The sequence below is a fragment of the Capsicum annuum genome, unplaced genomic scaffold (genome assembly GCF_002878395.1).
Source record: "Capsicum annuum cultivar UCD-10X-F1 unplaced genomic scaffold, UCD10Xv1.1 ctg82686, whole genome shotgun sequence".
NCBI lineage: Eukaryota > Viridiplantae > Streptophyta > Magnoliopsida > Solanales > Solanaceae > Capsicum > Capsicum annuum.
The window spans coordinates 524,075-596,163 of NW_025893499.1; the positions used below are offsets into that span (position 1 = coordinate 524,075).

At 36.0% G+C, this 72,089-nt stretch overlaps 1 pseudogene; it reads left to right on the top strand.

Moving 5' to 3' along the window:
• The first annotated feature begins 50,556 nt into the window (after nucleotides 1–50,556).
• LOC107857818 lies at nucleotides 50,557–58,637 on the top strand (annotated as a pseudogene).
• The last annotated feature ends 13,452 nt before the right edge of the window (nucleotides 58,638–72,089 follow it).

Sequence of the window (72,089 nt, forward strand, 5' to 3'; positions counted from 1 at the left end):
GTGTCGATGTATTTATTTCAGTTTTGTTCGTAAAAGCAAAGTTATAATCTTGTAAACTCAAATTTTGTATTGATCAAGTTCAGAGAAGTTTTATTGTTTCCGCTGATTTTGTTCAGATTTATGTATTTTATTCAGTTGCTTGTAAGTATATCAGTAGCCAGCTTGGGATCACTTGTGACCCTAAGCACCGTGTGACGTCTCGAGACCTATTTTCGGAGCGTTACACATACGTCGATTTCAAAATATTTATTTCACCATAAAATTACCAAAATATGTTTGGTAGTTATTTAATAAGGAATAAAAAGATATTTATCAAAAAATTACTATCATGTATAATTCAATTACAAAGGTCTAGGTAAAAATATTATTAAAATAATACATGAGGAAAAACTAATAAATATAAGAAAAAAATAAAATGCATGTGTAGTCATATTATTGCACCATAAAAATGAGGACAAAATTAATAAATATAAGAAAAAATAAGATGCATAAGTAACCATTTTATTGCACCATAAAATTACCAAAATACCCTTGGGTATAAAAAATAAGTAATTTAATAAGGAACCGAAAATATTTATAAAAAATTACTGTTATGTATAATTCAATTACAAAGGTCTAAATAAAAATATTATTAAAATAATATATGAGGACAAAACTAATAAATATAAGAAAAAATAATATGCATGTGTAATTATGTTATTGCACCATAAAAATGATGACCAAACTAATAAATATAAAGAAAAAGCAATATGTATGTGTAGTCATTTTATTGCACTATAAAATTATCGAAATATCCTTGGTAGTCATTTAATAAGGAACAAAAAGATATTTATACAAAAATAGTACCATGTATAAATGAATTACAAAGGTCTAAGTATAAATATTACTAAAATAATACATGAGGAACAAACCAATAAATATAACAAAAAAATAATATGCATGTATAACCATTTTATTGCACCATAAAAATGAGGACAAAACTAAAAAATATAAGGAAAAAGCAACATGCATATGTAACCATTTTATTGCACCATAAAGTTATTGAAATATCCTTAGTCATAAAGCAAACAACAGCGGCAGCGGCAGTAGCAGCGGCGGCAGCGGCAGTAGCAGCGGCGGCAGCAGCAGCAGTAGTAGTAGTACAAAATAATATAATTGTAATAATAATAATAATAATAGTAGTAGTAAAAAAAAGTAATAATAATAATATAATAAAAGTAGTAATAGTAATAACAAAGTAATAATAATAATATAATAAAAGTAGCAATAGTAATAACAAAAAAAAAATAATATAATAATAGTAATAATAATAATAATATATATAATTACTTATAAATGAAGGATTGGTGTACTACACAAAAACAAAATAAATAAATATAAGAAAAAAGCAATATGCATATGTAACCATTTTATTGCACAATAAAAATGAGGACAAAATTAATAAATATAAGGAAAAAATCATATGCATGAGTAACTATTTTATTTACTACTATATACAAGTAAAGGTTGGAGTGACTAAAATTACCGAACTACCTTTGGTAGTCACTCTAACCAACCTTCACTTATATATAGTAGTAAAGTAAAGTAATAATAGTAGTAGTAGTAGTGTAATACCACATATTTTTGTAGCATAATTTAATTCTCAATACATGTTTATTCATACATAAAATTTTTTGAAATACCCATTATTTTTTAGTTTAGAGCCTGTCATTGCGTAGGAAATTCAATTAGCTTTCCAACGATATAAAATTCGACCAAATCCGATAACCGGGTAAGAAGTTACGGCGATTTTAAGTTTCAGTCATTAAACACTGTCATTTTGCTCACTAGTGCGTCGCGGAGTGAGTCTAAATGACAATTGTCACTTTCTAGTGAAGCTCCGCGATTATGGCGCATTGCGGAGGAGGCCAATTTTACGTTTGGCAATTTCCAGTGAGTCTCTGCGATCATTGCACGTCGCGGAGGTGGCCAAAATGGCATTCCAAAGGCTTACCGTGATAGCTCCACACGGCGGTAATTTTCAGGTCCCAATTTTCCATTTACAGTTGCTTGGTGCGATAGTGGTGCATCACGCCAAGGCCAAAAATCAGAAATTTTAGTTTTCCAGTTCCGCGTTTTTAAATTCCAAGGGGATGTTTAGTCTTTTTCCTAAGCCCTAAACTCGTCCTAAACACGAAATTAAAAGCCTAGTAGGGCATTATATGCCCATTATTCTCAAATTACTCAAAAGGGGATCCATTCTCTTTAAAAACACAAAAACCCTAGCTCTCAAATTCAAGACTAAATCTCAAGAACTCTCCATCAATCTTCTCAAATTCATTAACCCAGGTATGTTAAATGTTCATCCATGGATTTCTTTTGTTAGGTTGTGGACCCTGATTAATATGTGACGTACTGTTATATATTAATATTCACGTGGTTTAACTGTACCTTTTATTCTCATTTCTCTGTGTAACTGTACTCTGAGTCATTAATATAAATAGTCTGTCCGCCGTGGAGTTTACTCACGAGGTGTTACCACATAATTCATTCTCAGTTATCTGTCTCTCTCCTCAAGAACTTTCTCTCAAATTTTCTTCATTCTCTCCATATATCTAGTGTATGTGTGCACGCAAATCGATCCTAACACCTTTCACCCATGGAGTCCAAGTATCCGATTTAAATTACAAAATTATGATCTTTTCAAGTTATTTTGATTTTAAATTATGATTTCACCCATGAATCTCCATGAACTATGGTTTTACACCATGTATAGATGAAATTATTGTTGTTATTCAATTCCCCATGTTTTAATGTTAGCATTCATTGAATTAATCATGATTTTAGTAATTCATGTTGAATTCATGCTATTACTACAAGTTCCCTAACATTCCTATGATTTGACTAAACTATGAACTACAAGTGTTTGATAAAATGCCTACAAGAATACATGTTTGATGAAAACCTTCATGCTATGTCCTCCAAGCTTAAATATCATGTTACGATTATTGCTTTTGAGTCCTGGGGGTATTGAATACCCGAAAACCATAGCTGCTTATATAGTCCTGTCTCAGTATCTTCAGACTAAATATTATGAGCATTACTAGATCAGTCAGTTAAACTCAGAATAGTCAGTAACTCAGTGTCATTCAGTTGGGAGTAGGATTTAGAACCAGTCAAGTGTAGGGATGGTGGCTTTCCTGTTAGATAGGCAGAGTCATTAGTAGCAGTCCCTATACTCCAGAACTACATAGCCAGTGTAGGATATGAGAAGTCACCCGTCAGTTTAGGCTTGACTATCTCACAGGGGTCACCCGTCAGATTAGGCTTGACACCCTTCGTCCTTCGGGATAATATTGTATACCAAACTAGTGGATCCATATAGCCAATGTTAGTACCCGTGGTATGGTATTTACATCCTTCCAACTGGAGTTACAGTTTATACCCCGATTAGCTCAGATTGGGGCATGTCGATTAGATGATAGCTCCCACCATCTCAGTCCAGTAATCAAACCAGTAGTTCAATCTCAGCGTTATTTGACCAAGTCATACATATATCAGTTATTTCAGTATTTCAGTTTACAGACTTTTATACAGTTCATGTTATATGCTTGGTCATGCATCCCTAGTATCTACAGATTTCACGTACCTTCAGTATTTACAGATTTTCATGCATACACAGTATTTACAGATTTTACATATTTTCAGAATCTACAGATTTTATGCTTTCTATTTAGTACTCTGTGTTTACATGTGTTTTCAAACGATTATTATTCCTATTTACGAAACCATACATACTAGTCTACCTCATTTAGCATACCAGTACATTAAAGTACTAATTGCATACCTTTCATTTGTGCTATGATGTATTATATCATAGGTTCTGACGCCCAGTTATCGAACCACGCTTAGACTTTCCAAACTCTCAGCAGTAGCATTGGTGAGTCCTCATATTTTGAGGACGGACTATTTTATTTCATGCTTTCAATCTAGTAGTTAGTTGGAGTTAGTTGGGGCCTGTCCCATCAACTCACAGTTATTTAGTTTAGAGGCTTTCAGACATTATAGTCAATTATTCAGTATTCAGACTTTCGTCGTCTTGTCAGTTATTTACTCAGTTTTATCAATATTTTGTCAGATTCAGACAACTGTGTATTTTCCTCAGATTGATAACTTAGTATATGTTTCCATTATTAAAACATTGTGGCATATCAGTGATTCTTCCGCATTTATGATCATGTTATTCAGTGCTCACAGCAGGTACTAGCTCATGGATTAGTTTGTGGTCCCTCGGGATTGTAAACATAATGTGACGCCCAGGGTGTATTTTCGAGGCGTTACAAGTAGTAATAGTAATAACAAAATAATAATAATAATAATAATAATAATAATATAATTACTTATAAATGAAGGATTGGTGTACTACACAAAAAGACAAAATAATAATAATAATAATAATAATAATAATATAATAGTAGTAATAGTAATAGCAAAAATAATAATATAATAATCATATATAATTACTTATAAATGAAGGATTGGTGTATTATACAAAAAGAAAACAAATAAATATAAGGAAAAAATAATATGCATATTTAACCATTTTATTGCACAATAAACATGAGGAAAAAATTAATAAATATAAGAAAAAAAACATATGCATGTGTAACCATTTTATTTACAGTATACAAGTAAAGGTTGGAGTGACTAAAATTATTGAACTACCTTTGGTAGTCACCCCAACCTTCACTTATATATAGTAGCAAAGTAGTAGTAGTAGTAGTAGTATGACTTTCATTTTTCTTTTTCTTTTTTCTCCTTTTTTTAAAACAATTTCCTCATCTTTTACTAATTAATTTGTAGTAATTAAAAAAAACTCTATCATATTTACTATATTTATTAAATCTCATGAGTTATAAAAAAAACTTTTATCTATTTGTATTGTTTACTTAAATGACATGTCTTCTTAACTTTATTCTACTTAATTCTTATGGATTGTCAATCTATAAATACCAATCATCTATGGAGTTGTTGAATACTCCTTTGCTTTTTTTTCCTTCTTATTCTTTTTATTTTACATCTTTTTCATATGACAATATGATAATCATCATTTTAATGGAGACCATAAAAATATTCTTTAGAATTTATTCTTGTGTAAAAATGGTGAAACACAACTTCACAAGATGAAGAAACAAGTTTTATGGCGGTGTAAAATTTATCAAAAAGAAAATTAATTTAATTTGATACAATTTTATCAAGATAAAGAATGAAGTTTAATTGTCATACACATATGTGTGTATATGTATTTATTAGTTCAGTTGTTTACATAGAATACATGTGGACTAATATAAAATTATTATTTTTAGTCTTGTGTGTTATACTTCTGGTATATACACGTTAGAGTTGCATATATTAATTTTTTGGTCTATTTATGCAGGTTGTAAGAGAAAATAACAGAACAGAATGCACCAAAAGGACAATGTAATGTCTGGAAAATTTTAATTTTTCCACATCTTAAGTTAGATTAGAAATTACATAATTTGATGCTCATACGTTTGTGACACAGGGCATACCAAATGGTAGCTATTACAACTACTATTCTTAAAAAGTTTTAGTTATGTTTGTATTCCGATAAAATTCACGATAGAATATTATATTTGCTATGGATACCATCAATATATCATATTATACTATATTAATAAGTGGAAGCTTCAAAGAAAAATTAGATTACCAAATTGCCCATCAAAAAATGAAAGACCCTTTCTACCCTTCAAGCAAGTACTACTCCAAATACATTGTGAGTATTGAAATTTTATTAAATTTCAATTCACATATTTATTTGGACTATATTAAATTTAAGAAAATAGTTCAAATAATATGACTAAAATAATTGGGTTAATCATTTAATCTCAAATACATGAGGTTAATTTAATATGAGGTGGCAATCCATGCTAAATGAAATGAGCCACTAAAAGCATGACATATGTCAATATTATGTGGCAATCCAAGTTAAATGAAATGAGCCACTAAAAGCATGACATGTGTCAATATTATGTGGCAATCCAAGTTAAATAAAATGAGTCACTAAAATCATGCCACGTGTACAGGTGACATGATCTAGCCAATTAAATTAGAGCTTTTCATCAAAAGAATATGATTGATCAATTTCAAACTAACCAATCAAATCACGCAGTTGTCTTGCCCCTCAAACTATAAATAGGGGTCCTCATAACTCACAAGAGGGAGAATTTTGGAGAAACAAGAAGTAAGAAGAGAGCTCGTGGATCAAAATTCATAATTTCTCTCCAAGTTATAAGTTTCAAGCTATCAAGCTCAAGATCAAGTTCAAAATCAAGAAGGAGGAAATTTTGTTCAAGATCAAGTTACTTATTCATCGTTCGTGGCAACCATCCAAGTGTTTGTGACGATTTAACATCCAAATTCAAGTCCGAAGACAAAGATTCAAGATCAAGCTACTCAAGCCCTTGAATTCAAATCAAGTTCAAGTCCAAGTTCATATTACTTTGAAGAATAAGAGGATTATATATATTATAACACTTACTATAATTGAAATAAAATATTACATTTTGTTGCTACAATTTTTCTGTCTTGATTATTGTTTTCTTGACTTAGAAAAATTTATCGCCTACAAATTTTTGCGCGCCCAGTGGGACCTTCTCTACCTCTCATATCTTAACATTAATTATCCTATTTATGAATACTGAAATGGCATCCAAGAATTTTTACTCTAAATCTGTTGTTGCTAGGTTACCAACTCCAAGTTTTTCACGGAAGTAGAAAATATACTTGATGCTACCATGGAAAGTGTGGGGCCCATTACTAGAAACAAAACAAAGAACTAGTACAACAAACACTTGAAGTGTCGTCCATATCAGCTCCTGCATTTGATCTTCAGTCTTCAAAGGGGCAAGATTTATTCCCAATGAGTTGGAAGAAGGGGAAAATATCATTGAGATTGTTGAGAAGACTTTAGCTCGACTCAGCCCATTTAAGACTAAGGACCCCACCATGTATGAAGATGATCGTGCTTTGATTACTAAGTCTGCTCCAATTACTCTGTATGAATGGTTTTACTCAAATTTTAGTTTGAGGGAAAATCCATGCTTTAATCCTTCAGCTTTGGTGGCTATCCAAGCAATGATGACTTGTTCCTCAACTGTGGAAGAACAGCTTGCAAGTTTGACTAGGCGATTGAGGGCCTAACAAAATATGTACAAGATCAGGATAATCGAATTGTCAAGTTGACAGACAAAGTTGAAAGTGTTATGGATGGAGGCTTAAGCCAAGCATCTGGGAAGCGTCTGATGGAACAAGAAAAAGAAGACTCATCTGCGAAGCAAAAACATGTTGCTGATGAACTATAAGTATCTACTGAGGGGTTAATCCTAATTCACTAACTGAAGGACTTTATTATTGGAATCATTAAAGACAAGTACGATGTTGCTTCCAAACCATCTCTCACATATGCTAAGCCATATACTTCAAGAATTGATGGATTAAAGATGCTTGCAGGTTATCAACCCTCAAAATTTCAATAGTTTGGTGGTAAGGGGAACCCAAAGCAACATGTTGCACACTTTGTTAAAACATGCAACAATGCTGGAACTTATGGAGATTATCTTGTTAAATAGTTCATGCATTTTTTACAAGGAAATATATTTGATTGGTATACTGACCTAGAGTCTGGTTCTATTGATAGTTGGGAACAACTCGAACATGAATTTCTCAATTGTTTTTATTGAACGAGATGTATTATAAGTATGGTTAAACTTACTAATATGCACCAACGAGAAGATAAACGCGTCATTGAGTTCATCAATCAATGGAGAAACGCAATTCTTAATTATAAAGAAAGACTTAGTGAGGCTTCTGAGATAGAAATGTGTATTCAAGGAATGCATTGGGGACTTCGTTACATCCTACAGGGCATCAAACCCAAGTCATTTGAAGAACTTGCTACATGCGCTCATGATATGGAGTTAAGTATGTCCTCAAGTGTAAATCAAGGACCACCCATTTACGAGCCCCAAAAAGGAAAACACAAACTAGAAGTGAAGAAAGGGGGCAAGTTTGTACCAAAATCTGAAAGTAAAGAGGCGATAAATGTTAATGCCGCACCATTGAGGGTCACCACAAAGCTAATTAAAAATCAAAGTGTGAAAACCACATCTTTCCAGAATAATGCCAGCAAAAAGTTGACAGGAGATGCAGGCAAAAGAGTATTCATTTTTGGACTCAGATGTCCCAGCAATTTTTGAAGAACTCCTTTCATATAAACTCTGTGATTTACCTGAAATGAAGCATCCAGATGAAGCTAGAAGGACTAGTCATCCAAACTACTGCAAATATTATCGGATGTTGGGTCATCCTATATAAAAGTGTTTTATCTTCAAAGAAAAGGTCATAGACTTGGCTCGCGAAGGACAGATACTACTCGAAGATGAGAAGGAAAGTTCAAATCAAGTATCAGTCACTTTTGGTTCACTTGATCCCATATTTCTTTACAACTTGGTTGAAGTACATGAATATGATGATTTCCTAATTCCAACCCCGCAAAAGATGATTAAATTTGGTGACTTTAAACCCATCGATGTTAGTAGGTCATTGCCTCTTCCTATGATAATAGAGTAATATTAAAGGAGAAATCATTAGAACAAAATCAACCCCTTATTGAGCACACTGATAATGAAGGATAGATCCTGGTGACTCTAAGGAGACATTGTAAGATGAGCTTACGAAAACAGGTATCACAACCCGAACTAGGGCCTGACCGTGACGGACATCCCAAACCATGAAGGCTCGGAATGCCTTTCTCTGGTAATCATGCAAAACATTCATATAATAAAAGAAAATGTGGAAACATAATCTACTACGGCAACATGGTCAATTCTGAATTCATCATAAGTATGGAAACTATAAATCAACTACATCTAAATAACATCTGACTTAATCTGTAAAATCTCTACTACATGAAAATCTGACAACTGTCTGAAACTGGGACAAGACCCCCAGTAGACCAAAACCATATCTAATAATATTTTTCTGAAAGTAAACAGGCCTTTTGGAATTAAGAAGGCTCACAGACTGGGCACTGAAACTCTGTCTGATAAAAGCTATTACTTTTCTGGATCCCTAGACTGAGCCTCAAAACCTGGAGGGAGGAGGGGGGGTCAATACAGATGTACTAGTATGCAAAGTAATCCAAGATAAAACTTTATTATATAAGTGAAATAAAGAGAGCAATTTGCTAAAACATCATGCATAAACAGTTCTCAAAACACATGGGCACTTTCTAAAAATCATAAGTCATTCTTGTCAATGCACTGTATTTTCTTTGTATTACTTTTGAGTTAGGTGGCACTCCCCTACAATTTTGATATTCCACAGGCGGTATGGAATCTGCCATTGACTCGGCGGGGAAGTCCCCAACTCGAGTGTACCGCAAGGGTTGGAGTTTATGATTCTGATAGACCACATGGCACTAGGCCAGCGTAATATAATATACCCGGATCGACAAATCACGATTTCAAGCAACGAGTTGTCTTCTTCGGGGAACCAACTAACATCTCTTTATGCTCAATTTTATCCTGTTTTGAATCATGCATTATTCTAGTTTCAACATATGAAAATTTTGACTTCAAACATGCATTCTATTCTGTTCTGAATTACCATGGCATAATCTGAATTGGTGTCGTCACACCAATACATGCAAGTCCTATTTTTGAGCCATAGTACAATAAGCATGATCTTTCATTAAAACATAGTTCAGACCACCCAAACATGTAAATAGTATAAGAGATTTCATGTTCTGAAGCATAAATCAAAACTATGCAAGAATCCTTTAAACATATGGTGGTCATCTGCTTTTAGAAAAATCATGCACTCTTTCATTATATGAATATTTCAACATTTATCAACACAACTACCCTCTCTTTTGAAATCCAAATTTTAATCCAATCATAACGAAATTCAAGACATTTTAAACCATGCTTTTCAAGGATGCATTCAAAACATCTATAGCATATGATAAGTAAAGGAAGATCAAAACAAGAGAGGAATTTTACATAAGTCATGCTCTTAATTAAATCATCAACCTTAAAACACAAGCATATATATATATATATATATATATGTACAATCTCGAATCAATGTAGGGTAAGGTCAAAAGATCAAAACAATACTGTCAAGATTTCTAAAACATGAATGTATTCATAAATCTGAAAACCCCTTTCTTAAAATCATGATTTCTATACCCATGAGATTTTATGAAAACCCCACGTACCTCTATTTAAGAAATAAAAGGATTCTCCTTGATGCCTACGACTTAGGGATTCCAAATCTCCAATTTGTTTTGAAAGTCCACGGTTAAATCTTGAGTTATTTGGGATTCTTGTTTGAAACCCTAGGGAGAGTTCTTGATAGATTTTGGTGAGAGTAGGTGTATTTTGGTGTAATAGGGATTAAATCCCGTATCCAAGATGTTAAGGGGTTGGAAAATACCCCAAATACCCTTAATGAGATGGGTATTAAATATAACTGGGAGCCCTATTTCATGGGCTACCGTGATGCGCCATGATCGTCGTGGCTCACTGGAAATTGACGAATGGGAATTTGGCCCATTCCGCGATGCGTCACCATCGTGGAGTCTCACTGAAAATTGACCATCATCATTTACACCCTCTCCGTGATGCGCCAAGGATAGGAATGACGGTGCTTTACGACTAGGACTTAAATTAACTATAACTCCTTCACCGAGTGTCCGTTTTGGACGAATCTTATGTCGACGGAAATTTATTCGATCATCTACATAATGAAAAGTTGAAATCTAAGAAATTCCACAGGGAAATAAGTAATAATCATTCTAAAAGCCAATGCTTGATACTTTAGGGACAATAATTTAGCTAGGAAAAACTTCAGGGCGTTACAATATCCCTTCTTGGGAAGATTAATCCCCGAATGTTGACGCGGGACACAGACAATCATACTTTCAACCATATTAAGTCATAGAAAGAATAAGGCAAGGATTGTACCTTCCATTTCGTCCTCCATTGGATCAAACAAATTTGGGTATCTAGCTCTTACATCAACTTCTGATTCCCAAGTTGCTTCTTCAATTTTCTAGTTTCTCCATAACACTTTAACTAAGGCTACCTCTTTGTTTCTCAATCTTCTAACTTGGCAATCCAAAATTTCTATAGGCTCTTCTTCATAGGACAAGGAGTCAGTCACTTTGATTTCTTCGACAGGCAATACTAAAGAATGGTCTCCAATACACTTCTTCAACATAGATATATGAAATATCGGATGAACAGAACCCAAACTAGCTGGAAATTCTAACTCATATGTAACTCCACCTATCCTTCTCACAGTCTGATATGGTCTTATATAGCGAGGACTCAGCTTACCTTTCTTCCCGAATCGCATGACTACCTTCATGGGAGAAACCTTGAGAAATACCTAATCTTTAACCTCAAACTCTAGATCTCTTCTCCTAACATCGGCGTAGGATTTCGGATGACTCTGAGCTATCTTAAGTCATTCTCTAATGACTTTAACATCCTTCATTGCCTAATGAACAAGATCAGGCCCAAATATCTGCATCTCACCTAGTTCATACCATCATATTGGAGACCTACATCTTCTTCCATATAATGCCTCAAATGGTGCCATATTAATACTGGAATAGAACTATTATTATATGTAAACTCTGCTTACGCGTCTATCTGAGGGTGGAAAGCCGTCCTCAAATTCGCTTGGGTACCTATAAACCCTTATGAAACCATCTCCAAAACTATGAAGAAAATTGTGTACCTCAATCAGATATGATGGACACGGGTTCTCCATGCAAATAGACTATTTCTACAATGAAAATCTTGGCATAATCCTCTCCGGAATAATTAGTCCTGACAGGTAGAAAGTGAGCTGACTTGGTCAGCCTATCTCCAATCACCCAAATGGAATCATACTAGTTTCGGGACCTCAGAAATCTTGTAATAAAGTCCATATTAATCATCTCCCACTTCCACAAGGGCAAGGCTATCTCTTGGGAAGAACCACCTAGCCTCATATGTTCCACTTTAACTTGCTAACAATTCAAACACATGGCAACATAGTTAGCCACATCACGCTTCATATTATTCCACCAATACATAAACTTTCGATCATGCTACATCTTGGTAGATCCTCGGTGAACAACATACCTCAAAGTGTGAGCTTCGTCAAGGATTCTCTTCCGCAAACCATCAATATCTGGGACACACAACCTACCCTAGTATCTCAAAATACCATCACCACCAATTTCAAAGGACATCACCTTCTGTTGACCCACATCTTTCTTGATCTGCATCAAGATGGGATCTTCAACCTGCTTCTCCTTAACTTCTATACAAAGGGAAGATTTAGCTATCTCATGATAACCATTCCCCCATCTTTGGAATCCAAAAGTCGTACTCCTAGATTTGCAAGTCGGTGAATATCCTTCACCATCTCCCACTTTTCTTTCCCCACATAAGAAAGGTTGCCCATTAACAACCTGCTACGGGCGTCGGCTACCACATTTGCCTTGCTCGGATGATAGTGTAGGCTCATGTCATAGTCTTTTAGCAATTCCATCCAGCGCCTCTACCAGAGATTTAATTTTTTCTATGAGAAAACATACTGTAAACCCTTGTGGTTGGTGAAAATATCAATGTGTACCCCATACAAATAGTGCTGCCAGATCTTAAGTGCAAAAACCACAGTCGCTAACTCTAAGTCATGAGTAGGGTAGTTCCACTCATGCACCTTCAACTGCCTAGATGCATAAGTCACTACCTTACCGTGCTGCATAAGAACACATCCAAGTCCCACTCAGGATGTATCACAGTATACAAAAAAACCTTTTGTACCCTCCGAAAGAGTCAAAACAGGAGCAGTAGTCAACTTGCCTTTTAACTTCTCAAAACTATTCTCACAAGAGTCAAACCACAAAAACTTCACCTTTTTTTGAGTCAACTTAGTAAGTGGTGCCGCTATGGAAGAAAAACTCTCTACAAACCTTCTGTAATAACCCGTCAAACCCAAGAAGCTTTGAATGTAGGTTGGAGTCGTGGGTCTGGGCTATTTCCTCACTGCCTCAACCTTTTGGGGATCAACCTTTATCCCCTCACTAGACATAATATGTCCCCAAGAAAGCAATATCATTTAACCAAAATTCACACTTGGAGAACTTTGCATACAACCTATGATTTTTTAGAGTTTGGAGGATAGTTCGGAGATGATTGGTATGGTCCTCCTCACTTTTGGAATAAATCAAGATATCATCAATAAACACTATGACAAACAAGTCAAGAAACTGATGAAAGACCCTATTCATTAGGTTTATGAAAGCTGTAGGAGCATTAGTCAACCCAAAGGACATGACTAAGAATTCATAATGACCATATCTGGTTCGAAAAGCTATTTTAGGAATATCTGACTCCCTAACTTTCAACTGATGATATCCCGAACGAAGGTCTATTTTAGAAAAACACTTAGCACCCTGAAGTTGATCAAAGAGGTCATCAATCCTAGGAAGAGGATATTTATTCTTAACAGTGACCTTATTCAGCTGACGGTAATCTATGCACATACACAGGGAACCATCTTTCTTTCGCATGAAGAGTACAGGTGCACCCCAGGGCGAAACACTAGGTTTGATAAAACCTTTATCTAGGAGATCTGCTAGCTATTCTTTTAACTCTTTATCCTCTACAAGAGCCATTCTATATGGTAGAATAGAAATAGGACGAGTATTTGGCAACACATCAATGACAAAATCTAACTCCCTATCAGGCGGTATTCCTGGGAGATCATCTGGAAAGACTTTTAAGAATCCATTTACTACAGGACAGAATGAAAAGGAAGACTTTCGGCATTAGAATCTTTAACCCAGATAAGATGATACAAGCAACCCTGGAAATAAGTTTACGGGCTCTGAGATAAGATATGAAGTTCCCTCTAGGTGCTAAAGAGTGCCCTTCCCACTCTATTGCTGGCTCATTCAGAGAATAAAAGGCAACCTTTAGGGTTCTATAATCTAGTGTGGTATAACACCGATGGAGCCAGTCCATCCCTAGGATAGCATCAAAAGAAAACATATCAAGTTCTATGAGGTCTGCCACAGTATTCCTACTAAGAATAGACACAACACAATTTTTCTACACCCTTCTATCCTCAACAGAATCACCCACTGGAGTGGAAATAGAGAAAGGTTTAGCAATCACATCGGGCTCAAACCCAAAACCAACAGCCACATACGGGGTCACATAAGATAAGGTAGATCCGAGATCAAGTAACACATAAACATCACAGGAAAAGATTTGTAACGTACCAGTGATAACATCTAGTGAGGCCTCTACCTCCTGGCGGTTAGTCAAAGTGTATAACCAGTTGCGACCACTTCCGGCAGCTGAAGTGGTGCCTTTTTAAGGCGGTGGTGGTGTGGAAGAATTTGCCTGTGACTTAGCTCCACCAACATTCCTCCTAGTAGAGGGGCAATTTCTCTGAAAGTAACCCGACTGACCACATGAATAACATACCAACGAGCCCAGCTGACACCTTTCTAGATGATGCTTACCGCAAGTCTCGCACCATGGAAAAGTATGATGCTGCTGAGCCACACTACCCTGGGACTGAGTATCCTGAGCTCTGAGTCCATGACTAGTTTGAAAACTTTGAGATCGTCTATCAACTGGGGGTCTAGGCGCTGGGGATCTTGCTGCAGACTGTGCGTTACTCCAAAACTTTTGCCATTTACTGCCTCAGTTACCGCTCTGTGGATGACTGTGGTTCTGATCCGTTGTTCTGGATCTCTTTGCCTACCTGTCTTTCTCTCTAGATTTGGCAATTTTCTTTTTCTTCTCTTATACCTGCTACATGTGGACTGACAGCCTAGCAAAGTCCATATCCCTATTTAGCATCGCTCGTTGGAATTCAAGAGCTAGATCATCGGAAAGGCCGGATGCAAACTTCCTCATTCGGGATATCATATTACTTGTCATTTCTGGTGCATAACGAGTCAGTTGGTTAAACTTCATAGTGTACTCCTAAACACTCATCTTTCCCTGTTTAAGATTTATGAATTCATCTACCTTGGCTTTCCTCAACTCTAGAGGAAAGAACCGATCAAGAAAAGCTTCCATAAATTCGCCCCAAACTTTGGGCTCAACATTCTCACCCTTCGTCTCTTCCCACTCATTATACCATTGGTTCACTACATCTTTAAGTTGGTACGCTGCTAACTCAACCCCTTCCACCTGATCCACATGCATTACTCTAAACATCTTCTCCATTTTTTCCATGAACTCCTGTGGGTCCTCTTCTACCTTAGTGCCCAAATATTTGGGCAGGTTCATTCCCATAAACTGGCCCACCCTTGTAGCCTCCAAAGTAGCAGATGCAGACCCAATATCCTTCGACCTCTGAGTCTGTGCAGATACCAGCTGTGTAAGCATGTGAATGAATTGTCTAAATTCTGCATTCGATATGTCCCTCTGAGAAGACTGAGGACGGTTAACATTTATTCTTGGAGCTCGAAGAGGACTGGTTGGGACTGGAGGTACTCCCAAATTAGAAATAGGTTCTGGGGTGTGCGCTCTATTTTGAGTCTGCATCCTATAGGTGGGGCGGACTTCATCATCCTGAGTATCCTGGTTGTTGGAACAACGAGGAGGCATGACTGTTTTCTAAAATATGATAGATCACTGATTAGGGGAAAATTCTAATTTAGACTCTAAGGCACGAACTAAATCACAAAGAGGGGAAACACTTTCCTAAACGCCTAGTAGCCTTTGCTTACAAGTGTGGAGCGCTACACACCCATAAACAAGACTCTACCCGACGTAATTTCACAGACACCCTGGGACCATGAACCATGCTCTGATACCTAGTTTGTCACGACCCGAACTAGGGCCTGGCCGTGATGGACATTCCGAACCATGAAGGCCCGAAATGCCCTTCGCTCTCTGGTAATCATACACAACATTCATTTAATAAAAGAAAATGCAGAAACATAATCTGGTATGGAAACATGGTCAATTCTGAATTCATCATAAGTATGGAAACTGTAAATCAATTACATATAAATAACATCTGACTCAATCTGCGAAATCTCTACTACATAAAAATCTGACAACTGTCTGAACTGGGACAAGGTCCCCAGTAGACCAAAACCATATATAATAATAGTTGTGTGAAAGTAAATATGCCTTCTGGAATAAAGAAGGCTCACCAACTGGCAAGGCTTGCCAACTGGGCACTATAACTCTATCTAATAAAATCTATTACTTTTTTAGACCCCTAGACTGAGCCTCAGAACCTAGAGGAAGGAGGGAGGGTCAATACAGATGTACTGGTACTCAAAGTAATCCAAAATAAAAGCTTATTGTCTAAGTAAAATAGTGGAGAGAAATTTATTAAAACATCATGCATAAACAATTCTCAAAATACATGGGCACTTTCTGAAAATCATGTCATTTTTATTAATGCACTGTCTGTTCTTTGTATTACTTTTGAGTTAGGTGGCACTCCCCTATAATTTTGATATTCCACGGGCGGTATGGAATTCGCCATTGACTCGGTGGGGAAGCCCCAACCCGAGTGTACTGCAAGGGTTGGAGTTTCTGATTCTGATACGCCACACGGTACTAAGCCAACGTAATATAATATACTCGGATCGACAAATCACGGTTTCAAACAACGAGTTATCTAAACTCGTGCCTGCTTCGAGGAACCAACTAACATCTCTATATGCCTAATTTATCCTGTTTTGAATCATGCATTATTCTAGTTTCAACATATGAAAATTTTGACTTCAAACATGCATTTTATTCTGTTCTGAATTACCATGGCATAATTTGAATTGGTGTCGTCATACCAAGACTTGCAAGTCCTATTTTTAAGCCATAGTACAATAAGTATGATCTTTCATTAAAACATAGTTCAGACCTCCCAACCATGTAAATAGCATAAGAGATTTCATGTTCTGAAGCATAAATCAAAACTATGCAAGAATCCTTTAAACATATGGTGGTCATGTGCTTTTGGCAAAATCATGCACTCTTTTATTATATGAATATTTTCAACATTTATCAACACAACTACCCTCTCTTTTGAAATCCAAATCTTAATCCAGTCATAACATAATTCAAGACATTTTAAACCATGTTTTTCAAGGATGCATTCAAAACATCTATAGCATATGATAAGTAAAAGAAAATTAAAATAAGAGAGGAATTTTACATAAGTCATGCTCTCAATTAAATCATCAACCTTAAAACACAAGCATACATATATATACAATCTCGAATCAATGTGAGAAAAGGTCAAAAGACCAAAACAATACCGTCAAGATTTCTAAAACATGAATGTATTCATAAATCTGAAAACTTCTTTATCAAGTGCATGATTTCTATGCCCATGAGATTTTAGGAAAACCCCGCGTACCTCTATTTAAGAAATAAAAGGATGCTCCTTGATGCCTACAACTTAGGAATTTCAAATCTCCAATTTGTTTTGAAATTCACGGTTAAATCTTGAGTTATTTGGGATTCTTGTTTGAAACCCTAGGGAGAGTTCTTGATGGATTTGGTGAGAGTAGGTGTATTTTGGTGTAATAGAGATTAAATCCCGTGTTCAAGATATTAAGGGGTTGAAAAATACCCCAAATATCCTTAATGAGATGGGTATTAAATATAACTAGGAGCCCGATTTCATGGGCTACCGTACGCCACGATCGCGGTGGCTTACTGGAAATTGATGAATGGGAATTTGGCTCATTCCGCGATGCGTCACCATCGCAGATCTCATTGGAAATTGACCCTCTCCGTGACGCACCAAGGACAGGAATGACAGTGTTTTATGACTAGGACTTAAATTAACCATAACTCCTTTACCGAGTGTCCGTTTTGGATGAATCTTATGTCGATGGAAAATTTATTCGATCATCTACATAATGAAAAGTTGAAATCTAAGAAATTCCATAGGGAAATAAGTAATAATCATTCTAAAAGCCAACGTTTAATACTTTAAGGATAATAATTTAGCTAGAAAAAACTTTGGGAAGTTACAGCAGCCGAGCAAACAAGCAAAAAAGGAAAGATGGTCAAAAGACCCTAAAGAAAAATAGCAGAGAGAAATGTTAGAAAGATGAAAATTAAGAAGAATTGTTATCCAAAGCCCCGTTCCCAGTCACATTGGAGGAATTCTTGCTGAATTGGTTTCATGAAGAAATATCTTATCTGGGGTTTGTTGAACAAAGTTAAGGCTTATGAAGAGAACCAAAATCGAGCAAGAAGCTACTACATTGTTGTCGTTGTTGATACTGGTTGGTGTTGTTGGTCACATGGATATTAAAGCCTAATTGATGAAATTTTCATGGTGGTTTGCGTATTTGCTACTGGTTTGATATTGTGAAGCGCATGGATATTCAAGCGTAATTGTTGGAAAATATCAAAAAGATTTAGGCATATATTGTAAAATTTAGGTCATCTATTGGAAATTATCAAACAGGTTTTCCCACTGTTGCAACAGATTAGACTTAGATTACATAGAAATAACATCGGCATAACGCAACAGATGACTAACCTATTACAACAGATAGACTATCTACCAGAGCGTGCAATTTGCTCGTGTAACTGGTATTATTTTTGGAAGGATCATTCCCTTGTTTCAACATTCAAATCCTATGATTTCTTCATCAACACTTCCTTTGGCAAATGATTCATCAGTTTACTCTCCCGCAATATGGGCAACAACTCCATTAGTGGCTCTATGAGGAGAAAAAGATCAAAATCATCGACGAGAGGTTTGTTGCAGTCATAAACATTGATTTTTCCCTCCTTGAGTAGTATATCAACAACTTGATAATGCATGTCTTTCACACTAATGACTTCAAGAATCTTTTTTGCCTCGGTTCAGCTTTTGCAGTATGGATTTGGCCTCTCCACTCTAACATATTTTATCATTTCTTCTTCATCCAAGTCAAACATAGAAACTATGAAATCAAGTCCCATGCCATAGGCTGACGCCTTCCCATTGAGTTGATTGTACCTATTCTTGAGCTTCTTGCAGAAGTCGAGGTCCATTATCCTAGCGGAAGCGTCATAAGCTTCCCGGTACGTTAATTGCCATTTTTTTATATGGCAGAGAATTTTGTCAACATGCTATGATATAAGAAGTCAATTTTTAAATAGATTAGTAATTGTAAAGATGCAATGGATGGTCCATCTGTTGTATAGGGTTCTCTGAATCAATAATCCAATGAACTTATGTAACAGATGGATAATAAGTTGTGATAGAACCACTACCAATTGCACCAGTATACCCAGCTTTTGTAACATATTTCACATCTATTGCGTAGCTTCTTCTTCATGGGGTAGATTAGAAGGGTAGGTTAGGAAAAGTAAACTTGTTTTGTCCTCGTACGGCATATGTATATCAGTCATAGTCTGGAAGTCTTGGGGGTAAAAGGGAGGCCTGGGGTAATCTGGTGCGCCTGGCTTAGCATTCTTGGCCTTTCGCAGATCCCTCTTCTTTTTGGTGCCAAGTTGTGCGGATATGTCCACCTTCTTGACTGACCTCTGAACTTCAACAGCTTTTGGAGAGGGAGGAATTGCAATTTTTTTTATTTCTGACCGGAGATTACGTCTCTGATTACTTTTTTTCTTTCTCTTAACCAACACTGTAGGATGTCTGGCTCCCTCACCTTCTTGGATGGTATGACACACTTTTTGGATTTGAATTTCTCAACAGCTTTAGAGATAGCCCCTATTTTATTAAAGAGTTTATCATGGCTGTCCTTGCACTCTTTGTATTCACAATGAGAACACGAGGGTGAAGAGGGGTGAGAGAAACCAATGTAAGGGTGAGAGGGACCTGTGTAAGGTTAAGGAGGACCTGTGAAAGGGGTATTTTCAAATATATTTATTTTTTCTTGAGCATCAACATTCTTATCATCACGAGTGGTAGCAGCATCAGCATGCCTGCCACCAACACCAACAACTCCACCAGAAGAAGCACCCAGATCTACCTTAGTAGGTTGGTCATAAAGAGCCACAACATTAGGCTAACCTTGCCTAACTGCTCTTCTTATGGCTGTTTGTCCAGCCAATTCGTTCTTTATTAACTCCACCATTGGGTCTGCTATAGTATCAACAGGACCTAGAGTAATATAAGAAGTCATCACCGACTTTTCCTCAGTAGGTACGATCCATGGATGCACAACTTATAAAAAAAAGATAGATATATTTAAATCATATAATATAATAATTTTCATAGTTGGATTACATTTTAAGTCAACTTCTGCAGAAGATTAACAATATATTGCATCAGATTACCTATCTGTTGCATAGTTTGTAGTATATGGTTAAAATCCGTTTGAGTCGGGTTTAGAGAACCAAAGCAACACATGGATAATCTGATACAAAACATCAATCATCTATCACAATAGATTACTAATCTGTTGCACCAGTTGCACAAGATGGGTAAGCTGTTAGGTTATATGTTATACAACAGATGATTTGTATGTCGCAATAGATTAACAATATGTTACATCAGATTGCACATCTACTTCATAATTTGTAGTAGATGGTTAATCTGTTAGAAGTCGGGTTCAGAGAACCAAAGCAATAGATGGGTAATCTGATACAAGATATGTCACAACAGATTATCCATCTGTTGCACTGGTTGGCAGAGGACGGGTAATCTATTGCAATAGATGTCCAGATTATTAGATATAACATCTGTTGCACCAGGTATAACATCTGTTCAATATCTTTCATTAAGTAAAATTATTTTACTTGAAGAAGACGTACTGCATCATTCAGAGGGTTAAAGAAATCAGGCTCATTAATTTTGGTGTTGCTCTTTGCAGCTAACCACCTAAACATCCTTGGATGAGAAACCTCATCCGAGTAATCCATTACCTGCTTTTGGAGGGGAGATTCGGCTTTAAATGCCCAAGCCTAAAAAATATAAATAGGAAGCAAGAAAAAAAAAGTCATAACAACTATATTCAATATAAATTAATGGATGAGTAAAAATAATGATTAATTTTACCATGAAAGCCTAAGGAAAGTTGTATAATATGGTCGTCCCTGAGGATGGCTTTGTCGGTAATGACAGTCAAGTAGAAGTTGTTATATCCCCAGGGATGATTGTTGAATTTATCAAAATCCTCAGCACGCGCCTAAAAATCATCTTCTATAACCTTGTTGACGTCTTTCGCCAATATAACCAAATAGGCAAACCAAACTAAGCACAATTGCTCCATGTACTGCTCTGGAATGATTTTATTCTTGAAATCTGTCAATAAATCCGATGCTTTGTAGCCATGTAGAGCAATGTCAAACAACTCATTTATTTTTTCCTTGTATTTTCTTGCCTTGGATCTTTTGCGGGGTGGTGGTTTTTCTGGATGATGGCATCTCAAGTCCGTCACTATGGCAAACTCTTGCAAGCCAAAACAAACTGGCATGCCATAGTAGTTGATCCAGCTTTCATCCATCTTTCTTTTGCCTCTCCTCCGGATCTTTATCATCCCCCACGTACTTGATCATGTACTTGAGAAGACCATATACTATCGTCATAGGGAAACAAAAATGGGCAAGGGGATCTTCAGGCTGCTTAAGAAAGTGTCCAAAATAGCTCTTATTAAAAAGTCTGTCTATGTTTTCATTCTTCATAATTTTCCTAAATTTATTAAAAATTTTCCCCATCTGACATTTAAGTACAATTTTACCAGTTAGTTCTGCTTCTGGGTCATTTATCGACATCGCAACTTAAAACCTGTCAATACTAAAAGTTTTGACAGGATTATGCTGGGATGTCGATATTAATTCATGCCCCATTGGTGATCCATTATCATCATGCTAATGACCATCCTCTTTCTCTTCTTACTCTCTAATTTCTCCTCTTTCTCACTTTTATTTTCTTTGTCACCATCTACAGACCGTTGCCCACCTCCCTCAACATTGTTTTCATATCTCTCCTAGCTTCACTTTGTTCAAGAAGCTTCTCTGAATCCCTCTATACTGTAGCCTTTTTTGGGCAGTCAGGTGTTGATCCACTTTCACTTTCTTTTCTTTTGAGAGACATGTTTTACCTACAAACAATAGAAGAAAAAAATTACATTACAATTGATGTATGCATAAATTTTAAAAAAGACATTACAAACACTATCAATATCGATACACCAACAGCCACTACCACAAACACCACCAACCAATGCCATAACAGTACGAATACCGACACCACCGACAGCCATCACCAACTAACGCCACCACCAGTGCCACCACGATGACCATAAATATCACCATCACCACGAATACCACAAACACCATCCAAAAATACCACGACAGTCAACGGAATACTACGATAGAAACTAGGATTTTCTTGAGTTCTTCCTACGATTTTACCATCAAAACTCAAAAGTGTAAACCCATTCTCGAAGATAATACATCTAAAAGTTTTATTTTTCATCATTAACTTAAAAGACCTTATTTTTAAGACAAAAATAACAAATATAGGACTCTTCTCGAACTCTGTTACCTATGAAGACAAAGAAAATGACTGAACAAGCAAGAATAAAGTCAAAAATAATACCTATATGGTCTATACTGTATTGTTAAGTGAGAATGAGAGAGAAAAGAGTGAGAAATTGATATTTGAAATGATGAAACATTTTGTATGGTTTGATTTTTTTATTTTGAAAAAGAATGACAAGTTTTGAAAATGTTAATTTGGTCCAAATTGATCTGAGTTATTTTAAAAATTATAAAAGATATGCATACTTTTTAACCCTCTCATCATGCAATTGCCAAAAGGGTAATCAGTCTAAATATGAACTCAATTAAAATTGGATAAAAATAAATGTTCAATAAGTTGCATCAAATTTAGCATATGTTATAAATTATCAATCAGATTAGGTAATTTGTTGCAATATACTATGAATCTGTTGTAAATTATCAAACAGATTAAGTCATCTGCTGCGACAGATTACCTATCTGTTGTAAATTATCAAATTGATTGTCATATGTTGCAACAGATTACCCATATATTATAAATTATCAAATAGGCACTGCCATCTATTGTAGTTAACCATATGAGAACTCACCCCTAGTACTAGATTAATCAATAAAGGTATTAGTTGAACATATGAGGTAGTAAGAATCAGTTCGACTCAGAGTGATCGATTGACGACTCTGGTCGGGAGTAAAGCAATACCTTCTCATCAAGCAATTGCCAAATGACTATTAAATTAAAGTTGTAGTTGACCCTATGAGAACTCACCCCTAATCCTAGATTATTCAATTAAGGTATTAGTACCCTAGTCCTAGATTAATCAATTAAGGTTAAAGTTAAACATACGAGGTAGTAAGAATCGATTTGACTTAGAGTGATCGATCGACGACACTGGTCGGGAGAAATGTAATACCTTCTCATCAAGCAATTGCCAAATGACTATTAAATTGAAATTGTAGTTGACCCTATGAGAACTCACCCCTAGTCCTAGATTTTCAGTTAAGGTATTAGTTTAACATATGGACTCATTTGAAATTATATATAAACAAATGTTCAACTTGTTATAACACATGTCTTTTTTGTTGGATTAAATCAAATAGATTAGGTAATCTATTGCAATATATTACAAATTTGTTGTAAATTATCAAACAAATTAAGTCATCTATTGTGATAGATTACCTATCTATTATAAATTATCAAATTGATTATCATATGTCGTAACAGATTACCCATATATTGTAAATTATCAAATAGGCACTGTCATCTGTTGTAGTTGACCCTATGAGAACTCACCCCTAGTCCTAGATTTTCAGTTAAGGTATTAGTTTAACATATGGACTCATTTGAAATTATATATAAACAAATGTTCATGCTGTTGTAACACATGTCTTTTTTGTTGGATTAAATCAAACAGATTAGGTAATCTGTTGCAATATATTACAAATTTATTGTAAATTATCAAATAAATTAAGTCATCTATTGCGACAGATTACCCATCTATTATAAATTATTAAATTGATTATCATATGTTGTAACAGATTACCCATATATTGTAAATTATCAAATAGGCACTCTCATCTATTGTAGTTGACCCTATGAGAACTCACCCCTAGTCCTAGATTAATCAATGAAGGTATTAGTTGAACATATAAGGTAGTAAGAATCGATTTGGCTCAGAGTGATCGATAAACGACTCTGGTCGGGAGAAACACAATACCTTCTCATTACGACTTTTATCGATTTTCATTTTATCGACTTTTAATCCTTAATGGTACAATTTTTGCTTTAACCGATAAGAATATATTCATAAAATAGAACTGGTAGTAACTAACAAGAAAAGAAACCAAATCTTAGTTGTAATCAAAAATCCTACATGATGTGTTTTAATTTACAAGAATCTTCAAGTTAAAATAAATGTTTTTAGGAGAAATTAACAGTTTGTATAACTGAAATAATAGGTTTGTCAGAGAAATTAAAATAAATATATAATAAGTCATATATAAAAGTAGGTGAAAATAGTAATTTAGTGTATTCTTAATGGGTTATCGATTTACCCAATAACCCAATAAGGAAAAACCGAAATCGAACCAGTAACCCAATAATTTTTCTTATAAAATCATTAAAAAATGGGTGAATCTCAAAAATAAATCCAAATTGGGGTGGCTTTAAATTTTAGCTCCAAATAAAAAAACTTTCTTAAAATAGCCTTTACCTATTAACTAATATTTTTTTGGATAAAATTGCCCCTGATCAATGGAGTAAATTAAATAAATGATCCTCACAATGGATAACAACTCCATATTTATATCTTTCAACTTTTATTTTTTTCTCTTTTTAATTTAATTTTGATTTTTATTTTTTATTTTCTCTTTTTCTTTTTAATTTTTTCAACCTTTACTTTTTCCTTTTTTTCCTCTCAACTTTATTTTTATATATTTTTTTTATTTTTTATTTTCTTTTTTTTGTTCTTTTTAGTTTTTCTCAACCCTTACTTTTTTTCTTTACTCCTTTCAACGTCTACTTTTATAAAAAAAATTAATTTTTCTTTGATTTTTTCTCAACCTTTATTTTTATTTAATCTTTCTTTTTTCTTATCAACCTTTATTTTTTTTATTCTCTCCCAACATCTACATTGTTTTAGTTTTTTAATATTTTTCTTCATTTTCTTTTTTTTCTGCAATTTTTTTCTTCGATTTCGTCCATTCAAGTTACATCTCATGAGCAAGAGTTGACACTATCACATTATAAAGGCAAGACTTACGACTTTCGAACAATAAGCTACGTTTCATGGGCAAAAGTTTTCACTACTACATGTAGAGGCAAGACTTATGACTTTCGAACAACAAGTTATGTTTCATGGGCACATTGTATTTTGATTTATGAGATGTTTTATAACTCTTACTTTAGAGGAAAGACTTAGCTCAGGGTGAATCTACCACGTTATGTTTTCATTTATGAGATGTTCTATAACTATTGCCTTAGAGGCAAGACTTAGCTCAAGGACTTTCAAACAACAAATTATGCCCCATAGGCAAGAGTTTACTCTACCACATTATGTTTTCATTTATGAGATGTTCTATAACTCTTGCCTTAGAGGCAAGACTTGACTCAAGGACTTTCAAACTGCAAATTATGCTCCACGAGAAAGAGTTGACTCTACCACGTTATGTTTTTATTTATGAGATATTCTACAACTATTGCCTTAGAGGCAAGACTTAGCTCAAGGAATTTCAAATAACAAATTATGCTTCACGGGCAAGAGTTGAATCTACCACGTTATATTTTTATTTATGAAATGTTCTACAATTATTGCCTTAGAGGCAAGACTTAGCTCAAGGACTTTCAAACAACAAATGATACCCCATAGGCAAGAGTTGACTCTACCATATTATGTTTTCGTTTATGAGATGTTCTACAACTTTTGCCTTAGAGGCAAGACTTGACTCAAGGACTCTCAAACTACAAATTATGCCCACGGGCAAGAGTTAACTCTATCACGTTATGTTTTCATTTATGAGATGTTCTACAACTATTGCCTTACAGGCAAGACTTAGCTCAAGGATTTTCAAACTACAAATTATGCCCACGGGCAAGAGTTGACTCTACCATGTTATGTTTTTATTTATGAGATGTTCTACAACTATTGTCTTAGAGGAAAGACTTATCACAAGGACTTTAAAACTATAAATTATGCCCCACGGGCAAGAGTTGACACCACCACGTTATGTCTTTATTTATGAGATGTTCTACAATTCTTGCCTTAGAGGCAAGAGCAAGACTTAGCTCAAAGACTTTCAAACTACAAATTATGCCCCACAGGCAAGAGTTGACACTACCACGTTATGTCTTCATTTATGAGATGTTCTATAACTATTGCCTTAGAGGTAAGACTTAGCTCAAGGACTTTTAAATAGTAAATTATGCCCCAAGGGCAAGAGTTGACACTACCACATTATGCTTTTATTTATGAGATATTCTACAACTCTTGCTTTAGAGACACGACTTATCTCAAGAATTTTCAAAGAACTTCTTAACAACAATTCATGTCCTTAAATTTGCTTTGATGTTAAAAAAAAAAGATACCTTTGCAGATTATCTAATTTTTTATTTATTAGCAATAGAAGTTGAGGAAAAAGAAAAAACGATCAAACAAAATAGATAAATAAAAAAAATAGAGAAAAAAGGAAAGAAAAAGGATAAAGATCAAGAAAAAAGCAAAGAATTTTTAAAAAATTGAGAAAAATATAAATGAGAGGAAAAATAAAAATAAAGTTTGAGAAAAATGAGGGAAAAAAGAGAATTAAAAAAAGAAAAAATGATCAAACAAAATAGAGAAATAAAAAAAAGTGAGAAAAAAGGCAAGAAAAAATAAAGATTAAGAAAAAAAACGAAGAATTAAAAAAATTGAGAAAATAAAAAATGAAAGGAAAAAATAGAAATAAAGTTTGAGAAAAATGAGGGGAAAAAAAGAGAACTGATAAAAACAAAAAATAAAAGAAAATAAAGGTTAAAAATAAATGAATTAAATAAGGAAAAAAAGAAATAGTTAATGCTTGAGAAAAAAGAAAAAAGAGAAAAAAATAAAGGTTGAGACAAATGAATTAAAACATGAAAATAAAATTAAAGAAAAAATAAAAAGTGAAAATAATAAAAATAGAATAATAAAAGTAAAGAAAAAAATAAAGAACGTGAAAATAATTAGAAAAATAGAATAATAAAATTAAAGGAAAAAAAAAGTGAAAATAATAAAAAATAAAATTTGAGAGACAAATAAGTATTGGAAAGTTTAAAAAATATATTTGAGGTGTAGATGGGCAAAATGGTACTTGTATTATACTTAAAAAGTAAAGAAGGTTATTCTTTAAAGACATTTCTTTTTGGGGGTCAAATATCTAAAGGCACCCATATTTGGATTTATAAAATGCAATTTCCTGTTAAAAAATCATTAACCCAATAATAATAAACCAATAACATTTTTATTGATTTGATTTATTGATCGGTTCGGATTTTGCACACCAATCATATTTAGAAGTATAAGAAAGTACTTTATTGGTAAAATGATCTTCTGGACCCCTGTACTAGGTCGGTTTTGTAAATTGGACACTTCTACTTACATGTTTGTCATCTGGACCCTTGAACCCATTAAAAATCAATATTTTAAACACATTTTGGGAGAGTGTAACACACTTTTCCACGTCAGTTGCCATATAAGTTGTCACGTGTGCCACGCCACCTGCCACGTCATTTTCAAGTATTTGATGAAATTCCAAGTCATTTTTAAAATGCTACATGACAAATTAAATATTAAAATTAATTTAATCAAATAAAAAAATTTATAAATTGTAGAAAATTTTAAATAATCATGTTTTTATTTTTTCTCACAAATTAAATATCAAATTCATTCCAAATAATTAAAATTCTTCTCCAACTAATTTAGATTTTTAACTATAAATTCATATATACAAACATAAATGAATTTTTTATTTTTAAATTTGAATATCTTTAAAAAAAATTAAATAAATTATTTTATAAATTGTAGAAATTCTAATACATAAACATAATAAATTTTTTATTTAAATTAATTTAAACTTTTAACTATAAATTCTAATACACAAACACAATAAATTTAATTAAACATCAAATTTATTTCAAATAATTGAAATTTCTCTCCAATTAATTTAAAGTTTTAACTATAAATTCACATACACAAATATAATGAATTTTTATTTTTTATTTAAATATCTTTAACAATTTGTAAAAGTTACAAAATTAATCCTAAATAAAATAAAAAATTTAAATTGAGAACAACAACAACAATATCTGCCACAACAATGAGCAACGAACAACAATATCAATGGTGATGGTGATGAACAACAACAATAATATCAACACAGCAAAGTGACTTGACCAAAAAAAAGCAAAACAACAACAACAACAACAATATCTGCCACAACAATGAACAACCGACAACAATATCAATGGTGATGGTAATGAACAACAACAACAATATCAACACACAAAGAGACTTGACCAAAAAAAGGCAAAAAAAAAGAGCAAAGACCTTTTTCGGGGATTACCCAGAATTTTCCATATATGATGATGAAGAAAAAAAAGACAAAGAGATAGATATTGACATGGTGATGGTGATGGCTATGACAGTCATGGGTGTGGGGGTGGAGGGATGAAGAGTAATGAAAAGAGTTGTAGGGGTGGGGGACGTTAATGGTGATGTCATGACAACCATGGATACACGGGGAACAGGGGTAAAGGGGGTGGGGTAGGGGAGGCTGGACTAGGGAGGGGGGCTGGACGGAGGTAAGGGAGTGGTTGGATGGGGGAGGGGGTTAGGAGAGGGTGGCTGAGGGGTGGTATAACAACTCGAAATCGCCTCTCGGGATGTCACACGGTGCTTAAGGCTACAAGTAGCCCCAAGCTAACCCTTTGAGCCTGTTCTACTATCAATACTCATTTAAAGATGAAATAATTCAAACAGTGGCATAGTCATATCATATGAAAAGAAATACGGAGAAAATGCTAAGTCCAAATGACCAAGCAATACCGGAAACCTCAATACAGCCACAATCTGATAACTAGTCTGATAAAACCTGTTTTAACCCATGAACTAGAGAGCCATTGGGATAGGTCCCCAACTGATTCGAAATAAACTGAAAGTAATAACATAGTCTCTCAAATACTGAAATGTCTGACGATATATCCTCAAACCATGAGGACTCACCACTGTAGAGATGTAGATAGAGGTACTCGAAAGTTACTGACGAGGCTGGGACTGAACACTTGAACCTACATTATAATAGATATAGCACATAGACTATATGTGGATCAGCACTTGGGAATGTACTGAGTATATGGGGGTGCATGCATTTATATAAAAACAACATCAATACTCTTTAATCAAATCATGCATGGAATAAGTAATGACTCACATGGCTTGAATAAGTATAAAATATAAAGCTCATGAATTATGTAGAATTGAGCATGTAACACAAATCTCGTAAGTCATTATACTTTTAGCTTTGAAATTTGTACTTTTCTCTAATTCTCATTACTCAAGGCTAAAGGAAACTTTAAGCAATACTTTCAACTCATACATATGTCTCATGGAGAGTAAAACTTCTTTAATGCTCAAGAACTCATAACTCTTTTGAACTCAAATACTTGGAATTCGAAATCATATAACTTTGGAACATACTTGAAGGCATTTCATTCACGTTAGAAAAATATCTCATTTCAAGCTTTAGGGAAAAATACTCATATCAAGGGAAAGTATTTTAGTTTTAAAGAAAAATATCTTATCTCAATGAAAAATACTTTAGTTTAGGGAGTAATTGATCTCGAAGTTTAAATGTCAAGGGAGGTTCTCTTAACCGACATAAACCATGCGAGCTACATGGAGTCCAACGTCTTATCCTCCTAAGGAAGAGACCTCACGTTGGGGAGAGGCAACATACTCTTGCCAAGGAGTATAACCTAGGTCCAGTGATCAGTAAACAAACTTGGCCTCGGGCCCAATAATAATCATAAACTCGGCCTCAGGCTTAACCTACGGTGGCACATAGTTTTGGGGTAAGAAACCATAGTAACTTACCCTCAACTATTAACTTCTCAAGAATTAAAATCATGGGGTATAGACCCAGCTACAATTTCTCAAGAAAACATGTGAAAATCATACCATTAGACTCTCAATTCATGGGAAACATTAAAATATTGCAATTAATAATAATGGGTGAAAACCCTAATTCAAATTCATGTAAAATCTCATAGATTGCAAAAAATCACAGTTTAAATAAGCCTTTGGGCACAAGGATGAAAGGATTACCCTTGTTCAAAACCCCACATACCTTAGATTATGAAATTGGATGAACAATGCTCTAAACTATTCTTCTTACTCTTGAGAGAGGGTTCTTGCAACCCTTGAACTTGAGGAACTCAAATCTCAACTCAATTTGTTGAATCTATGGTGAGTTCTAAGATTTCTTGGAGAAGGGTTTTAGATTTGCTCTTAAGGGAGAAACCCTAGCCTTTGGATGTTTTGGGAGATAATGGGGATATCAAGTTTGTTTGGAATATATCTGAGGGTTAAAAGGGAAAAGACCCAAAAGCCCTTTTTAAAAATAAACTAAAAATACTGAACGGGGGTTTACCACGGTCGGAGCGACGGTCCGTCGCAAGTCCAATGGTTCATCGGGTCGTCCGTTGTACGTTAGCCAGGAATGGAACACACTGCCTCGATGCGATGGTCAGAGCAACGATCTGTCATAAGTCCGACGGTCTGTCGGATCATCCTTCATATGATGGTAGGGTGAGGCCACACTGCCTCAGTGCGACGGTCACAGTGACTGTCTGTCGTAAACCCAACAGTTCGTCATCTTGGCCGTCGTACTTGGGCCAGAAAAGGGAGTTTCTGCCTTGGTCACGACGGTTCGTCGCAGACTCGACGGTCCGTTGGATCGTCCGTCGCACCTGGGCGGTTCCGATAACTCCCAGTAAAATGGCCATAACTTCTCACCCCGATGCCGAATTTGGACAAAATTGGTATCGTATGAAATCTAATTTAATTCTCTATGGTTTAAACACCAATCACTTAGGAAGTCATTTCTCAATCTTTTAGGGCCGAAATTACACTTCGCTTGATAGACTCTAGGGCTCATACTACGAGGAAACTTTATGGGGTCTTACAATATCTCTCCCTTGGAAATATTCGTCCTTGAATGTCACTAGTTAGACTAGGAACACAGGAAAAATAGAGTACATAAAGCTGAAGTAATTTGCTAAACGACTCAAAATCTCCCTAAACTCTCGAATGCCTCAAAAATTGCAAGAACTCATGCAAGAACATATACATATAGCTGAACTTTAGATTAGAAGGGCTGAATTAAGGAAGAATAATACCTTCAGATTGATATGAACTCACAGAAAAGAGGTGTGGGTACTTGGTTCGCATGTCTGCTTTTGCCTCTCAAGTAGCGCCTGGTTCCGCCACAGAACTTTGACCAAGGGAACAACTTTGTTCCTCAGGCTATGGATCTGAAAGCCTAGAATCTCAACAGGAATCTCATCAAATGAAAGACTATTTTGAATATCAGGACTCTTTGAAGGATCTACCACAATGGAATCACCACTATACTTTTTAAGCATGGAAACATGAAAAATAGGATGAATAGCTGACAACTCTGCAGGCAACTCAACCTCATAGGCTCTTTTACCAACACTACTAAGACTCTATACGGGCCAACATAACGGGGACTGAGCTTTCCCTTTTTACCAAACCTCTTCACCCCTTTCATGGGTGAAATCTTCAAGTACACCAGATCACCCACCTCAAACTCAAGATCTCTTCTCCTCACATTAGCATATGACTTTTGATGACTCTGAGCTATCTTTAACCTCTCTCTAATCAACTTAACTTTCTCCATAGCTTCAAACACTGCATTAGGCCCAATCATGGTAGCTTCACCCACTTTAAACCAACCTATGGGTGACCTACATCTCCTACTATACAAGGCCTCAAATTGTGCCATCCCGATGCTAGCATAGTAACTATTGTTATAGGCGAACTCTATCAATGGCAAATGCTCATCCCAACTGCCTTTGAAATCAAGAGCACACACCCGCAATATATCCTCTAGTGTCTGAATGGTCCCTCAGCCTGACCATCTGTCTACGGGTGAAAAATGAAACTCAAAAGAACTTAGGTACCAAGACCCTGCTGAAACGCCCTCCAAAACTGAGAAGTAAATTGAGTGCCTCTATCCGAAATGATGGACGAAGGAACTCTATGCAGCCTGACTAACTCTCGGATATACAATCTAGCATAATCCTCAGCTGTATAAGATGTATGCACGGGCAAGAAATGTGCAGACTTAGTCAGCCTATCCACAATAACCCAAATCTAATCATGATGACGACGTAAAAGAGGCAACCCGGTTACGAAGTCCATATTTACTACCTCCCACTTCCAAGTGGGTATACCAAACTCTTACATCACACCACCAGGTCTTTGGTACTCTACCTTAACCTGTTGGCACATTGCACACTTTGCTACAAACTCGGCTATATCCTTCTTCATACCATTCCACCAATAGATTTCCCGCAAGTCACGGTATATCTTGGCGGTGCCGGGATAAATAGAATACCACACGCCATGTTCTTAAGCCATAATCCTTGCCTCGGATCATTAACACACGGAACACACAATCTACCTTGCACTCTCAACACACCATCTCCCCCTTGGGAGAAAACCTCTACCTTTTGGTCCTTAACTGTCTCCTTTAGTATGACCAATCTAGGATTCTTATCTTGCTTCTCCTTCATTTCTGAAACTAAAGAGGATTCAAAACTACTCTGTACCAAAGTACTTCCCTCAGCTGAATCAAGCGACCTAACACCCAATCTAGCCAAATAATGAACATCACGAGCTAACTCTTTCTTACCTCCCTCGACATGGGCAACACTACCCATGGACAACCTGCTAAGGGCATCTGCCACTATATTGGCCTTGCCCGGGTGATACAACACATTATATCATAGTCTTTCAACAACTCCAACCACCTCATCTGCCTAAGATTCAACTCTCTCTGAGTAAACACATACTGCAGGCTCTTATGATCAGTAAACACATCAACATGGACACCATAAAGATAATGTCTCCAGAGTTTCAAAGCAAAAAAGCTAACTCAAGATCATGGGTTTGGTAATTCTCCTCATGCGACTTTAACTGTCTAAAGGCATAGGCTATAACCTTACCCCTTTACATCAACACACAACCCAAACCAATTCTTGAGGCATCACAATACACCACAAATTCATCTGTGCCATCAGGCAAAGTCAACACAGGGGCTAAAGTAAGTCAAGTCTTCAACTCCTGAAAACTCTTCTCATAGGAATCTGACCACTAGAACTTAACTTTTTTTTGGGTCAACCGAGTCATGGAAGATGCAATAGAAGAGAAAACCTTAACAAAATGATTGTAGTAGACCATTAGACCCAAGAAACTCCTAATGTCAGACGGAGAGATAGGTCTAGGCTAATTTCTTACAGCTTCTATCTTTTAGGGATCAACTCTAATACTTTTGGATGAAACGATATGACCCAAAAAGGCTACAGACCTTAGCCAAAATTCACACTTACTAAATTTGGTGAACAACTGGTGATCTCTGAGGGTTTGCAAGACAATTCTAAGATGATTCGCATGGTCATTCTCATTACGGGAGTACACAAGGATGTCATCTATGAAGAAAATGACAAACATATAGAGATATTGCTTGAATACTCGGCTTATGAGGTCTATGAAGGCTGCTAGGGCATTATTTATCCCGAAAGACATGACTAAAAACTCAAAGTGGCCATAACGTGTTTAGAAAGCTATCTTTGGAATATCACATTCCCTGACTTTAAGCTGGTGATAGTCGTATCTAAGGTCTATCTTGGAGAAATAACTTGCACCTTGCAACTATCAAACAGGTCATCAATTCTCGAAAGAGGATACTTGTTTTTACTGTGACCTTATTAAGCTGACGATAGTCAATCCACATACGCAAAGAACCATCTTTCTTCTGCACGAATAGAATAGGTGCGTCCCAAGGAGAAATACTGGGCCTTATGAAACCTTTGTCTAAAAGATGTTTGAGTTGCTCTTTTAACTCCTTAAGCTCAGCAGGTGCCATACGGTATGGCGGAATAGAAATGGGATGAGTGATGGGAAGAAGGTCAATCCCGAATTCTATCTCTCTATCGAGAGATACCCCTGGGTGATCTTCCAAAAAAATATCTGAAACTCATTAACAATATTGACTGACTGAATAGTTGGAGCCTCGAACTTAGTATCTTTGAATCTAACTAGGTGATAGATGCAACCCTTGGATATTAGCTTTCTGGCTTTGAGATAGGAGATAAAATAACTCTTGGGAGATACCGAACTCCCGAACCACTCAAAAACTGGTTCATCAGGAAACTAAAACTTGACCACACGGGTACGATAATCTATAGATGCATAATAAGAATGAAGCCAATCCATACCCAGAATAAGGTCAAAATCCATCATGTCTAACTCTATCAAATCCACAAGTATGACTCTATGAAGAACAGTAACAGGACAATCTCTATACACTTATTTAGAAATAACTGACTCCCCTATTAGTGTAGAAACTAGGAGCAACTTAGAAATCTTTTCAGGATTCATTTTAAAATTCACAGCTATAAATAGGGTCACATAAGAGAGACTTGACCTGGGGTCCGACAACACATAAACATCAAAATAAAAGACACGGAGCATATCGGTAACAACATCGGGAGAGGCCTCTTGCTTCTGATGGGATGGTAAGGCATAGAATCTGTTTTGGCGCTGACCTCCAGTAGTGCTAGATGAAGCGCCCTGAGCAGGGGCGGGATGGGGTACAGGAGCTGGTACACTAGTAGCCTGTGCCTGAGGTCGGGCATATCTGTTCCCCTATCTAGCATAAGGACAATCTTTAAGTCTGTGACCCTACTTTCCACAACCAAAATAACACCTCAAATCTACGAAATACTCATTGGGATGATCCCTACCACACTTAGCACAAAGAGGATAACGGGGCCTGTTACCAACACTATTCTACGACCTAGACATAGAAGATCTTCCCCCTTACTCTTGCCTGCTTCTAGGTGCGGGAGCACTAGTTGATGAAGGCGCTGGCATAGACGGACTTCTCAGAAACTGAGGGCAGTTCCCTCTTGTTACCCCTCACTTTATCTCTCTCTCTCTAATCTTATCCACGTCTATTTGCTGGGCATACATCATCAACCTAGCCAGATCCATATCCCTATACGGTATCGCAGTCCTACACTCCTTTGGTACCAAACCAGAAATACCTGTCACAAAATTGCTCATACTAGCCCGACTGTCAGAAATCAAATCAGGAGCATACTTGGCCAACTGATTAAATTTCAAGCAGTACTCCTTAAAAGTCATAGAGCCCTGCCTCAAGTTCATAAACTCCTTAATATTTGCCTCCCTTATCTCAAGCGGAAAGAACTTGTTCAAGAATGCATCTTGGAACACCTGCCAAGTTATAGGAGCAGCATTCTCGCCTCTACCCTTCTTTCACAATACAACCCAGTCATAAGCTATGTCCTTCAGCCTGTAGGACGCCAACTCAACACTTTCTTCCTCAGAAATATGCATCACCTACGTGATCTTTCTCACCTCCTTAAGGTACAACTGTGGGTCCTCATTTGCCTTAGACCAATAAAACTCTGGCGGATTCATTCGCTTAAAATCATGAATCCTAGCCGCATCTATATCACCTCCCTACTGATTAGTAACTGCAAACTGGTTATTGGCCCGAACATTGACTGTGACTGCTTGGGCTAACACCTGAAAGGCCATCCAAAACTCAGCATGAGATATCGTCTCATTCAAAGGATCAACATGTGGGGGTTGCTCATCATCGTTCCTGCAGGCATTTGCTCTTTAAAGAGGTATTTTCTAAAATAGAAGAGCATGAATTATTAGATGAGAGGGACAACTGTAGGAACTATAGAATCTGAAAGAAGAAACAACTTTTTCCTAAAATATCTCGTAGCCTCTTGCTCATAGATGTGGAGCGCTACACACCGATGATCAAGACTCTACTTAACGCAGCTTTTCAGACTCCTTAAAAATTGTAGGCTTTGATACCAAGTTTGTAACGACCCAAAATCGTTTCTCGAGACGTCACGCGGTGCTTAAGACTACAAGTAGTTGTAAGATGGCCCTTTGAGCTTGTTTCTAGTATCAAAACTCATTTCAAGATGAAATAATTCAAACACTAGCATAGTCATATCATATGAAAAGAAATACGGAGAAAATTCTCAGTCCAAACAACCAAGCAATACTGGAAACCTCAACATAACCATAATCTGATAACTAGTCTGACAAAGCCTCTACTAACCCATGAACTAGAGAGCCATTGGGACAGGTCCCCAACTGACTCGAAATAAACTGAAAGTAATAACATAGTCTCTCAAATACTAAAATGTCTGACGATATATCCTCGAACCATGAGGACTCACCACTGTAGAGATGTAGACAGAGGTACTCAAAAGTCACTGATGAGGCTGGGACTGAGCACCTGAACCTACATTATAAGAGAATGTAGCATATAGACTATATGTGGATCAATACTTGGGAATGTACTGAGTATGTGGGGGTGCATGCATTTATATAAAAACAACATCAATACTCTTTAATCAAAACATGCATGCAATAAGTAATGACTCATATGTCTTAAATGGCTTAAATAAGTATAAAATTTAAAGCTCATGAATTATGTAGAATAGAGCATGTAACACAAATCTCGTAAGTCATTATACTTTTAGCTTTGAAATTTGTACTCTTCTCTTATTCTCATTACTCAAGGCTAAAGGAAACTTTAAGTAATACTTTCAACTCATGCATATGTCTCATGGAGAGTAAAACTCCTTTAATGCTCAAGAACTCATAACTCTTTTGAACTCAAATACTTGGAATTCGAAATCATATAACTTTGGAACATACTTGAAGGCATTTCATTCACGTTAGGAAAATATCTCATTTCAAGCTTTAGGGAAAAATACTCATATCAAAGGAAAGTATTTTAGTTTTAAAGAAAAATATCTTATCTCAATGGAAAATACTTTAGTTTAGGGAGTAACTGATCTCAAAGTTTAAATGTCAAGGGAGGTTCTCTTAACCGACATAAACCATGCGAGCTACATGGAGTCTAACGTCTTGTCCTTCTAAGAAAGAGACCTCACATTGGGGAGAGGCATCATACTCTTGCCTAGGAGTATAACCTAGGTCCAGTTATCACTAAATAAACTCGGCCTCAGGCCCAATATCAACTTGGCCTGATACGGGTACGACCACGAGGATGCATGTTTGTGAGATGTATTGAACCCGAGACTTGGAGTGTGAAAGTGAAGTGCAAATGAGGACTTAAAAAGGGTCCAAACCCATCCATATAATGCTCTCCAAGGGCACTCACTTGAAGACTTGAGACTAAGGGGTCATTTTGGACATTTCACACCTTGTTTATAAACTACTATATAAGGAACCTTTTAGGTTATTTATTAGGAGACTTTGCTGAATATGGATGTTGTATAACACTTAGAAACATTTCCTCTCTAAGGATAAAAGACCACAAATCTGAAACTTGTAACTAGGGAAATCAACTTGAGTGTGGAATCACTCATGTTGGATTCAAGCTTGGAAACGTTGGATGCTTGGGAGATCGAGGTCACTCTTGTAGCAACGTAAGAGATAGGTTTGTGTTGTGTGTATTTTTAAAGGTCCAAGAGTGTAACAAGTCTTGGGTTGTTAATATTATTCCCTCATTTGGTCAATCTACCTATCTTTATTTTATTGCACTTTGTAGATTCATAGTGGACTATTTTTGTGGCTTGTTGAATCCAAATTTTGTAAACATTATGTTCCTATTGTTCATCTTATATTGTGTATGTTTTGGTGTTGAAAACACACCTCTTTATCTTGTTATTATGTTGTTGATAGCGAATCCGAGAGTGGTCTTCAAAAGGGTCCTTAAATCCTTAAGATTAGTGGACTATTTTGGAGTTGTTTTGTGTTCTCTTGTCTTTATCGTATCATTTGGTATCAAAGCATGGATTGATATTGTTCCTACAATATCAATCTTGGGCTTACTTGATAGCAAAAAAAGTGTTAGAAAACTGAAAAATTAAAAAGAAGCAAATCTGTCCATTTTGTGTTCTTGGCCGAAATAATGTTATTGTTGTATCTTGGCCGAGATTTTTACTTGTTTTGTTGTTTCTAGTATTATTTTTCTTCATATCTAACACTATTGAGTCTAAATTTAAGTTTGAGCTTACATTGTTGGTGTTGTTTTCGTGAACTTGGACTTGGCTGATTTATTGTTGAACATTATTGTGGTGGACTGTTTTGGCCTTGTGGCCTTCATCTTGTTGTTGTTATAAGCTTGGCCACGTGATATTGTTGTTCATTGGTGGCCTAAGAACCATTTTGTTAAAGTTGTAGTTGTCTTGGTCAAGTATTGAAGATCAGTATTGTGAAAATTGGAAGTTGGCTATGTGAAATTGTTGGTGTTCTTAGAGACTTGTTGTTGGTTGTTCTTGGTGATTGTTGATTTTGTACTTGAAGTTCTTCACAACCTTCATAGCTTGTTAAAATAAAGTGAACCTTAGATCTATAAAGGTGAAGGGAAAAAGGTGAAGCTTCGTTAGTCTTGAAAGACTTACCATCACTCATCAACTAGTCAATCACATCTCAACCAGTTTCCAACAACTTTCCATGATTCAAGGACCCATGTTTTAAGGAGAAGTACAAGTAATGTCAAAGTCTTGAAACTTGCAGTTGAAAAGGGCTCCAAGACTTTTTTGAATTTCCTTCCTTAAACAAATTCCACCAATTCCTAAATTATAAATTGACCAAGACTTGAAATTGGACAATAAAAATTGTTAGAAACCGCAACCAATTACGTACTGCCACGTTATCCTTGTTACTATTCACACAACAATTTTGGCTCAAATTTCAGATTTTCTTAGTTTTTTTTATTGTTTCGTAGTTTCGTTTGATTGGTACGAACGCTAATTGACAAGCTAGTAAACTCCTACTAGATTGTAAATTAGTTTGTGTCCGTTTGTTCATGTTTATGTTTGTTGTGTACTTTTATCCTTTTGAATTCGTTGTTAGTTCTTGACTCAAGTCCTACAAGATTCCATTTGAGTTCAAACAAAAATTCATTCCGGGACAAGAGTAGACTCGACACTCAATCACTCACGAAGTACAAGCCAGATTACAACACTTGTGAAACCAAGTGTGAGGTAAAACCGAGAGTGAGAGTGTGGTGAGACATTTTTGATCTAACAAGTTTGTTTGTTTTCTTTGTTTATTGTGTCTTTTTGTTAGGTACAATGACTTCCCATAATTTCAATGCCACATATGATCATATCAATGACAATATTAAAGATATGAAATAACACATTGAAATTATACGCCAATTGCTATCCAAACTCTACCCACAAAATCCAATTGTCCAAGCACCTTGTGTTGAGAGCTTCCCGGAGGAAGTTGCTGCCCAACTTGTGAGTAAAACTTGCCCACCACTTGAGGATATGTGTGATATAATTAATGAATCTCAAGTGAGTGAAGGATTTAAAGATATTGGCCAAGGAAAAAGGAGTGAACTTATGAGCCTATGTTGCTGTAAAAATGCTAATGTTTGTTTGGCTCATAGGGTTAATTATGTGCTTGACATATCTTGAAACTTGATAATGATTCCTTAGAGAGTGAAAGTTCCAAATCTATCCGCGGGTTAGATCATTCACTCTCTAGGCACAATGTCTTGTTTGAAGATAGTCTATTTACTCCTAATGAACCGAGTGGTGCAAGTGATGTTGACGGCATGGCTTGCCTTGGAAGCTATAGCCTATATGCTAACCCACTATGGTGTGACAATATTCCTCCTCAAGATGGAAATCTCTTCTTGAAAGATGAGAGTACTCTTAAGGGTAGGGAATGTGTAGTCATGAAAAGGAATAGTCAATCAGGTGAAGATGACCATGATTTGCTTGATTACTTGAGAAACCCGAAATGTGATTGTTCTTGTAAAAATGTTTTTATGAATGATTCATTTTATTCCCATGGTGATTTGTATCTATGTGGATATTATTCTCTTGAAATAAAAGGTGGTGCATGCTTAGAAATTCCATCTACTTCTTCTTTATGTGTTCCCTATGTTGAGCATACTAGTGGTGATGGACTTGAAGCTAGTGAGTACATGCATAAGGACACCATAGCTGAAGTTAGCTTGTGTGACACCTTTATCTACCCTCTTTGTGCTCATGATATTTCCACTAATGATCTAGAGGGTATGCCTAATTTTGAGGACGACACCTTAGGGGAAAGTGAGAGTGGCCGAAACCCATGTCCATGGCTACTTCTCCCATTCGATCCCGGTACCATCTTAGGGTATGGTAGGAGTTGTCTTAGCCCATGCTCATTATTTATTAATGTTCGTCATAGACACTTCCTTTGTGTGACATTTGTACTAAGCTTTTATGTTCAACACAAAGGATCTATGGATGTACTTCAAGTTTGTTCCACCTTGGCTTGGCATATTGATATGTGTATTTTGCTAACCCTAACCCTCATGTCATGAGGATGTGTGCTTGTTTGTCTTCTCTTGATTTTGCAAGGCATGGATTCGAGGTCGAATCCTTTTCAAGAAGGGGAGGATGATACGGGTACGACCACGAGGATGCATGTTTGTAAGATGTATTGAAACCGAGACTTGGAGTATGAAAGTGAAGTGCAAATGAGACTTAAAAAGGGTCCAAAACCGTCCATATAATGCTCTCCAAGGGTACCCACTGGAAGACTTGAGACTAAGGGGTCATTTTGGACATTTCACACCTTGTTTGTAAACTACTATATAAGGAACCTTTTAGGTCATTTGTTAGGAGACTTTGCTGAATATGAATATTGTATAACACTTAGAAACATTTCCTCTCTAAGGAGATAAGACCACAAATCTGAAACTTGTAACTAGGGAAATCAACTTGAGTGTGGAATCACTCGTGTTGGATTCAAGCTTGGAAACGTTGGATGTTTGGGAGATCGAGGTCACTCTTGTACCAACGTAAGAGATAGGTTTGTGTTGTGTGTAGTACTAAAGGTCCAAGAGTGTAACAAGTCTTGGGTTGTTAATATTATTCCCTCATTTGGTCTATCTACCTATCTTTATCTTATTGCACTTTGTAGATTCATAGTGGACAGTTTTTGTGGCTTGTTGAATCCGAATTTTGTAACCATTGTGTTCATCTTGTTCATCTTATATTGTGGCTGTTTTGGTGTTGAAAACGCACCTCTTTATCTTGTTATTGTGTTGTTGATAGCGAATCCGAGAGTGGTCTTCAAAAGGGTCCTCAAATTCTTAAGATTAGTGGACTGTTTTGGAGTTGTTTTATGTTCTATTGTCTTTCTCGTATCATTTGGTATCAGATCATGGATTGATATTGTTCCTACAAGATCAATCTTGGGCTTGCTTGATAGAAAAAAAAGTTTTATAAAACTGAAAAATTAAAAAGAAGCAAATCTGTCCATTTTGTGTTCTTGGCCAAAATAGTGTTATTGTTGTACCTTGGCTGAGATTTTTACTTGTTTTGTTGTTTCTAGTGTTAGTTTTCTTCATATCTAACACTCTAGAGTCTAAATCTAAGTTTGAGCTTACATTGTTGGTGTTGTTTTCGTGAACTTGGAATTGATCGATTTGTTGTTGAACATTGTTGTGGTGGACTGTTTTGGCCTTGTGGCCTTCATCAACATATGATATTGTTGTTCATTGGTGGCCTAAGAACCATTTTGTTGAAGTTTTAGTTTTCTTGGCCAAGTATTGAAGATAGTGTATTGTGAAAATTGGAAGTTGGCCGTGTGAAATTGTTGGTGTTTTTGGAGAATTGTTGTTGGTTGTTCTTGGTGATTGTTGATTTTGTACTTGAAGTTCTTCACAACCTTCATAGCTTGCTAAAATAAAGTGAACCTTAGATCTATAAAGGTGAAGGAAAAAAGGTGAAGCTTTGTTAGTCTTGAAAGACTTACCATCACTCATCAACTAGTCAATCACATCTCAACCACTTTCCAACAACTTTCCATGATTCAAGGACCCATGTTTTAAGGAGAAGTACAAGTAATGTCAAATTCTTGAAACTTGCAATTGAAAAGGGCTCCAAGACTTGTTTGAATTTCCCTCCTTAAACAAATTCCACCAATTCCTAAATTGTAAATTGACCAAGACTTGAAATTGGACAACAAAAATTATTAGAAACCGCAACCAATTGCGTACTGCCACGTTATTCTTGTTACTGTTCACACAATAACTTTGGCTCAAATTTCAGATTTTCTTAGTTTCTTTTTATTGTTCCATATTTTCGTTTGATTGGTCCGAACGCTGATTGACTAGCTAGTAAACTCCTACTAGATTTTATATTAGTTTGTGTCCGTTTGTTCGTCTTTACGTTTGTTGTGTACTTTTATCTTTTTGAATTCGTTGTTAGTTCTTGACTCAAGTCCTACAAGATTTCATTTGAGTTTCAAACAAAAATTCATTTCGGGACAAGAGTAGACTCTACACTCAATCACTCACGAAGTACAAGCCGGATTTCAACACTTGTGAAACCAAGTGTGAGGTAAAACCGAGAGTGAGAGTGTGGTGAGACATTTTTGATCTAACAAGTTTGTTTGTTTTCTTTATTTGTTGTGTCTTTTTGTTAGGTACAATGACTGCCCATAATTTCAATGCCACATTTGATCGTATTAATGACAATATTGAAGATATGAAATAGCACATTGAAATGATATGCCAATTGCTACCCAAACTCTACCCACAAAATCCAATTGTCAAAGCACCTTGCGTTGAGAGCTTCCCGGAGGAAGTTGCTGCCCAACTTGTGAGTAAAACTTGCCCACCACTTGAGGATATGTGTGATATAATTAATGAATCTCAAGTGAGTGAAGGATTTAAAGATATTGGCCAAGGAAAAAGGAGTGAACTTATGAGCCTATGTTGCTGTAAAAATGCTAATGTTTGTTTGGCTCATAGGGTTAATTATGTGCTTGACATATCTTGAAACTTGATAATGATTCCTTAGAGAGTGAAAGTTCCAAATCTATCCGCGGGTTAGATCATTCACTCTTTAGGCACAATGTCTTGTTTGAAGATAGTTTATTTACTCCTAATGAACATAGTGGTGCAAGTGATGGTGACGGCATGGCTTGTCTTGGAAGCTATAGCCTATATGCTAACCCACTATGGTGTGACAATATTTCTCCTCAAGATGGAAATCTCTTCTTGAAAGATGAGAGTACTCTTAAGGGTAGGGAATGTGCAGTCTTGAAAAAGAATAGTCAATCGGGTGAAGATGACCATGATTTGCTTGATTACTTGGGAAACCCAAAATGTGATTGTTCTTGTAAAAATGTTTTTATGAATGATTCCTTTTCAGCCCATGGTGATTACTATGTGGGGATTATTCTCTTGAAATAAAAGGTGGTACATGCTTAGAAATTCCATCAACTTCTTCTTTATGTGTTCCCTATGTTGAGTATACTAGTGGTGATGGACTTGAAGCTAGTGAGTACATGCATAAGGACACCATAGCTGAATTTAGCTTGTGTGATACCTTTCTCTACCCTCTTTGTGCTCATGATATTTCCACTAATGATCTACAGGGTATGCCTAATTTTGAGGATGACACCTTAGGGGAAAGTGAGAGTGGCCGAAACCCATGTCCATGGCTACTTCTCCCATTCGATCCAGGTACCATCTTAGGGTATGGTAGGAGTTGTCTTAGCCCATGCTCATTATTTATTAATGTTCGTCATAGACACTTCCTTTGTGACATTTGCACTAAGCTTTTTATGTTCAACACAAAGGATCCATGGATGTACTTCAAGTTTGTTCCACCTTAGCATGGCATATTGATATGTATATTTTGCTAATCCTAACCCTCATGTCATGAGAATGTGTGCTTGTTTGTCTTTTCTTGATTTTGCAAGGCATGGATTTGAGGTCGAATCCTTTTCAAGAAGGGGAGATGATACGGGTACGACCACGAGGATGCATATTTGTGAGATATATTAAATCCGAGACTTGGAGTGTGAAAGTGAAGTGCAAATGAGGACTTAAAAAGGGTCCAAAACCGTCCATATAATGCTCTCCAAGGGCACTCACCTGAAGAATTGAGACTAAAGAGTCATTTTGGACATTTCACACCTTATTTATAAACTACTATATAAGGAACCTTTTAGGTCATTTGTTAGGAGACTTTGCTGAATATGGATGTTGTATAACACTTAGAAACATTTCCTCTCTAAGGAGAGAAGACCATAAATTTGAAACTTGTAACTAGGGAAATCAACTTGAGTGTGGAATCACTCGTGTTGGATTCAAGCTTGGAAACGTTGGATGCTTGGGAGATCGAGGTCACTCTTGTACCAACGTAAGATATAGTTTTATGTTGTGTGTAGTATTAAAGGTCAAGAGTGTAACAAGTCTTGGGTTGTTAATATTATTCCCTCATTTGGTCAATCTACCTATCTTTATCTTATTGCATTTTGTAGATTCATAGTGGACTGTTTTTGTGGCTTGTTGAATCTGAATTTTGTAACCATTGTGTTTATCTTGTTCATCTTATATTGTGGATGTTTTGGTGTTGAAAACACACCTCTTTATCTTGTTATTGTGTTGTTGATAGCGAATCCGAGAGTGGTCTTCAAAAGGGTCCTCAAATCCTTAAGATTAGTGGACTATTTTGGAGTTGTTTTGTGTTCTCTTGTCTTTCTTGTTAGGCCCAATAATAATTATAAACTCAGCCTTAGGCCCAACCTACGGTGACACGTAGTTTTGGGGTAATAAACCGTAGTAACTTACCCGCTCGGTGCTAAATACTACTCCCTTTAGATTATCTGTACTTATCTGATGAAAATCCACTTTTAGAAATAATCTCATGGTTCACCACGAACCCAATAATCGGTAATCTCATGTAGTAGAGTGAACTTCAAAACTCAATGACCATTAGGTCAAAACATTTCTCAATAATCTCAGAATACTCAAATCATGGGTGCTTATAGCATAAGAGTTCATAAAATCTCAGTCTCAAGTAGGACTTAATAACCCATAATTCTATCTCAAGTTAAAACTCATCAAAAGCATAATAGATAGCATATAGATTCATAACTCATGTAGAAATTTGAAAATTTCAGCTATTTGTCTCAAAATCTCAACATACTCATATACTTTAATATCTCAAACATTTCAACTATTAACTTCTCAAGGATTAAAATTATGGGGTATAGACCCAACTGCAATTTGGATGTTTTGGGAGATAATGAGGCTATCAAGTTCGTTTGGAATATATCTGAGGGTTAAAAAGGAAAAGACCCAAAACCCCTTTTAAAAACAAGCTAAAAATACTGAACTGGGGGGTCTATGACGGTCGGAGCGACGGTCTGTCGCAAGTCCGACGGTCCATCAGGTTGTCCGTCACATGTTGGCCAGGAATGGGACACACTGCCTCGATGCGACGGTCGGAGCGACGATCCGTCGCAAGTCCGACGGTCCGTTGGATCGTTCATTGTACGATGGCCATGGTGAGGCCACACCACCTCAGGACGACGGTCACAGCGATGGTCCGTCGTCTTGGCCGTCGCACTTGGGCCAGAAAAGGAAGTTTCTGCCTTGGTCGTGACGGTCCGAGCGACAGTCCTTCGCAGACTTGATGGTCCGTCGTACTTGGGCGATTCCGACAACTCTCAGTAAAATAGTTATAACTTCTCACCCCGATGCCGGATTTGACTAAATTGGTATCGTTGAAAAGCTAATTCAATTCTCTACATGACCAAAAGTTAAATTTAAGAAAATTCTATATGGTTTAAACACCAATTACTTGGGAAGTCACTTCTCAATCTTTTAGGGCTGGAATTACACTTCGCTTGACACGCTCTAAGGCTCAGACTACGAGGAAACTTCGGGGGTGGGGGCTGGACGGAAAGGGGGGTTTGGGAAATAAGGGTTTTCTATTTTTATTTTTAAAATTTATTATTTTTAAATTTTGAAAAATATTTTTTAATTAAAAATAATATAGGAAAAAAATAACTATTTTTTATTTTTTTTTAATTTTAATATTATTTTTAATTATTTTAATATAAAATTGATCAAACCACTTCCACCCCAGATGTGTGACTACACTATTCTCGTTCTAGTCCGCTATTTAATGCCATATAGGCAAAGTCAATGATCGAAGGGTCTGAAATATTATTTTTAGTGAGTTCAGAAAAAGTGTCAACTTACCTTTACGAAACGCAACATAAACATGTGCTGCATAGTAAATTTAATCAGGAAGTAAGGGGCTAGATTGAAGAATATTGGGCTTGTGACTTGTGGCAAGTGCTGGCTGCTCTAGTCTTTGATAGCCGTGGTTCGGCTGCCTGCCTGACTGCCTCCCCTAGTGTTTTCGTTTGCTCTCCCCCCTCTGTCCGATTGCTCTAGTTTTCAAAACTTATTTTTACATGTTCTGGTAAGCATTTCTTGCTTTACGTGTGTATTTTGATCCATGGGTCTACATCTATTTCTTTTTGGATTTTCATTTTTCAAAGGGTTTACTCTAATATCTAGGACATTGGGCTTAACTCAAAATCAAGAAAATATCAGATTATTCAATTGATTTATGTGGACAAACACTGTATTTTTATTCAATTAGATTAGTATAACGATGTGCATCATTGCGTAATATTTTATGGTGGTTCTTGTTCTACTGTAAAAGGGTGCTCTTGAGCAAATTGACCTCTCTTTTATTATTAAATACTACCTATGAACTTTCTGTTCTTTGTTTAAGGGTTGGATGGGGTTTCTTTTGGATGTAGGGACTAGTGTTGAAGAAAAATGCATCTGCTGTTGAGACATTAGATAAATGATATTGCACAATAATACAAAAACATGATTGATATTTTCTAAGGACGAAGGCCTTCAAGTTCCAAAATTTGAATTAGTCTCAGATATAACATTTATTTAATCTATAGTTAATAATTTGCTCATTTGATCAAATTTGAATACTGAACTTTTAGTATGATAATGTCCTACATCAGTGTCCTATTGTTGTGCTTTGGCTTTTAGAATTCAATTAGTCAACATGACCCAAACCAAGCATTGCTTAGGTTGCTTAGCTGCAGTACTGTGCAATGTTTGTGCTTGCTCTTTAACCAATTTAGGACACATATTCATCAAAGTGTCCTTCCGAATAAGGTACCAAAGGAAAATCTCCAGAAAATAACAATTTTGCATCTTTGATACTCTTAGGGGTTGTTTGGTAGAGTGTATAGAATATAGTGTATTAGTAATGTTTGTATTAGTAATGCTTGTATTAGTTATGCATGTATTATTTCTTATGCATTGTTTGGTTTGATGTATAAGAAATAATACATCTTACATAATTTCTATAAAAGAAATGTTTGTTTACAGTAATACCTTTTTTGATTTTGTACACTTTTTTGCAACAAAGTTCTTTTGCCATCTCAAACATAATTAGTATTGTTGAACTAGTATATAGAGGTTTCAAGATTAATAGCAAGACCTTCGTCTTTGCGCATGAAATGTTACGCCGACGGATTAACATATAGTCAAAAGAAAAATAAAATATAAGACGTAAAATTAACAAATAGTTTCAATTTTTTTTAATCTTTTTAAAGACCCTTGAAGCAAAACAAAAATATGTTACAATTATTTAAATCAACTATTCATTGTTGTAAATTAAAATGGTGGGAAAAGAAATTGTGAAATGTTTTGAAAAGATTCACTATTGCAAATTAAAATGGGGGGAAAAGGAATGGTGAAATATTTTGAGAGGGAAATTGAGGGGTATTAAGGTCATTTAATAAGTTAATGCATGTGTTTAAAGTCTTTGTATTACAATACATAGGAAATGAAGTGTATTACTAATACACACTTCAATACACAATAGTGTATAACATGCTTGCATTAGTTATACATAGGCCAAAAGATGTACCAAACAAGGTACTAGTAATACACATTAACTAATGCATACATTATATTTTCCAATACACTCTACCAAACGACCCCTTAATGCATATATACTCAAGTACTAAAAGCGGTGACCACCACAATTGATTAAATGATCTCATTGGAGTATTGCTTTTTGTTAACTAGATGGATTTTAAACGTAAAATGCGGATTTTTGATAAAATCTTAAATTGGTGAAGTGGGTCAAAAGTGAAAGAATATGCAGTTCCCTTCCGTCAATTTTACTTTTTTTTTTTGGGTAGTCAAAGAGGAGCTCATTGAATCTTTGGTTGTATAAGGAAACGAGGTTTAGTTTGGTGGAACAAATGGAGTATATGGCATCCAATTTCAAGTGGGGAAATTGTATCAATTTTTTTTAACAGAAATATTGCAGGAATATATTTACAATAAGATTGCAGCAACCTTTATAGTCAGTGAAGTAATCAAAAGTGAAAATAGCAAAAAAGAGCCAAATGTGTTAGGGCGTTAAGCTCCAGGGAGTGGAGAATAAGTGTGAGTATCAATGAATAAAAACATTAATATAGAGAAAAATGAAATCAAGCAGATAATATGAAGTAAAATTCATGTCGGTCAAGTTTAAGAACCATCTCAAAATTTTGTTTTAGATGAAAATATGTTGTTTTATTGTCTGTACTCGTTTTTTGAAATATTAGTTTTTTTTATTCCAAATCATTTTAAAAACCACTTGCAATGACAACTAACAATTAATGTGTTATTACTAATTATATTTATTACCTAGTAGCCCTTTTAGAGATAGAGCCCATTCGTTTTTTAACTTGGTAGCTTTGTATTCTTCAGCATTTAAGGATATGCTGGCAACCTTTAAATTGAAAGAGAAAAACCGAAAGAAATACTTAAAAGGATCCTAGGAAATCTAGAAATTGATCAGAATCCTCTAAACCTATACGTTTACACCAAGAGAATAGAGATACAATGCAATTCCAGTTAACCTTGTGAATGGAATTGGATATATCTTCAAAGTTTCTACTGTTTCTTTCCTTCCACACTGTCCACCAGTTGCAGTGTGTGATTAGATTCCACCAGATCTTTTTTGTCTTGCTCCCTCCTCTTCTAATCCAACAACTTAGTAAATCTGCAGTGTTTTCTTGCATAGTCCATTCCACACTTGAGATGTTGAGAAACATGGGCCAAATTTGGAATGTGAAGGGGCAGTGTAAGAATAGGTGATTGTTAATCTCTCCTATCCTCCCACATAAAGTGCACTAAGGGATTATGATCTTCCCTTTCTTCTCAAAACTTGATGTGTCTGACAAGCTTTCCTAACAACCAGCCAAGTAAAAGACTTGGCTTTTATTGGTGCTGAGTTCTTCCAAACCCTTATCCATAACTTCTGATTGTTGTTACCTTGTACATTAACCTCCTTCCTATAAGCCCTGCCAACTGAGAATATCTTATCCCTATTGTGAGCCCACTTTACTACATCAGGGGTATTATGGTGCCTGCAAAACTCCCCACTTCCTCCAATAATCTGGCTACTATCTCTATTTCCCAGTCGTTAAGCAACCTTCTGAAAGAAAGGTCCCATCCTTGCTCTGTGCAATAGTAATTGATCTTTGCATCAGGGTCTGTACATAAGCTGAATAAGTCTGGAAACAAGTCCTTCAAAGGCTCTGTTTAAGCCAAACGTCCCACTAAAACCTAGTTCTCCTACCTTCTTCCACCTTAATGTACAAATCTGTTTCAAGCTTAGGCCACATGTTTCTGATTGTTCTCTACACCCTCACACGGTACATATCAATACTAGCATTGCTGCATCAAAAACCACCCTCTCCATATTTGCATTTAATCAAGTCTTTCCTCAAAGATTGCCTCTCCTCATTGTATCTCCACAACCATTTCATCAACAGGTTGTTTTGCTTCCTCAGGTCTCTGATGCCCATCCCCCCTCTCCTTTTGCTATGTAGAACTGTCTCCCACTTCACCAGATTATATCATTTGATTTCCTTGTATCCATGCCATAGAAAATCTCTCCTAAGCTTGTCCTATTCTTTACCACTGTGGTCGGTAAAGGAGAAAGAGATATAACATAAGTAGGAAGAGAATCTAAGACAGAGTTGATAAGGATATTGTCTTCCACCAAGAGAAATGTACTGTGCCCATTAGTAATGAGGCACAATCTTTGCACCTATACTAGACCACTACTTAAGGGAATCAAAGCGCACAACATGACTTTAATTGAGCTTTAGAGCTTAAACACATCTTAAATGAACCCTTAACAACTTTAGTTGTTAGTTCCTTATTAGTGTACAATCGATATCGTGCTTTCCACATAATAACGTTTCTCTTTTATATCATTAAATCTCCCTTTGCTATAAAAAGTTCATCATTATTAAATCGAAATAGTTTTTGACATCCAAAGTAGATATTGCAGTATTTGCTTTTTTCTTTTTATTATTAGGATAGGAACTGCCATTATGTTTCTTTTCTTCCATAGAAAAAAAACTAGACTCACACTTGTGGTCGTTCATTTTTTGATTTTAGGAAGTTAGCCTCAGGTGACCTTGCAAAATGTTCTACTGCACAGTACAAATTGATATATCAACGAATTCTTATGCCCAAGTTATTCCTTCGTTTAATTCAGTTCCCCCATCCTACTTTGTGGACCTGATTGGACTACCCGGAAAATTGACCTTATTTATTTTAAATTCTAATAAGATTACCTTCCCCAAAATTTAACATGTAATGAAAAGATACCTTAAGATATACCTTCCCCAAAACTTTAACATGGAATGACAAGATACCGTATGTTTTAAGTTCAATATGATTTTAAAGGATAACCAATAATTTCTCTTTGATTTTATGTTTCAAGTAGAAGATGTTGCTGAAACTCATTCAAACCAGTGATGTTGGATTCATAACATCATTAATTCCTTGTATTTCCCTTCCATTTGATTAGCTTATGTATTTCCTGCCTAAAGGAAATTGATTTTAATTGAGAGAACTGAGCACACAATGCTTTAACATGACTAGATCAAGGAAAATCTTGGTGAAGATGACAGTATATTGTAAAGAAAGAAGGTTAATAATGAAAGATAGGTTTCTGATTGAGTTCGAGTGACTGAACGATAGTTTTAAAAACTTCCTTTAGTGTATCTGACTAGAACTGGAATTTCGCCACATTTTTAAAGCCGAAGTATCCATTATTATCTCTAGTTGAGGAATAAGCACGAGGAGAGTTCTGTTGCCTTTACAATCACGACTGCCAATTGTGAAGAAAGGTAATTCAACTGAATTGCTGCATGCATTAGGAATGAGATATGCCCGCACACTTGTTCATGTTTGGCTATGTTGTATGGAGCGGAGTGTTGGCCAGGTAAGACTTCCCATATCCAAAAGTTGAAGGTGGCAGAAATGAGGATGTTGCGTTGGATGTGTGGTCTGGAGAAGGTGGGAGTGGTATCGGTGGAGGAAAAAATGCGGGAAGTGAGGTTGAGATGGTTTGGTCATGTGATGAGGAGGGGCATGGATGCCCCAGTTCGTAGGTGTGAGAGACTAGCGTTAGATAGTTTCAAGCGGGGTAGGGGTAGACTGAAGAAATACTGGAGAGAAATGATTAAACGTGACATGGAGCAGTTACATCTCACTGAGGACATGACCCTGGATAGGAAGGTTTGGAGGAAAAATACTAGGATAGAGGGATAAGGTGGGGGGGATGAATCATAGTCCGTAGTTAGGAGGGTTTTGGTTTCTTTTGTTTGGTAATGTACATTATTTTTGTGGATATTGTATTTATGTTAGTTTTATCATGTTTTATGAGTTTTATAATGTTTTATGCTTTGAATATTTTTGTATATTGTCCTGTGTCTTGAGCCGGGGGTCTATCCGAAACAGCCTCTCTACTTCTTTAGAAGTATTGGTATGGACTGCGTACATTCTACTCTCCCCAGACCCTACTAGGTGGGAATATACTGGGTTTGTTGTTGTTGAAATTTTCTGAAGTTTTGCTTACTTTCGTATATCTTGTGACACAGGACTTTCGATATCTTATGAGGACACTGGATATGAGTTAAACTGGCTTGTTGCTAGAGCATTTTGATACCGTACATAGTCAATGGCTCGTAAAGGAAACAGACAGAAGTGCAGAAATGGAGTTTCAGATTCTGGATCTGGATTGCTAAATGAGAATGAGAACAGTAATCTGACTGAGGCAGAGGAAAAAAATGCTGAAGAGCCTTTTAATGGTAATCTTTCTGGCATATCTTTAACAGAGAGCTTAAACAATCCACATGAAAGTGAAGGCAAAAAGAAAAGCAAGCACAAATCTAGAAGATCACTTAAAAAGGACAAGGAAGGTACTGTCTCCTTGTTGATTGCAGAGGAAACAAGGCCTGAAAGCAGCGACGCAGGAACTTTCCAAAGTCATAAAAGTAGAGGGGTGGATCCCGAGTCAAGAGACGGAGTTGAGACATCTCCACATACTAGTAACCACTCAGATAGTTCAGACGGATGTTTTGGTCACTTGGGAACAGGATTGGATGGAGATAATACATTAGAAAATTTTGAAGTGTCTATTATGGTTGTTTTTAGCAACTTGATGACGTTGGCTCTGTCTGTCTCAAAGATATCAATTCAGTGGTTAGTGAGGTGGAAGCCTTTGCTTGACCCTTTAAAGAGCAATTTATTAGTTGCAACTGGGTATGTTCTAGAAAAGGTTCAGCAAGCATACCCTACAGTGGCTGGCTTATGCATTTTGGAAATATAATGCTTTTATTATCAATGGTTTGGTTGAATTATGCTCTTAGAGGAATTGAGTCCTTTCTATGTATGGGGATGACATCAATTCTCTCAGTTATCTGGTGTGGTGTTCTTTCTTTGGTTGCAGCCGCTAAATTCAAGTTTCTATTGGTTTTGGTAAGAGTCTAGCTTCTTTTCTTATATGGAAAGCACCATTGTCTACCCCTGAAATGATAAAAGGTGTTTGTGAGCATGAGTTCTCAGCTTTGGGTTGACTAATGAATGATTTCCTGCCGAACTAGAAATAGTTTTGAGGAGCTCTGGATTTTACTTTTTTCGAAGTCACTGAATTAAGCGATTTAAATTGTATACTTTTGACTTTGGCCATTTCATGCTTTAGGATTCTAGTAGTTGTCTTTTAATGATTTTGATTCTGTATACTTTTCCATGTCTTTCAGTTGTTGCTAGAATCACTAAAAATGGTCACAACAGTTTTTAAGTGAAATATTTCTTTTCATTCTGGGGACAAACCAACTTCTTCAGCAGTTTCGAAGACTGTAACTTTGATCAATTAGTAGATTGATTCTGTGGAGTTCCTGTGGTCACTGTCTTTGTGTTGTCTTTCTAATTCTTGATTAAATTCCTTTCCTTAAATATTAACTCATATGAAACATTTCAATATCTTGCTGTAATGAATTGCTATTAACATTCAGGCAGCAGTTGCTGTAATTGGACTTCTTACTGGGTTCAGCATCGCAGTTCTAGGAGTTTCTGCAGTGAGTATCAGTTACTTGTGGTTCTATGGAAGATTTTGGGCTGCAGTACTTCTGGTCTTGAGTGGAGGTGATTGTTTTCAAGTTTAGTTCTTAGCATTTGTTTTGTACTTTTTTTTCACGTGGATTCCAGTTTTATCCACTAAGTGCTATTTTCTGTAAATGTAGGAGCTCTTTACAGGTTGAACCATGAACGACTTGCAGTATTTGTCATAACTTTGTATTCTGTATATTGCGCATGGAGATATGTTGGATGAATTGGTTTAATCTTTGCTTTGAATTTATCATTTATTTCGAGTGATATTCTCATATTCTTCTTAAGAAACAATATAAATAAGCAAAGTAGGGCCGACAGCTTTCCTGATCAAACAGCTGGAGTACAAGGTGCACCTAGCTTCTATTCTAGCGGATCAGTGCCTCCATCTACTGATGATGGGTATGTTTATCCGGTTGATCGTGGCACTGGCATACCTTCAACTAGTGGATCTGATGCTGAGATGACTTCCGAAGATGAAGTTCTCAGATTGTTAAACAGTACAGATCACTATTCAGCACTTGGCCTAATGCAATTTCAGAGTATAGATGCTTCAGTTCTCAAGAGAGAATATGGGAAAAAGGTTATTCTTTATACCCTCCTGAAATTTTTGCTCTAAATATGTTTGTCTCTCATGTTTCTGGACATCATGCTTTTCAAAGTCTGATAATGCTAGATCTATCAGAAATGCCCTGTTATCGAAGTGAAATTACCAATCAGTTTAATTATATCTCCTATTAGGCAATGCTGGTCCATCCTGATAAAAACATGGGCAATGAAAAGGCTGCTGAAGCTTTTAAGAAACTTCAAAATGCCTATGAGGTACATTTCTTGTCTTGTGGTTTGAGTTCTCTATCTGGTATTCATCCTTCACTTGATAAGAATTGGATTGTTTCAGGTCTTACTTGATACTTTAAAAAGAAAAGCATATGATGATGAGTTGAGGAGGGAAGAGCTGCTGAATTATCTTTGTCGGTTCCAAAGTCCTTCTCAAAAGGTTTGAATTAATATAATTGAGTCATTTAATTAGTTCATCAGAAGTCGTATTTTTGACATTTTTATGTATAAGCCACAGATATACAGTGAAATCAGCAAAGAGTCTTTTTTTTTGTTTCAATTTTTTGTTATTTCCTTTGCGTCGAAGTAACTTCCTTTTATACAAGAGATGCAAACTTTAAATGATATCTAACTGAGATAAGAGAATGGTCAAGTCCTTGATATATCTCATGTTTTGTAAAAGATCTAAGGCTTCAGTCCTCCGTTTTCTTTCGAAAAAGAAGGCTTAGTATCACATTTTCTGAAGAAACCATCCGGAGAAAAGTATCTTAACAGGAACAGCTTGAATTAAAATGGGTTTTCATATGCAGTCTTAAAGTGTTAACTCTTTTGCCTCTTTGTCAGTTGACTCGAATATATATGAATGACCTCCAGTAGATGGTTAGTCAGGTAGGAGTGTTGTCATGCACTAGCCATAGTATGGCAGCTTAGGTTTAGCCGTAGATATTTCGCTCTGTTGTCTATTGTGTTTTGATTTCGCACTATTGTGGTTAATTATTGTTTTTGTGGTAGATTTTGCACCGTTCCCTTGTTAGTTGCCATATTTTCTTCACTGTTTTCCTCTTCTTTGAACCTGGATTTGCTACACTTGAGCCGAAGGTCTTTCGGAAACAACCTCGCTACCTCCCCGAGGTAGTGATAAGGTCTGCATACACTTTATGGGATTTTACTGGGTATGTTGTTGTTGAGCTCCAGTAGGTTCATCATATAAATAATGGCATCCATCAGTAAATGTGTTGCTTTCAGAGCAGTTTTATGTCAATTTTCTATTGTTGGTCCCAGGTTGTATTTTAGGAAGGATCATCCTGTATCAGGAAATATTTTTGGAAAGTGCGCTCCTGATAGTGTGATTGTAATGTTTGATATACTTTGACTTAACCCTTGGTAACAATTTCAGGGTAGAGGCTATGGATTCTTCACCTCTGGCTTCACACAGAGAGAAGCTGCGGGTGAGGATTCTCTTGGAGAGACGTTCGACGAATTACTTGCAAAAAGTGTGGAAACTTTCATGTCTGGGTTGTCACTAAGAAAAGAAAGTCCAAAGCAAGATGGTGCCAGGTTTTCCCTCCAATCACAGTATATGCATGTTATAAATTCTTGAATTCTGTGCAGTTTAAACATACATAGGTTGTCTTCCTCCCCGTGTTATCGAAAGCAAAAAAGCACAAAGAAGCTTTAATGTCCGTTGGGTCTTTAAGTGCAAAGCACAAAGAAAGCGTGGGCTTTAATGCAAACAGGCGTAAAGGGAGACAAAACAGAATTTTATACATGTTTAGTCCAAGGTTAATAGTTATAAGAATGAATGATAAATATATGAACAAAATTGAAAATATAAATCACGATAAAGTGAAATATCAATTTTGTAGTATCGCCTCCTTAGAAGAAGCTCATTAAAAGGGAAAGTATGCCTTAGAACCTTGATGATGACACTAAAGCGCTCAACACATTTGAGCCTCAGCCCTGGGCTTAAGGTGCATTTTAAACGCACCTTTGACAACACTGCTTTCTCCTCTCTAGCATTGGTTCTTGTAAGGATATTTATCTTCTTCCGTTCACAGGAATGCAAAGATTATCATCCAGTAAAAGATGGAGATGGATGGGTTGAACAGCCTTCACATCCATTCTTTTTCGGAATGCTACTGAAGGTATCAACTGATTTGATCAAAAAGGAATAAAGCAAAAGCTTTTTAGGAGACTATCTTTGATGATGAATCTCTTCTTTAAATATTTTGTTTTCTCCTTAGTTTGACCTCTCTCTCATCCTTGTGTATATGTTACACTACTGACCACCAATCAGTGCAGGTAGATAATCCTGTTGCCTATGTTTGTGCTGATAGCAGGATCTATAACGCAACTGAATGGTATATCTGTCAGGTAAAGTTTTTCTTCTCAGCATCTGATAAAAGTTTTCTATGTTTCTGGAACGTGGAATGGAATTGGTCTGAGAATTGAGAGGAACTTGTTCGTAGCACTATAAAGGTTAAAAGTGCATTACTGTAGTTTTTTTCTTTTTCTTTTTTTAAACAACCGTGGTGTCCGGGCCAATTTGCGCACACTTCAACTAATTCCATGGGATACCTTCCACCTTCCACCAACAATAGGTACGAGGTTACGAGGTTACTCTGTCCACCAAGGCCTGAACAAATGGAAAGAAATCACCTAGTGTTTTGTCTCTATTGGAATTTGAACCTGAGACCACATGGTGCTCAACCCACTTTATTGACCACTTGGCCACACCCTTGGGTGCCATTATTGTAGTTATTATTGAATTCTTTTTGCTTTTTATTATTATGGAAAGGTATGGACTTCGCTAGCTTTCCGCAAATCACATAGGAGAACAGAAGTTGATTGAGTGGTTGGGGCGCACATATCCCAATTGTATTATCCTTTCTCTTTATCTCTGGGATGGGGGGGGGGGGGGGGGGGGGGGGGGTGTGTGTGTGTGAGAGAGAGAGAGTGAGACAGAGATGTGATTCTAATGCCATCAATAGTTACTTATTAAGCTTATCTTCCATGGGTATTATAGGTGTTCTTTTTTCCATTTTTAGGAAAAGTTCAGCTCCCTTGAATGAGGATTTTTCTGAGTCGCCAAAAAATGCTCATATATGTTATACATGAATAATTAGCACTGTAAATCATAATTGGGTCATATCCAAAAATATGGACCCCCTGTTTTCCTCTATATTTCCACTACTGACTTAGAGAAATCATTGTTAGGTTTGTTAATTAACGTGTCCCTTACTCTGTAGTTTCAAAATGGAAGGGTGCCTCCTAGATCTTTTAAGGTTAGTTAATCATCCAAATGGCCTAATTTAACTGAGGGATGTGCCTCCGTATCTAGATTGTGTGCTTGAAAAATTGAACATTATGCTGGGTGTGCAGGGAATGAGATGTCCCATCAACAGTCACAAACCCAGCTTTCATGTAAATACTAGTGTAACCTTGAAGAACAGCTATGGGAAGAGAAGTAGCTCAGGCCAAAAAGGTCGGATGCCAATGCCAAATATGGAAGAGAACATGACCGAGGAGGAATTTGTCGAGTGGCTACAGAATGCCGTACAAGCCGGTATGTTTGATGATTTTGATGGAAGCATGCCACAGAGCCCATTTGCACCAGCTAGAAGCACCTCCAAGAGTACTACTAGCAACGGTAGTGGAAGTGGAAACAAGAGAAAGAAAAAGGGGAAGAAACAATGGTGACTATGAAGCTCACTGTGATGCTACCTTGTTAAGTTCATGAACTGAGATGAGATGGCCAAAGGAGAGCCAATTAGCTGATTCTAGCCTGGAGTTGACTTGACCCCATGATTTCTATCAGACGAAGAATCGGACACATGTTCCAGGTCAGTTAGAGAATGATTGCCCGAAAGTTGGCAAATAAATTGTAGTCTCACTTTTTGGGTAAATGTCCTATCTCGATCTTTAAATACTGAGCTGGGAAATGAGAGCACGAGAGAGATGCCTCTTGAAAATGTAATAGGGTTACTCCAACCACAAGAGCTATGGTGTCAACTCTAGCTAAAATTGGTCTGATCGTTTATTTCTTTGCCTCAGTTTGAAATATCCAGCACAGCTTACATGTTTTTGTACTAGTTTTTGGAGGATTCCTTATGGCATAGCAGGTACTACAGAACATCTCTGACAAATTGTGTAAATGCCATCGAAGGAGAACTTACAAAAAAAATTCCTGGATATTTGCATCCCATCTACAATCTTGACACCTCAAAACTCAACAGCGGAATTTCAGGCCAGCAGGATACTTGAAATATTTTATAGTAAATCACTTTAAACTTGCAGTTAGTTTTGGTCCAATTTTGTTGGTGTTTCTTTTAAGCTCTAATTCACTACTTTTTTCATTCGGCACAAAGTTAGAAATTAGCAATCGCTGATGTCCAGTCACGCTCCCATGGCTCCAATTTGTCGTTCAGAATAAAACGTTTTAAACATTTTTTCAAGCAGTTTGATTCTAACTTGTGTATGACATCTATCCTCGTTTAGTGTTAGATTTTTTTCAGCGGTGAACACTTTGAACTATGATAAAATGGTTATCCAGGTTCTAGGTGCAAAATTCAATGTAGCATCACAACTGAGCTTTTCAGTTTTCACGATTATCTAAATCACTCGAGAGAATCTAATTTGTCGCGACTCTTCAAATGATCATAAAAGTTCATTGAGTTACGCGCTAACACGAATTTATGCTTAACCACACCGTTCTAATTATATTCTTAGGTTTAATTTAACAAGCAAACCTTGTCTTCAAAGTTATACTTTAGTGCCTATGTGGTGACTAAATGAATAAACTTGTACACAAATATCAACTGATGTCTAGTCAAATTTATTTGAGGCCTCATGTATTTTCATTACGATTAGGACATCTGAATTTGAATGCATATCTGATCGATTAACATATTGTTGAAGTGTCTGGTTGGGATTCAATATGGTCTTAATTCAGTCCCCTTGGGTTGGAAAGATATTCTTTTAAGATCCTCTCTATTGTTGTTGTGTATAGGTAACCTCAAGGTGTCGTCCCTACGTCTACTCTCTTTTTCTTTTGATATAATGCCTCATCAATAGATTTTTCCTCTCCTCTCTTTTATTTACACAACGTGTAATGACCTTCCAAGCCATTTCGGCATTTTCACTCATTTTGCTGTTTAGAGCTTTCCGTTAGCGTCCCAGTCATTTATAACTTGCTGGAGCTGACAGTTCAGGATAATTCATTTGTTTTATAGAGCCAATTTTTTATTTTAAAGTCTTCGATTCTGACAGTTTCAACAACTCCAAAACGTCGATTTTAGGCTAGGTGGACCCTTGGTCCGAGTTCTAAGGCTTCCGACTCATTTTGGTCTATTGGTCGAAAGTTAAAAAAATGACACGTGGGTGTGGAGCCTACTTTTCATTGAAATAACCTTGAATGGAAATCTCGACTGCACCATTGAGTTCAGAACGTCAAATTTCATAGGGTAACATAATTTGTTTGCACCAATTGATGCATTCGCTTAAGTACCTATTGGGTTGCTAAAGCGGCGAGTTGGTCGCTTAAGCGGCTTGACTTTCTTAGCAGGTATTGCTTAAGCGATGTTGTTAACGCTTAAGCGATGACCGCTTAAGTGGCCAAAGGTTGCTTAAGCGACATGCACAGATTTAGCCACTGTTGCTTAAATGACACTTGACCGCTTAAGAGACTCAATGTCCGCTTATGTCAAGACTCGATTTATGAGTCATTATGACACCTACTTTATCCGGCCAGTAGGTAAGTTAAACCATAGCCCGGAGCTAGATGCAATAGGCTAACTTGGTGAAAAATGGCCTAAAAGTCAAAAATTAACAAGTGAAGACTTAAATAGCAATAATACAATCATAAAAGTCTAACAGATAGATAGAAAATCAACAACCATCTTAAGACTCAATAATCTCGGTGCAAGAGCTACTGCAAATGAACTATGAGTACTGAATAGTCAAATACAACTCGTCTCGAAGATGAAAGACTAGACATAGATAAATAGAAGGAAAAAGGAAAACTCCAACTCCAAGAGCTCACCTAATTTCCACAATCAACCCTGCACTAATATCAAATCAGTGACAACAACTAGTACTCGGATCTGCACCCAAAAGGTATAAAAGTGTAGTATAAGTATCAAAACCATGGGTACTCAGTAGACATCATCGGTCAACTGAGCTAAATCATGATATAAATATGATAAGATACAATATAAAATAAGCTAAGTTAGAGTAAAAGGGGCAAACCTGGAAATAAGCTCCAATACCATCGAACATAAATACTACATATGAAATAGTAACATAAAAATCACACCACTATAACTACAAGATTGGCCCCCAAAAGCCAATAAGTGTGGAAAAGTAAATAACCCAACGTAGGCCTGGAGGGTACAATCAAGGAAACTAAGTAACTAAATAGCCTTAAATAACCAAATTATCATGCAATGACCAAGAATCCATCCGAATCGTATCATCCCATACATAGTTCCCAATGCCAAACTTTAATCGAAACTCAGTAGTTTCATCATTCTTATCATTATTTGCTGGGCCTAAATCGAAACTCCTAGTATCAAGATCATTATCAACTGTCGGACTCAAACTGGAACTCATATTTATAAACCGTATCAATGAACCATATCAACAAGCCATACTGATAAACTAACCCAATAGACTATACCATTATCGCATCTATTAAGTTATGTCAATAACCATGCCTGATATAAGCCAAAGGGGCCTTAAAGCTTTTAATTACATCATTCGAGGCCAATACAAAGAGGTCCAAGCTATGGTCAAGCAAAGAGCTCGAGGATGTACTTGGTGGACCCCTTTTAAGCTCCTAAACCCACAATTCCATGTGTGGATAATTGCTTGGAGCTTGGAGTATGCTTTGAAGAGCCTATGTGAGTTATTTCCAAAATAACCACTTTGGGCTATTTTTGTAATAGGTTATTTTATGCAAAGACAAACACTATAAATAGATGCCTTAGTCATTTCATTAACAACTTTTGACGATTTATGAATGAATGCTTTTATGAGTGAATGACAAGCTTAGACTAGCTTGTGTTGATACTTTGATTCGAAACATGGGTTGCTCGGGAATCCGATTTTCTTGAGGTTCATGTAAGAGTTAGGTGCGTTTGGTAATCATTAAGGGAGGATTTAGGGTTCGATATACCCTCTATTTGCCCTTTCGTTATCATTTTGTGTCTATCTTTCTATCTCATTACCTTATTTGTTATCTCGTGTTTCCCCTCATTTTTTTGTGTTTTTGGTTTTTGTATCTTGTCTCGTATCAATGCCCATAGGCCATGTCAATAGTCATAATTATAAGTTATTACAATAATTGTATCTATAAGTCACAAGTCATGTCTATAAGACATTAATCACATCTATAAGCCATATCATATCAATAAACCACATCATATCTATAAGTCATTAATCATATCTATGAGCCATATCATACCCATGAGCCATTAATCATATATATATCACCAAGCATGTCGATTGGCTATATCATTAATCTTATCCGGAAGTTATATAATAATCAATATAGATAAGCCAGACTATTAGTCATGTCTATAAATCATCTCATTTATCATATCCTGAAGTCATGTCAATAATCATATATAGATAATCCATATCATTAGTCATGTCTATAAATTATCTCATTTATCATGCTCGGAAGCCATGTCAATAATCATATATATAAGCCATAACATTGGTCATATCTATAAATCATACCGTTAACATTAGTCATGTATATAAGCAGTATCATTAGCAATACCCGTAATTAGCATCAATCCTTTAATATCCAACTAACATACTCAATAAATATAGTCAATCTCCTCAAGTTCCAAAAAAAATATTTATAAAGGTATATTACATGTAAATACGTCTACAAGCTAACACAAGTCTTGGTCTAGAGTTGGTCGGAGGGGCCCACTTTTAATTCTCGAAATCCATGTTAGACAACTTCTACCCCGGACTAGGATAAGGTATATCATTTCATTTCTAGATGTTGAATAAGCCATAAATTATCCTAACACAGTTGTTCTCCCGAATCACGAACAACTAAGTTAAACCTTAGCAACTAAGGCAATTTCTGCTAAATTAAGCAAATAAGACCATATCTACCCTAACATGAGCGACTAAGTCAATTTCACCTAACTTAAGCAACTAAGACATTTCAATTCTAAACATGAGTCACGAAGCCAAATTCACCAACGACATGAGTAACTAAGCTAATTACTCCTAATTTACGGTCTCAAGAAAGCTTAAACGGTTCAACTAATTAAAATATTCTCATTCATAATTCAACACCTAAATTCCACCCCATATTAGCATAATATCATAATCATAATACGAGATAGCTCAATCTATGAAGAAGGTAAACCTAGCCTACCTGGAGGCCGAAGAAAAGCCTGAAAAATCTACTAATTCACCAAATTTTCTTATGCAAAGCTTTAATAAGGTGCCAAGCTATCAAAATCACAATCTACTCGACAAAACAAGAACAATGATATCAATATTGCACTATTGTGCCTCAAAACCAAAATTATGTAAAAATTTTATGTGGGGCCCATTTATGAAATTGCACTTTCAAAACCAATAGAACGTCCCTTTATGCTCAAGGAATATTTATCATAAAAATGGGTAATTTATGAGCTATAATGGTGATATATTCAAACCACAAAGATTCTAGAGATTTTAGACAAGAATGGACAATTAAATCAGAAAATAATGGAAGCTTACCACAAATTCGATGAAGAATTGCATAAATAAACTTCATCCAAACTTCAAAATCACCTACATATGTTTCTCCCAAGTGGGAAATTTATATCCTTCCCACATACGCAGATGCAGCTAAAGTGGACATTGGGCCGCTTTAGTAGTCACCACTAAAGATCTTAGGTGCCGCTAAAGCGGTACTCATCCTCACGAGCCAGGCCGCTAAAGAGGACACTGGGCCACTAAAGCGGTAACTGTTGGCTGAGATAGGGCCGCTAAAGAGACCTCCGCTAATGCCCCCAAAGGGCTGCTTTAGTAGTCATACCAGATAACAACAAAATTTTTTTGAGTCTTCGCCAACCCCCATGATTCATCTGAAATCTCGTATGCACAAACAAACTATGCTATCCTATCAAATTCAATGTTTCAAACTCAATGGCATAGTTGAAATTCTCATTCGAGGTCATTTTGATGAAAAGTTGGTCCCACACCCACTTGTCATTTTTCTTAACTTCTGGCCAATAACCTAAAATAAGTTTGGGAGTCTCGAGACCCGAACCAAGGATCCACCCAACCTAAAATCGATGTTCCAAAACTTTTAGAACTATCAGAATTGTCATACAATGTTTTTTAGTTGAAGGTTTTGCTTTGTAGCCAATTTGAATTAACGAAGGCTTCAAAATAGGAAATTGGCTCCAAAAACCAAACGAACTGCCCGATAGCCAAACTGTCAGTTTCAACAAGTCATAAATGACTTGGCGAAGCTATAGGAAAGCTTAAATGGTGAAACTATGCAAAAACACAAAAAATGACCTGAAGGGTATTATAGCTTAAGCGATACTTGGACACTTGGGGACCCTATAAATTCCCCATTTAGCCTGTTTTCTCTTATTTTTCACCCATTTACAATAGTGTAGAATCCTAAAATTGTGAAACTTGGGAGAAATATTAGTGGGTGATTTTGGACTGTTCCTAAGCTCGAGTAATACGTTTCTTCTCCGAATTCTTGGTAATCTTCTATCAATTTCAAGATTAAATCCTTTATCATTTTCCAAAATTCCTAGAATATTAATGGGTTGAATGTAGCACCATTTAAGATCAGAATTCACCCATTCTTTGGGTAAATATTCTTTGAGCATAGAGGGACGTGTTGTCAATTTTAAAAGTGCGATTCGACAAACAGACCCTACATGGGATTTTTACATACTTTTAGACTCGAGGCACAATAGTGAAATATAGGTATCATTGTTCTTGTTTTGATAGTAGATTATGATTTTGATAGCGTGGCACCTTGCGAAAGCTTCTACGAAGGAAAAATTGATGATTTAGCAGATTTCTTCGGGCCTTTCTTCGGCATCTAAATAGGCTAGGTTTATCTTCCTCATAGATTGAGCTAATTCATGGTATATTTATGATGTTATGCTAGATATGGGATGGGAAATTAGACCTTGGATATATAGTTGGTATAATTAGCATTATTTGGACTATTTAGAGTATTTTGGAACCATAAATAAGGTGTAATTGAATTAATGAGTCTTGTTTTGATAGAATTACTATGTTAGGGTTAATAGTGTCTTATTTATCATCTAGAAGTAAATTCAGATACCTTATCCTAGTCCGGAGTAGAATTTGCCTTAGTATAAATTTTTGTGGATTAGAAGTGGGCCCCTCCAACCCACCTTAGGCCAAGACACTTGTTAGTTTCTTGTAGTCTTAAAGGGGTGTAATATATCCTTAAAGTTGCGTATTTTAGAGTTTGTATAAATGAGATCCTTGATACTTATTCTAGTTTGGTACTTGGGAGTTGATACTAGTTGTAGTTCTAGTTCAGTGATTTATGATCTTGAGATCGGTTCGACTCTGGCATTATTGATGGCATGAGTTTTGGTTCAAGTTCGACATTTGATTATATATGTTTTGATTCAAGTCCGTCATTTGATTATCTGAGTTTCGGTTCAAGTCCGACTTCTGACTATATGTGTTCTGGTTCAAGTCCAGCATTGATGGATTATTTATGAAGGTTATAGAGTTGGTTATAATTTGAGGTTGACAAGAAAGTGGATGTTGGGAAAAGAAGTGATTCACTTGAACTCCATAGCTTTACCCTTTGGGTTAACGGGTTGATGCCTTAACAGGATCAACCATCATGAGAGTGTTATTTAATAATTCATGAATATTTAAGTTCGAGAGAAGTAAAGGGTGAAATACTCATTAGGTTGAGAAACACATGGGTAATCCTTAGAATTCAATAATTCTTGCAATTGGATACATAAGTTAGAATTCAAACACAAACTCACAACCCTAATTGTTTGAAAACCTTGGTGAGCATAACTCTAGTTAATTCATTCTTATCAAAATTACATCTACATTTACTCTCAGTAGCTGGACTTTTGTGTAACACAAATAAAAAAGAACATCATTAACATTTCCAAACCCCTTTATTTCAGAACCTTAGATCAACAGTCTGATAACAATCACAATACTTAGTGAACACTTTATTCCCTGTGGGATTCGACACCCAACCCAGTTGGATTCTATATTTGACAGTGATCGCTTACGCTCTTATAAGAGAGGTGCAATTTGGGCGTATCAACACAAAGGTAGACTATCAAAGTTGGATTAGAGTAAAAATGAATGGTATCAATTATATTCAGGAAGAAAATTCACATCCTAAGGGCTTCAAGCTCTTGAGAAATGCAAAGAGAAATTCTCTACCTGGATGGACTAAAAGGAATCTGATTACTCCATTGTCTTCCTAATGGGAACTCAAACTCAAGTGGGTCCCCAAATCTAACAAGTGATCATGGGTCCTGGTTTGAGAAAGAGGATTGGAGTTCAGAATGTTCTCAAAAGGTAATGCTCATAACTTAAGTTTGAAAGGTCTAAAGTCAATCTCTCTCTCAAGACACTTCTAGTAGAGATATCATATTTTTAAATAATCAATTTCAAAGGACCTGGTCCCTAAAAATGGATGAGTATAACATCAAAAGGGGTGTGCAGAGGTTGAAACATGATTTGAGCAAGACAACCTGGCCTATCATATGAATCAGTGTCCCCTTTCAGATTTGACTATGGCAAGAGACAGGTATCCATGATTAAGTAGGTACATGATTAATCTAACTCAGTATCATACTTTTGAAGGAATACACCCAAGAAAATAGCCGTGGAAGGAAACAGTTGAAGCATGCACAAATTGAAAAAAGGAACCTGGTCCCATCTCTCAAGTGAGTACCAAAATAATGTGCCTTGAATTTTTTATAATTTTTTATTTTAAAAGGCCACTTATCCAATCCCATATGAACAAAATCTATCTAAAATTTAATTCAAATATGAATAGTCTCAACCATTGTCATTAGATGTGTTCATTCAAAAAAGGGTGTCGTTTAAATGCCAAACGATCATCTTTTTATTTATAAATTAAAATTATTCTTCCTTAATCAACTCAGAACATTATTTTCCATCTAATCAAAACCGGTTCTTTTTATTTCCTTCATAAAAATTCAAAATGTCTGAAATTCCCTCTTTTTTCAAACCTCATAAAAAATTCATCTTCAAATCAGTCTCAAGAACCACAAAAAGCTCTATTTCTCAGTCATTCCCATGAGTCCCCTGAAACCCTAATTGAAATGAGTTCAATCAAAACTCTAAACCTAAGTGAGTGCTTTGTCCCAGTAGATAACCTAAATATAAGTTTTGGATCACCAATCGAACAAGAGATTCTTCAAATTGAAGGACCTTTTTCTTCATAAAAAATATAGTCCTCCAATACTCCTCAAGTTTGGGTTTTCTCTGAGAAAGTGAAAGGTATTGAAATTTATATATTTGCTACTCTATATGATGAAGAACTCTATATTTGCTACTCTAGATGATGAAGAAATTCTTGTAAAGAAATTTGAATATCTTAGTAGCATAAATTGGGTGGCTGAGAATTTACTATTTCTTGCTTACAAGCTCATGGATAGTTCTGCTTGTGTAGAAGATCAATTAGTAGGAGAAGAGGATAAATTAAAAGGGGATAGGGAATTCTTATTACCTACAAATAAGGAAGATAAAAAGGATGAGGATGAACAACCTCTAATTTGGAAAATAAAGAAACTGAAGGAAAGTAAAGGAAAAGTAAAAATGACTGACTCTGAATGTACAGGTTAGAAAATCCTATTCCACTAGAGGATCTAAACCAAAAATTACTAGCAATGCAAAATAAAAACTTAAAGTGGTGGAGGTGAAGGGAAGCGAAGAAATTGAGTCTGATATTATCATTACTTCTAAGAAGAAAATACTTGATACTCATGATGATTAAAGGACCAGGTCCTCTGATCCAAAGTATAGGAGTCTTAGAGTAAGTAGAAAGAAACATATATATATAAAAAGGAATAAAGTCTCTAAGGGACCTGGTCCCATGAATAAGGACCAGGTATGCGATTGGGAAGTATGTGATATGTTAAATAGTGCATGATGATAGGGGAAGAAATACAAATGCACTAATTTAAGGTGCATAATGACAGGGGGGAAGTCTTTGATGCAATATGACAACAAGGTACCAAGTCCTTGTGTTACATGATGGAGGAAGTATGATGATAGGTGGAACATTTATCTGCAGGTGGTAATCACTCTGATTAAATATGATGAATGTGAACTGATGCTCAAATTGTATGGTTTGGTTTGCATCATAAAAAAAGAGGGAAATTGTTATATAAAGTTTTGATGATGAGCAGCTAAACTGCAAGGGACTAGGTCCCTGGATGTTCAAAGTACTGTATAACTGGCATACAGTATTTGCCTAGTTTTATCCTCTTGTGTAACAAAACTTACAGGTGCTATTTTGTACCGACTTGGACAACTGGTCCAATGATATTCCAGCCCTAATCATCACTCAGCTATAAAAAAAAAAAGACGCCTCTATATCAATTGGTTTTTGCAAATTCTAAAGAGTGAAAAGTGAGTCAGAAAAACCCCATTTATACACTGCTCAATTTCTTATATGATTGCATATGCTTAAACAAAAATTGTTCTTGAGTGAGTGTTGAATTATAATTGAACTACTCATGCTATAAGAGTAATGTTTTCTTATTAAGAGAGCTGCTTAGGTAGAGTTTCCTAAGCTTGTTGCTGGTTAAAGTTAACCAGTTCTTGATGGAAACATGGCAGAGGTTGATAGATAATCAAGTAGGAGGAACCTAGAGTTAGGTTCACAGTCAAGTCTATAATCAAGAGGTTGGTTATAATGGACTACTTTTGTGTTTATGAGGGTAAGTCATGGTTTTTCCCTTCTTGGGTTTCCACGTAAGAAAATTATGTGCTTCTATTCTTGCATTGCCTTTGTTTTCCAGCACCTCATAGTTGCTCTACTTTTCTATCACTCATGATTGATCCTAAGGTACCTGGTCCCTCACTGTGTGGTGAAACCCCTAAGGGTTCTAACAAATACTATATTGGTATGGTACATAAACAGAGTTGGTCCCCTACAGGTCAGGAATATTGTAAATATAAGTCCCCTTAGTATGTATGTACAAATTGAGAGGAGGTTGTGATGGTTATGATGCATAGTTACATACTCATTGACATTTCATTGCTAATTTCCAATTCATAATGTGTTGCATTGAAATCAAGGTGGCATAAGTCTACTTTTGTGTGATGGTTAGGAGGTAAATGATTTGATGTATTTACTTTTATAGTATTTTGAGGAGCTATAAACCTCTCCCTTTGGTGTTGAACTGATGTGTGTGAAGGTTGGTCTTGTTGATATTTTTGGTTAACTGAGTTATTATATGTGGATTGGCAAGTATCAATTGAAATAATTTGTTATATATTGATTTCTAATTTGCTCACATTTGATTTCTATTTAAGTATAGATCTAAGTTAAGTCGATCGATGATGCCTTCCAGTACATAGTGTTTATACTTATACTATCGGTGATCTTTTTTGTTGGGTGCAATTAGTGTTCTACAGATTGAGATGAGACCTTAGACTGTGTGACCAGCAACTTTTGATCCAAGAGTGAGCAGATTCTACCTTCGGACAATCATTGGATCATCTCATTAAATCATATCCATTTTTTCGGATAGTGATACTTTTATTTTAATTGTATTTGAATATTTATCTTGGACTTCTGCTTTGGTTATAATGTTCTGATATCGCCCAAAGCTACACCTCTAATTGAAGATAAAGAGGTTGATGTAATATATAGTAACCCAACTCAGGTTGGGGTTGAATCGACAGGGAATATGTGAACTATCTATCAAGCTAGCTGAAATCACCGAGCAGTACAAAAAAGTAAATAGGGGAATTGTAGTTGTAATCTATGAAAAGTAACAAGATGTGGAATGCTTTTGGTTGTAAACGGTCAGAAACGAACACTGGGCTTGTGTTCCCCCGGCTACTAACTCTATAGGTTTATCTTTCTCAATCCAACTATCAAACTACTGTGCATGTAGAATATGGCAAGTTATGTATCACTAACAGCCTCTTAACACACTTTGATAAATCTCATTCATCTCCTCTTGGTCTATGAGTATCAAACTACTAACCCTTGCCTTGGACCCTAGTTTCAACTATATCCTCTCGGTATCGAGTTGATTAATTTAAGATAATTATCTTAAGTAGATAGTGATGAGTAGATTATTTAGACAATTAACTTCAAATCACTGTTATGATCTTTTTTCCCCAACCTCTACCTCTCTCTCAGGTTTGTAGTGAATACAAGTGGGATCCTAATACTTGCAATCGTTAAGAAATCAATAAGTTCAAAGAAAACCACAATACACGCATCAACAATAATCTAGAAGGATTAAACATTTCCTGTACTTCATTAATCTGTAAGGGTTCCCACAACCCTACTAAGGGAATACACCGCTCATTATTGTGAAACAATCAATGGGAATTCATATTTGAAAGCATTAAATCAATATCACACTAATTAATGAAAAAAACCAAAGTCTCAAATTGAATAATCAACCAAAGTTAAGAACAAAACAATCCCAAGATCAAAATCGAATCTTAGAATCAAATTTATGTTTGTAAGTAGTAAGAGTGTGTAAACTAACTAAAAACATCAAAAGGGTATTTTTAGAATACAAAGAAACCCTAGGAAACAAATCCTAAAGAAAAGTGGAAAATCAAAGTCGGTGGCCACCTATAAGGGGTAGGTAGCCCCACCATAGGTTCCAGGGCCCAAAAATCTTCTAAAATCTTTAAGCTTTATGGTTTTGAAAACCTATATGGCATAGGTACTACCTACGGCCTGTAGGTAGTCCTCCAAAAAAAAGGTGATACACCAAAATCTTCAACTTCTGAATCTCTAAACTTCAACTTTCTGGCACATATTCTGACATCTATTTTGCGTAGGTAGTACCTATGGGGCGTAGGTACCCACGTAGGTTTCCTAAAATCTTTAATTTTCATAACTTTTCTTATTTTCAGCTCCAAAACCCAGCTTCCTACAAATCACGACATAGAACACATCATATCTAACAAAAAAATTAAGTAATATGTATATTGTCATCATTTTAAGCATTAAAAGTGCTATGAAACCATACCATATCAACACCCTCAATTTAGAACGTTTACATATCCTCGGGAAGAATAATACAACTAAACAAAACAATGATGCTTAACCAGGAGAAACCTAAGCTATCTATGGCAGTGAATCATCAACTTTTAAGCTCAAAACATTACCCCCTTCCTATTTTAACACTTCAAAACCAACTGTTTGTATTAATAGCACAAAAACGTGACACAAGGGAATCAATATAAGGCACTACATTAGCATTAGCAACTAACAACCATGCATGTGACAATTTACACTACCCAAACAAGTAAGCAGCTAGAAACACAACCCATGCGCCCTTACATTAAAGAAGTCCCAATAACTCATATGAAATCATGCATGTCAATGTAGGTACGATCAAGAGACACTCTCACTAATAAGGAAGTTCCAACAATGTGCGCAGAATGCCATAGGCTTATCCTTATTTTTTTTACCTTATCTTTCATACAGTCAGGTTAGGATCACTATAGGACTTTAGTCGGCTTGTAATATAGGCTTAGGGGATGGCATGGCACATATGAACATTTTTAGTGACTAAACCTCCTTGGCACTACACTTACTTTAGGGTCCACTTATCAACCAGCTCTATTTTATTCCACCCTTATTCCTCCCTTTTTATTTATTTATTGCACATTTAGGTCTTTTATTCTTCTTTTTCTTTTTTTTTTTCTCTTTTTCAATTTTTTATTTTTCTTTTGATTTTTCTACCACACCCAACCCTACTTTATTTTCTCTTATTTACCCTTCTTCATACCCACTTCACATGATACATCCTTATGATAGCCACCCTCAACTTAGGCAATTTGCCTGAGTTGAGGTGCATAATGTCCAAGAAGGACCAGGGCCGAAATAGGTTCATTGTAACACAAATGGGAAGGTGAAAGGAGAAACAAGAAAAATAGGCTATATAGTCTCAAAATAGGGATCAAGGTATGTATTCACATTTGGAAGGTTGTTTAGGATAAAAGTGGATTAATTTCAAGAACAGCCTATGATCCTTTTGTAACTGACTATCCTACACCTATGAAAGACTAACTAGGCAAGTTCTGGATTTAACATACAAAGGGAATAAAGTAGTATCTCACTCACACATAGCACGGGGTAACATCACAAGCTAACCTATCTGGTTCATTCAATTGTTAACTATGATTAATATGTCCCTAATTCTAATGCAATAACGAGATTCATAATGGTTACACATATATACATATCACATGGTTCAAAAACAAATTTTTTAAGGGGTATCATTTTTCTTAATAATAAAAAAAAAGTACATCAACTTCCCTAGATACTCAAAGATCTCCTAATTACATAAAACACAACACAATACTAAACAAAAACACAATACAATAAAAAAATACCCTAGACATACTATTTCTACAACTATATTGTGGCCAACAAGAAAAGAAGCACGGTAATAAAAACTCATGGCATAACCCATCCCTAAATGAAAGACTATATACTATCTTCAGTGCGTATAAAAAATGTAAACCAAGGGAATGAGGACATACCTAGAATGCACTAGGCATCCGTGTCTGACATAAGTGCAAAAAAATAACAAACTACCTTGGGTTGCCTTCTAAGCATCTTTTGATTTGCCATTACAGCACAAC